General features: G+C 51.1%; 1 protein-coding gene and 3 long non-coding RNA genes across 4 annotated transcripts in view; 3 read left to right on the forward strand and 1 right to left on the reverse strand.

Moving 5' to 3' along the window:
• Positions 1 to 1,529: 1,529 nt before the first annotated feature.
• On the forward strand, positions 1,530 to 4,826 carry LOC135978255 (uncharacterized). The gene is made up of 4 exons (XR_010595684.1): positions 1,530 to 2,028; positions 2,658 to 2,757; positions 3,171 to 3,233; positions 4,244 to 4,826. It is a non-coding gene; the product is annotated as an uncharacterized LOC135978255 (long non-coding RNA).
• A 32,276-nt stretch (positions 4,827 to 37,102) lies between these two features.
• Positions 37,103 to 39,356, forward strand: LOC135978257 (uncharacterized). Its single transcript, XR_010595686.1, has 2 exons — positions 37,103 to 37,354; positions 39,179 to 39,356. It is a non-coding gene; the product is annotated as an uncharacterized LOC135978257 (long non-coding RNA).
• Positions 39,357 to 62,293: 22,937 nt separating this feature from the next.
• LOC135978254 (uncharacterized) lies at positions 62,294 to 69,568 on the reverse strand. Its single transcript, XR_010595683.1, has 3 exons — positions 69,297 to 69,568; positions 67,961 to 68,098; positions 62,294 to 64,648 (listed from the first exon to the last, which is right to left on the reverse strand). It is a non-coding gene; the product is annotated as an uncharacterized LOC135978254 (long non-coding RNA).
• Positions 69,569 to 70,672: 1,104 nt separating this feature from the next.
• LOC135978253 (uncharacterized) overlaps positions 70,673 to 70,998 on the forward strand; it is a 5,955-nt gene continuing 5,629 nt past the window's right edge. The window contains exon 1 of the mRNA XM_065579253.1: positions 70,673 to 70,801. Coding sequence (XP_065435325.1) covers positions 70,682 to 70,801 — 120 coding nt within the window. The 5' untranslated portion in view covers positions 70,673 to 70,681. The remainder of the gene's footprint in view (positions 70,802 to 70,998) is intronic.

Raw genomic sequence — 70,998 nt, forward strand, 5'->3', positions numbered from 1 at the left:
TGCAGAGGGCTCAGCTCTCACCTAGGACTCCCCATGGGCCAGGTTTGATTTTTTCCCCAAGTTTCACCCTTTGGGGGATTGTCCGCATGGGAAAAGAAGGTGGCTAGAAGTTTTCGTTTGTTTGTTTGTAAGTGGAAAAACTGCCCTACAGCTCAGAGACGCAATCACCCCAGGAAAAAAATCACAATTGACTGGGGAGACAGCATGGAACATTTCCATCCAAAAAGGGAATGTTTTTAGGAGCGTATCAAAAGGAGCAACTAGAATGGAAACTGTGTACCAGCCTTAAATATGGAGATTGCTGCCAGCATCTGCTATAATAATAATTAATAGCACGTAGAAAAGAGAGAAAAGCCCCGAAGCAAACCACAGCTTTGCTCACCCTACACCAGAACGACCCGGGACGGGGTTAGGATTCACTGATTGCCTCGTCAGGCATCCCCATCGATTCTAAAGCACCACACCTCCGACTGTGGAGACGGAGCTTCTCTCTGACTTGGTGCCACGGGGTAGAATAAACACAGCCCTGGCACTGTGGCGTGTACTCACTGGAGGGCTGGGAGATCTGATGAGCTCCCCCATGTGTGTGTGTGTGTAGGTGGAACAAGTCAAGGCCCTGCTGCCTGCCATCCTTTGGGGTTCGGATGAGATGGATGATGGGAGTATTCTGGAGGCCATCTCAGCTGTTCAGAACCTTCTGCAGAGCCTGGATGGGAGTGAGCTCACCAGCGTGGCCAGGAAGCTAATCCCCTTATTCGATGCTGTAAGTCAGGGTCTCTTGACCTGCCCATCCCCAGCCAGGCAGTGTTGTGACTCTGGAGTCGTAGTGGTGGCATATCTGACCTGATCAGTTCCGAGCCATTGCCTGGGCCTCAGGCATTGGTGACACCTTGGTCTCTCGTGTTCTCTGTGTGTGGCATGCAACCGTTTGGTCTCCTGAGGACTGATCTGCTTTAATCTAACTCAAGTTAACATGCTCAATGTAGTGGTCATGGGGTGAAATGTAATGTCCTGTGCTTTGGAGTCTAGATGAATGAATGACCCTTAAATGCTATGAAACGATGAAAGTGTTGAACCCATTAAAGAAACCCTCCAAAGAGCCCTTCACTGTGGATGGAGTCAGCACTTACAGGAGGCCTCCAGGGAAATTTAGGAACCACTGTCCTAACCTGTGTTGTCTGCCCCTTCACCCAAACCTTTCTGCAAATGGGTGCCCTCTTGGTGGGCAGACCATGGAGTTATTAGTCAGACTGGCCCCTATCTGTGGTTTGCATTGTGCCGAGCTCACCCTGTAAGGAGAGTGTGAAGCTCCCTCAGTGAGATCCCCTCATGGTTGTGTGTCCATCACAGGTGAGACCCCAGGTGCGCTCTGCTGCCATCATGCTCTTTACAGAGTTGCTTAACACGGTGAAGAGGAGGCAGAAGCCCCTGCTGCAGGAGGAAGTGACCCGCAGCCTGGTCCCACTGCTCCTTCACTTACAGGACGAGGACCCTGACATGGGCAAGGTGAGTCCCGCTGCCATGTGCTCCCTGGTGCAGCAGGCCCTGACTGCTCCAGCTCTCCTGCTAGATCTGTCTCCAGAGCCGCCTCCCAAAAGTGAAAAATCTCAGCCCTACCCGCTTACCCAAGCAAGTTCCCTGGCCTTCAATGGACACACAAGTGGAGATGTTTTATCGCTCCCAGCAGCCACTTCCTAAGTCACTGAACTGCAGCCACCATGAAGATCAAACTCCAGGAGCCTCCACTAATAGGAACAAAGAGACACCAAGGGTCAGCAGGATACCATGTGACCCCCACATTCCTTTCCCTCATTGATCATTTCAGCTGGCTTTTCACTGCAGAGTGACCACAGATTCCAGCTCTTCTCATGATGCAAACTCTCCTTGTCCCATTTTGTATTGCAGAGGTGTCAGAAAGCCTTGGCTGGGTGTTTTCAGCTCCTGGGATGGTCTTGTCCTAAGCAGATTAACAGCAAGAAGGCTTGGCACACCCATCCCCGGGTGGTGGACAAGATCTGCCAGCACTCTGTAAGTGAACAATCGGCTTCTCGTGAGTGCTGCTTCTAGATGTGGGACCGGAAACGTGTTCCCTCACTCACTGCTCTGATTGCATGTCTAGTACTAGCATACTGCACTCTGGCTTCCTCTTAGAAGCACCCAACTCCCCCACTCCTCCCAGTGCCTGTCAGATCTGAACAGCCAGACCTGGCCAGGAGTTCAGTACGGAGGTGAAAGCTCACAACATAAAGAATCAGTTGATGGCAAAAATGCCTTCCGAATCCTGCAGGAAACTGGATGTCCCCATTTTTCACCTTACCCCAGCCCATTGGCCACTTCTGCACCGTATTTCCTATGCTCTGCACCCTCTCTAATGTCCTCCCCAGATGAAGCCCATACAACCAGGCTTCAGTGTTCTCTAGTGCCAGGCTCCAGCCCTGCAGTGCCAGCAGCTCAGACACCAGCAATGTGTCTGGTGACACTTTGAAATGGTCATTTAATGACTCCCTGGCATGTAGATGGTCGCCCCCAGGATACATGGAGATGGGAGCTGCATTCTTCCCACCCCTCCAAGCCAAGCAGCTACCTGGAGATGAAATCTCTCTTCTCCTCACCCTGCGGCCCCAGCAACAAGAAGCTTCTTTGGTTTCTATTCCTAGGTGCTGAAGCTCAAGAGCGTATCTGACATCTTGCTCCAATGTCTGGATCACCTCCAAAGCCCCCAGGCTCCAATACGACGGGCAGCAGCCATCTTTATCGGTAACCACGACTTTTCTTAAGCAACTTCTATCTGAGAGGTTGTCCCGTGTTCTGCTTGGAGGGCACTAGCAGCAAGAATTAACCCCCTGGGATCCTAATGTCTAGATTTCCTGCCCTTGAGGCAGTTGGGCTGGGGATTATATCAAAAGGCCTGGAGCAAATTACAACCCTACCCTCCAGCTCCACTGACTGGAATCCCTGTGGGACTGCAGCAATACCATAGCCATTGGCAATCAGGCTCTCTGTATCTTCCAAGACATGAGCTTCTTTGTCTTGGAGCTTGTGGACTTGTCTGATTATCCCAGGGACCACTTGAAAGCTGTTTTGCTTGTTGGAAAGACTGACATTTTTTAAAAGGTAGCCCCAGGGTAGGTGAAAACTTCTGCAAGATTCATTTCCATTGTACGTTCCAGGTTGCACTGTTCAAAGCTCAGAGCCCGCCATGGTCAGGCAAGAGAAGGAGCTGATACTTCAGTGTAAGTAGTTGCCACATGGCTGTGTTTGCATGAGGAAGGAGAGCTCATGCTCCTTGTAGAATATCAGGGTTGGAAGGGACCTCAGGAGATCACCTAATCCAACCCCCTGCTCAAAGCAGGACTAATCCCCAGATAGTGTTTGTTTGTTTGTTAAACCCCAGTTCCCTAAATGGCCCCCTCAAGGATTGAACTCACAACCCTGGGTTTAGCAGGCCAATGCTCGAACCACTGAGCTATCCCTCCCACTTGTGAACCAGTCTAGGAAAAGTGCAACTCCCCCGCCATGCTGCTGCATTGAATTCAATTTAGACGTGGCCAGAGGTAGCTGTTGAGAGAGCCTGGACATCAGTCCCAGCTTTGTTTTCTCTGATGTCAGGCATCACTTCCATCTCCAGGTGCCAGAAGGTTTTACCAGGAGAAAGTAAATGCCAGGCAGGGTGAGAGGCCCTGGCATGTGTCAGGGAGATGGTGCTAAGGAGGTGGATGCCCCAGAATGCAGTGGAAGATGGTGCTGCCAAGGGCAGATGTCCCTGAGGACTTAAGCGGTTATCAGCTGGCGATGACACTGATAGCCCTGGTGGGTCCAGAGCATCTGGGAGGAGTTAGTTGCTGTGGAAGATCAGGGGCGGCTCCAGGCACCAGCGCAGCAAGTGCGTACCTGGGATGGCAAGCCTCGGGGGGGCGGCATGCCGGTCGCTGTGAGGGTGGCAGTCAGGCAGCCTTTGGCGGCATGCCTGCGGGAGGACCGCCGGTCCCGCAGCTTCGGCGGCAATTCGGCAGCAGGTACGCTGAAGGCGCGGGACCGGCAGATCACCGACAGAAACGCCGCTGAATCCGCGTGACCAGCGGACCGCCCGCAGGCATGCCACCAAAGGCCGCCTGACTGCCGTGCTTGGGGTGGCAAAAAACATAGAGCCGCCCCTGTGGAAGATACAGAGGCCCATGGTGCAGGTGCTAGGGCATGCTAATACGATATGTGTTTTGACCTGAGCTTCCTCTCTCTGTCTCAGCTCTCAGTGGCCTGCAGCAAGATCCGGATTCCTCTGTCCGTGTCAGTGTCTCACGGGCCATTCAGCAAGTTCGGGATGGTGGCAGAAACCAGTCACCTCAGACCCTAGGAGCTAGATTCAGGAACCTGTTCTGCTGCTTGACTGGCCAGGAGGAGAGGGAAAATGCTCCTGACAGAGATCTCTTGGGTGGCCCGGACCTTTCCCAAAGCCACCGATGGGACTCAGGAGGGCCCTGAGTTCCCACAGAGAAGTTGGTGACTGGAGGAGGTCAGCTGAGCCACCACCCCAGCCCCGAAGCCAGTGCCTGCATGATCCTGTGGTAATTACCTGCATTGTTCCCCATGAGATGTAGGCAGCTGGGGATGAGTTTAAGTGACCCCAGTACTCAGCAGAATGATGGCGACTGGCTCCAGCTAAACAAAAGGGTGACAAGACTGTTAGTGTAAAACCAAGGGCATTTGCTCTCACGTCTCTGTCTTCCTTCCATAATGGAACGAATTGCAAGATAGCTGGTTCATTACATCAGCCACGGCATTAATGACCTTTTCCCTTTCTTCTGATTAGCCTCCGATCCGAAGATGGAATGCTGGTCTGATCGAATATGGCTGTTCGTATGATCCAGGCCTCTAGTTCCCCTTGGACAGTTAAATAAAACCCTTCATCTCACCATCCATTGACATTATATAATCTCACTTTTCTTTAGACACTTGGGCCAGCACTTTCAAACATGGATGTCAATAGTTAGATACCTAAATCCATACTTCTTCTTCAACGCTTAGCCGAACGGTCGGCCGTAGCAATTGTTCACCATTGATCCGTTCCTGTGCTTGACGGGCCGAGATCCCAATGTCGGAATAGACTTCAGGCACCCATGTAATAGGGGGCCTGCCTTTGGGCTGCCTGCACCCCTTGATTGGTGGAATTGTCTCTCGGATGTTACGAGCCACTCAGAGAACGGCGTTCGCCGGAACATCTTGTGGATATTTTCATAATGTCTTCCAAATGGTCGTCAGTCAGAGAAGAACGTTGCTTGTTTTTATTCATGTTCATGATGGAAAATGTTTGTTCACATATGTAAGTGCGTCCAAAAATGCTGAACATTTTCAGTGCAACTTCGTTGTCCAGACTTTTGTAGAAGTGCTGCAAGCTGCTTTCTCTGTGCTTATTTCGGTAAACTGCCGAACACTGACGTTCAATAACCTCCAACTGCAAATCTAGTGGCACTTCCTCTGGAGCCACAGAAAAGGGATCTTCAATCAGCTTCAACTGGACGTCTTCTTCTTTAGACAAAGTAAGTCTTCTGTCCAATTCTTCAATCAAAAGAATGATGTGCTTTACGTATTTTTCTCAGAACTCAGCGTGTTTGTGCTGAGGGATACGCTGTGCACAAGTGGGAAAGTGACACATTTCACCTTTTGACAGCTGACTTCTGAAAAGTTTCAATTTCATTTTGAAAGCTTTCACTGCTGCACACATTTGAAAGATAAGTTGATGTTTTCCCTGAAGTTGAATGTTGAGATCATTCAGGTGTGCTGTAATATCACAAAAGAAAAAGAGATCTTGATTCCAGGACTCATTTTCAAGCTCTGGGAATTTTATTGGCCCATTTTCTAGGAATTTTGCTACCTCCTCTTTCAAAGCAACGAAACGCTGGAGCACTCTTCCTCGACTCAATCACCTCAGTTCTGTATGGTAGATTAAGTCATTGCACTCGGTGTCTACCCCTTCAAGAAAGGCTCGAAATGTCCTATGTTTTAGTCCTCTAGAACGGATGTAGTTTACAATGGAAACTACCACTGACATTACATGCTCAAATTTTAAGACTTTGCTACAAAAAACCTGCTGATGTATAATGCAGTGATGTTTGGTTATTTCTCTCCCGATAAATTCTTCAAGAAGCGTAACTGCTCCAACATTTTTTTGGCACATAGCTGGAGCACCATCAGTACAAATGGCCACCAAGTTTGTGAAATCTAATCCCGACTTATCATTCATGCACTTTATCACTTCACTGGAGATTTCCTTTCCGGTTGTGCGACCCGTCATGGAGCACATGCCAGCAAGTTCTTCAGTAATTTCAAAGTTTTTATCAATACCTCTAATAAAAATAAGAAGTTGGGCGGTGTCTTTTAAATCAGTGCTTTCATCCATAGCTAGGGAGTAAAAGCAGAATTCACTGACTCTCTGCTTTAACTGATCACTTAAATTGGTAGAAATGTCAGCTATTCTTCTCCGTACAGTCATGCGTGGTAGACTGACATTCTCAAATATTCCCCTCTTTTCTGGACATAACTCAGATATAGCAATCAACATACACTTTTTTAATAACTCGCCTTCTGTGAAGCATTTCCCAGCAGCAGCAATTTCCTTAGAAATTTTAAAGCTTACTTTAGTAACTGTATCGTTCTCAGTGCTCACTTTCTTGAAAATTTGCTGTTCTCTACTAAGGTTTTTCGCTAAACTGGCTACTTTAATTATTTTTTCATTTGGGCTCAATTTGGCGAGATTGGGATGCTTAGTTTCAAAGTGCCACCGAACATTGTATTCTTTCGGAAGGACTACCGTTTCGCGACACACGAGGCACAGTATTTTGTCTTTGGAAATAGTACATAAGTATTTATTCGTCCATTCAATGTTGAAAACTCTGTGCTCTGATTCTATTTTTCTCTTTTTCTTTTCACTCATGGTATCCATTATGAAGCTCAAGATTTTGTTGAATAAATTCACACACAAGGGAAACACTCACAGTCACACACAAAGAGAAGAGATATCTCACGGCGCATGGCACACTAGCAAGGCACTTTTTGTGGTGTGTGGAAGCCTGTAGGTCCAGGGGTCACTATATTACTGCACACAGCAGTCAATCAATGCAGTTGTAGATAACTCTCTGCATTATGCATTTTTGTATAACTTTTATATGACTTTGTATTGAACCTTGGTACTATGTTATAGCGGGCTCCTAAGATAGTATAATTAAGGTAAAAGAAAAATTTCTTCTGTGCAAATTTTTGAAGCAGAGTTCAAATTTGTGTGCCATGAGGCAAATGCGCCCAAGTGAGTAAAATGCTTATACATTTAAAAAGTTTTAATTTGCAATTTGTGTCAATTTATATGGGTTTTCCCTCCCTCCCAGTGCCCTTCCCCACAGCCCCACCACCACAACTAAACAATGCCCCACACAGACCCCCAGTGCCCTGACACACACAGATCTTTGAGTGGGAGTTCCATTGGAGGAGAAGGTACCTGTATTTGTGTCTGTCTTTGTATTGCTTGTATGTGTAGAGGCCTGTAGGGGCAGCATGAGCCCTCATTGGGGGTGGAGCTTGGCTGAGGAGAGGGCCTATAAAAGCGGTCACCCAGCCAGGCAGTGGCAACAGCTGCGAGCAGCGGCACAGGAGGCAGTGAACAGGGCTGCTAACAGGAGTTTGAGTGGGAGTTCCATTGGAGGAGGTGGAAGGGGAGGCAGGAGGGCATGGTGCCCTGTGTGCTGTGTTTCCCCAGGTGCAGAGGGCACAGCTGAGCAGGCGGGCCCAGGCAACAGCAGCCATGAGCCAAGCCGCAGGTGACAATGCAGATGATTGCATGCGGCAGCTGCGGTATGTACATGGTCCTAGCAGCGGTACCTGAACAGAGGTATGTGTGCATGAAATGCCGCCTAATAGAACTGCTGGAAGAAAAGATCTGAGGCTTGGAGATGCAGGTAGATACCCTGATAGAGTTTAGAAGGGGGTTCGAGCACCTGATGGAGCAAAGGCAAGTGGGGGCTGAAGGGGAATGCTCAGGGGCACAGGTGGTAGCAGGGGCTAAGACCTGTGAGGGGGGAATGTCGGGGGGAGAACAAGGGCAGTGGAAGCATGTGACTGTGAGAAGCAGGCAAAGGAAAAGGAGGGCCAGTGAAGGAGAAATAGAACTCAGGAACAGGTTTGGGTGTTTGGAGAACGAGGAAGGGGTGCAGCAGGTGGTAACTGAAGGGGGCAGGGTGAGGAAAAAGAGACGAGCAGCTAGTCCCATAGAAAGAGGGGAGGAGTTGATGGAGACAGCACCAATTCTGGGTCCCGGGAGGATACAGGATGACGTAAGCGGGACTATAAGTGAAAATAGGAATGGACAAGGGTTGCAACTAGAAGGAACAGGGGATAGATTAGTAGATCGCACTGCCATCAGGCAAAGGCAAGTGTATGTGATTGGGGACTCCTTACTGAGGAGGCTGGACAGGCCTGTAACCAGGGCGGACCCAGAGAACAGAAGGGTGTGCTGTCTCCCGGGCGCTAAGATACGGGATGTGGACTTGTGGCTGAAAAGGATCCTAAAAGGAGCAGGTAAGAAACCCTTGATCATCCTTCACGTAGGAACAAATGATACGGCTAGGTTCTCGCTAGAGTAATCAAGGGAGATTATGCCAGGCTGGGGAAGACGCTTAAGGAATTCGAGGCTCAGATCATCTTCAGTGGGATTCTGCCTGTTCCTAGAGAAGGGCAGTAAAAGGGTGAAAGGATTGTGATGACAAATAGTTGGCTAAGGGAGTGGTGCTATAAAGAGGGCTTTGGGATGTATGGCCACTGGGAGGTTTTCGGGGACAGAAAACTGTTCTCACGGGACAGACTTCACCTGAGTAGGGAAGGAAATAGACTTCTGGGAGGGAGGCTGGCTCATCTCATCAAAAGAGCTTTAAACTAGGAATTTGGGGGAGACGGTTGGGAGATGTCCAGTTAATCTCCACACCAGATTATAACATTGAGAGGGAGAACAATGAGATAAGAACAGATACAGCCAAGGGGAAGAGATTGGACATAAGGAGGGGGGGGGGTGGATACCAGCCTAATGGGTCATACTAGCAGTACGGTGTCCATATCAAATGGGAGAACGAATGTGAGAGAGGCCAAAAGGCATAAATTAAGATGTTTATACACCAATGCGAGAAGCCTAGGTAACAAAATGGAGGAATTGGAGCTCCTGTCCGAGAAATGAAACCAGATATCGTAGGAATAACTGAAACGTGGTGGAACAGTAGTCATGACTGGAGTACAGGTATGGAAGGGTATGTGCTGTTTAGGAAAGACTGGATCAAAGGTAAAGGTGGGGGAGTAGCATTGTATGTCAATAATGAGGTAAACTGTAAAGAAATAATAAGCAATGGAATGGCTAAGACGGAGTCTGTCTGGGCATTACTCACATTGGGTAAAAGAACTACTAGAGCCTCCCCTGGGATAGTGCTTGGGGTGTGCTATAGACCGCCGGGATCTAGCCTGGATATGGACAGAGAACTCATTAACGTTTTTAGGGAAGTAAATACTAATAGGAACTGTGTAATCATGGGAGACTTTAACTTCCCAGATATAGATTGGGGAACAAATGCTAGTAACAATAATAGGGCTCAGATTTTCCTAGACGTAATAGCTGATGGATTCCTTCATCAAGTAGTTGCTGAACCGACGAGGGGGGATGCCATTTTAGATTTGGTGCTGGTGAGTAGTGAGGACCTCGTTGAGGAAATGGTTGTAGGGGACAACCTTGGCTCAAGTGATCATGAGCTAATTCAGTTTGAACTAAATGGAAAGATTAACAGAATTAAATCGGAGACTAAGGTTTACGATTTCAAAAGGGCTAACTTTAATAAATTAAGGAGACTGGTTAGGGAAGTGGATTGGACTAACATATTTAGGATCTAAAGGTGGAAGGCGCCTGGGATTATTTCAAGTTGAAGTTGCAGGAGCTGTCAGAGGCGTGTATCCCAAGAAAGGGAAAACGGTTCATAGGCGGGAGATTTAGACCGAGCTGGATGAGCAAGCATCTCAGAGGGGTCATTAAGAAAAAACAGGAAGTGTACAGGGAATGGAAGAGGGGGGGATCAGCAAAGAAACCTACCTTATTGAGGTCAGAGCATGTAGAGATGGAGTGAGAAAAGCAAAAAGCCGAGTAGAGTTGGACCTTGCGAGGGGAATTAAAACCAATAGTAAGAGCTTTTATAGCCATATAAATAGGAAGAAAACAAAGAAAGAAGAAGTGGAACCGCTTAAGACTGTAGATGGAGTGGAGATTAAGGATAATCTAGGCATGGCACAATATCTAAATGAATATTTTGCATCGGTATTTAATGAGGCTAATGAAAGGCTGAGGAATAGTAGAAGCGAGACGGATGGGAATAAAGGAGTGGGGATTGACATTACTGTATCCGAGGTAGAAGCCAAACTCGAACAGCTTAACGGGACTAAATCGGGCGGACCGGATGATCTTCATCCGAGAATATTAAAAGAACTGGCGTGGGAAATTGCAAGACCGTTAGCGATAATTTTTAATGAATCCATAAACTCGGGGGTGGTACCGTTTGACTGGAGAATAGCTAATGTGGTTCCTATTTTCAAGAAGGGGAAAAAAAGTGACCCGGGTAACTACAGGCCTGTTAGTCTAACATCTGTAATATGCAAGGTCTTGGAAAAAATTTTGAAGGAGAAAGTAGTTAAGGACCTTGAGGTCAATGCCAATTGGGACAAATTACAACACGGTTTTACGAAAGGTAGATCGTGCCAAACCAACCTGATCTCCTTCTTTGAGAAAGTAACAGATTTTTTAGATAAAGGAAATGCAGTGGATCTAATATACCTCGATTTCAGTAAAGCGTTCGATACGGTACCGCATGAGGAATTATTGGTTAAATTGGAAAAGATGGGGATCGATATGAAAATCCAGAGGTGGATAAGGAACTGGTTAAAGGGGAGACTGCAGCGGGTCGTACTAAAAGGTGAACTGTCAGGTTGGAGGGAGGTTACCAGTGGAGTTCCTCAAGGTTCGGTTTTGGGTCCAATTTTATTTACTCTATTCATTACTGACCTCGGAACCAAATGTAGGAGTGGGCTGATAAAGTTTGCGGATGACACAAAGTTGGGAGGTATTGCCAATTCGGAGAAGGATCGGAATATCCTGCAGGGAGATTTGGATGACCTTGTAAACTGGAGTAATAGTAATAAGATGAAATTTAATAGTGAGAAGTGTAAGGTTATGCATTTAGGGATAACTAACAAGAATTTTAGTTATAAGCTGGGGACGCATCAGTTGGATGTAACGGAAGAGGAGAAGGACCTCGGAGTCCTGGTTGATCGCAGGATGATTATGAGTCGGCAATGTGACGTGGCCATGAAAAAAGCTAATGCTGTCTTGGGAGGCATTAGGCGAGGTATTTCTAGTAGGGATAAGGAGGTGCTGGTTTCGTTATACAAGGCACTGGTGAGACCTCATTTGGAGTACTGTGTGCAGTTCTGGTCTCCCATGTTTAAAAAGGATGAAATCAAACTGGAACGGGTACAAAGAAGGGCCACTAGGATGATCCGAGGAATGGAAAATCTGTCGTATGAAAGGAGACTCGAGGAGCTCGGTTTGTTTACCTTAACCAAAAGAAGGCTGAGGGAGGATATGATTGCTCTCTTTAAATATATCAGAGGGATAAATACCAGGGAGGGAGAGGAATTATTTCAGCTCAGTACTAATGTGGACACTAGAACGAATGGATATAAACTGGCCGTCGGGAAGTTTAGGCTTGAAATTAGACGACGGTTTCTAACCATCAGAGGGGTGAAGTTTTGGAACAGCCTTCCAAGGGAAACAGTGGGGGCGAAAGACCTCTCTGGCTTTAAGATTAAGCTTGATAAGTTTATGGAGGGGATGGTTTGATGGGATACAGTGATTTTAGTCAATAGGTCAATAACAATGGTCAATGATGGGATATTAAAAGTTACTACAGAGAACTTTTCCAGGAGGACTGGCTAGAGAATCTTGCCCGCATGCTCGGGGTTCAGCTAATCGCCATATTTGGGGTCAGGAAGGAATTTTCCTCCAGGGTAGATTGGCAGAGGCCCTGGAGGTTTTTCGCCTTCCTCCGCAGCATGGGGCAGGGGTCGCTTGCTGGAGGATTCTCAGCAACTTGAAGTCTTTAAATAATGATTTGGGGAGTTCAACAGCTAAGTCAAGGGAGAGAATTCTTCCAGGAGTGGGTGGGTCAGGTTTTGTGGCCCACATCATGCGGGAGGTCAGACTAGATGATCATAATGGTCCCTTCTGACCTTAGAGTCTATGGCCTGGTCTACACTACGACTTTAATTCGGATTTATCAGCTTTAATTCGAATTAACCCTGCAACCGTCCACACAACGACGCTATTTATTTCGATGTAAAGGGCCCTTTAAATCGATTTCTGTACTCCACCCCGACGAGCGGAGTAGTGCCAAAATCGATTTTAGCTATTCGAATTAGGGTTAGTGTGGCCGCAATTCGATGGTATTGGCCTCCGGGAGCTATCCCACAGTGCATCATTGTGACCGCTCTGGACAGCAATCTAAACTCGGATGCACTGGCCAGGTAGACAGGAAAAGCCCCGCGAACATTTGAATTCCATTTCCTGTTTGCCCAGCGTGGAGAGCACAGGTGACCACAGATAGCTCATCAGCACAGGTAACCATGCAGGCTGATAATCGAAAAAGAGCACCAGCATGGACCGTACGGGAGGTACTGGATCTGATCGCTGTATGGGGAGAGGATTCAGTGCTTGCAGAACTTCGTTCTAAAAGACGAAATGCAAAAACTTTTGAAAAAATCTCCAAGGGCATGATGGAGAGAGGCCACAATAGGGACTCTGAGCAGTGCCGTGTGAAAGTCAAGGAGCTCAGACAAGCCTATCAAAAAACAGGAGGCAAACGGTCGCTCCGGGTCAGAGCCGCGGACATGCCGCTTCTACGCCGAGCTGCATGCAATTCTAGGGGGGGCTGCCACCACTACCCCACCTGTGTTCGTGGATTCTGGGTCGGGGATAGTCTCATCAGCGACGCCTGAGGATTCTGCCGATGGAGGAGAGGAGGAGGATGAGGAGGAGCTTGCAGAGAGCACACAGCACTCCGTTCTCCCCAACAGCCAGGATCTTTTTATCACCCTGACTGAAGTACCCTCCCAAGCCTCCCAAGCCAGTACCCAAGACTCTGACCCCATGGAAGGGACCTCAGGTGAGTTTACCTTTTAAAATATAAAACTTGTTTTAAAAGCAAATGGTTTTTAATGATTAGTTTGCCTGACTTTGCATTCGCGGTCAGTTCAGCTACTGGAAAAGTCTGTAGCTACTGGAAAAGTCTGTTAACGTGTATGGGGATGGAGCAGAAATCCTCCAGGGACATCTCCATGAAGCTCTCCTGGAGGTACTCCGAAAGCCTTGCCAGAAGGTTTCTGGGCAGTGCATCCTTATTCCCTCCTCCATGGTAGGGCACTTGACCACGCCATGCTTGCAGCAAGTAATCTGGTATCATTGCCTGACAAAGCCTGGCAGCGTATGGTCCCGGTGTTTGCTGGCATTCAAGCAACATCCGTTCTTTATCTTGTTGTGTAATCCTCAGGAGAGTGATATCACTCCTGGTAACCTGGTTGAAATACGGGAACTTAATTAAGGGGACAGAGGTGGCCGTTCCTACTTGGCTGTTTGCCTGTGGCGGAAAATAAATCCTTCCCTGCAGTTAGCCAAGCGCAGATGGGAAATTGGCCCTGAGTTTTTCGCGTTTGGCTAGCAGGGATCTTCCCTGTTACCAGCCACGCGGTGGGGGGGAGGGGTACAGCGATCATCCCAGAGAATTCATGGCGAGAGGGGGGGGGGTGGTTAGTTTGTTTTCTGGTGCTGCTGAATGTTAACAGAAAAACCGCAGCACTCTACTTGCCTGAAGGGGCCCAGACAAGCCCCCCCACACTGCCCCCCCCACACTGGCTGAGATTGGCCAGGCTTCTGCAGCACTCTACAAGCTATGCTTGGTATGTGGGAAAGGAGGGCGCAGAAGCTTACCATGGCCGCATGCAAGCCGAATTCTGTTGCCCAGACCTGTGATCTCTAGCAGCAAAGCCACAGGCACTCAGCATTAAGAGGCAAAATGCGACCTTGCACAGAAATCACATGTGCTATGTAATGTGAACAGTGTTGGTCACCGTGAAAGAGTATAAGCATTGTTCTGCAAAATGTAGCTTTTAAAACAATTCTCTCTTTTTTCCCCTCCCTACAGCAGCTGCAAATTCCTCAAGCCTCCCTCCTCCATCCCGAAGGTTATCACAGATAAGGCGTCGTAAGAAGAGAACGCGAGAGGAGATGTTTTCGGAAATTATGGAATCCAGCCGCAGTGACAGAGCTCATGTGAATGAGTGGAAGGAAACAGTTTCAAAGTATAGGAAAGAAGTCAGTGAACGTGAGGAGAGGAGGGACCAACGTGAGGAGAGGAGGGACCAACGTGAGGAGAGGAGAGACGCTCGAGATGAGAGGTGGCGGCAGGAAGACCAGAGGATGAAGGATGCAACGCTGGGGCTGCTCCGGCGTCTGGTGGAGGTTCAGGAACGGCTGCTGGAAAACAGACTGCCGCTTCAGCAACTGTTCCACCCTCCACCCTCCCCATGTTCCGTATCCTCCTCACCCAGACGTGTAAGAACTCGGGGGGGGGGAGGCTCCATACACCTTCCCATTCCACCCCAGTAGACAGCCCAAGCAAAAGGCTGTCATTTTTTAACCTTTTCTTTGTGGCTTTTTCCTTCCCAGCAATCCTCCTCCCAAATACCACCCGGGTTCCCTCCCTCTTTTTCTAATCTATTAATAAAGAATAAATGATTTTTAAATGATAGTGACTTTATTTGGTTTGAAAGAAAGCTGGGGGAAGGGGCAGGGTGGATTCCTTACAGAAAATCAGTCAATAAAGGGGGCGGGTTTTCATGAAGGAGAAACAAACAGATATTTCACACTGTAGCCTGGCCAGCCATGAAACTGGTTTTTAAAGCTTCTCTGATGCACAGCGCTTCATGGTGTGATCTTCTAATCGCCCTGGTGTCTGGCTGCGCGTAATCAGCAGCCAGGCGATTTGCCTCAGCCTCCCACCCCGCCATAAAGGTCTCCCCCTTACTTTCACAGAGATTGTGGAGCACACAGCAAGCAGAAATAACAATGGGGAGATTTCTTTGGCTGAGGTCAGAGCGAGTCAATAATGATCTCCAGCGACCTTTTAAACGGCCAAATGCACATTCTACCACCATTCTGCACTTGCTTAGCCTGTAGTTAAACAGCTCCTGACTCCTGTCCAGGCTGCCTGTGTATGGCTTCATATGCAATGGCATTAAGGGGTAGGCTGGGTCCCCAAGAATAACTATGGGCATTTCAACATCCCCAACGGTTATTTTCTGGTCCGGAAAGTAAGTCCCTTGCTGCAGCCCTTTAAACAGAGTAGTGTTCCTGAAGACGCGAGCGTCATGAACCCTTCCCGCCCAGCCCGCGTTGATGTTGGTGAAACGTCCCTTGTGATCCACAAGTGCTTGCAGCACCATTGAAAAGTACCCCTTGCGGTTTATGTACTCGGTGGCTTGGTGCTCCGGTGCCAAGATAGGGATATGGGTTCCGTCTATTGCCCCACCACAGTTAGGGAATCCCATTACAGCAAAACCATCCACTATAGCCTGCACATTTCCCAGAGTCACAAACTTTCGTAGCAGCACCTGAGTGATTGCTTTGGCTACTTGCATCACAGCAGCCCCCACAGTAGATTTGCCCACTCCCAATTGATTCCCGACTGACCGGTAGCTGTCTGGCGTTGCAAGCTTCCACAGGGCTATCGCCACGCGCTTCTCAACTGTGAGGGCTGCTCTCATCTTGGTATTCTGGCGTTTCAGGGCAGGGGACAGCAAGTCACAAAGTTCCATGAAAGTGCCCTTATGCATGCGAAAGTTCCGCAGCCACTGGGAATCGTCCCAGACCTGCAACACTATGCGGTCCCACCAGTCTGTGCTTGTTTCCCTTGCCCAGAATCGGCGTTCCATGGATAGAATCTGCCCCATTAACAACATGATCTCCAAAGCACCGGGGCCTGTGGTTTCACTGAATTCTGTATCCGTGTCCGTGTCCATGTCCTCATCATGCTTGTCGCTGCGCTGCCGCCGCCGCTGCCTCCTCGCCTCGTTTTTCTGGTCCTGGCTGAGCATAAACTCCACGAGAACCCGCGAGGTGTTTACAATATTCATGACTGCTGTCTTGAGCTCAGCGGGCTCCATGCTTGCCGTGGTATGGAGTCTGCAGTGTTCACCCACCCAGGAAAAAAGGCGCGAAAATGGTTGTCTGCCGTCCGTTGCTTTCATGCAGGGAGGGAGGGAGGAGGTGAGGCTGTACCCAGAACCACCTGCGACGATGTTTTTTGTCCCATCAGGCACTGGGATCTTAACCCACAATCCCAATGGGCGCGGGAGACTGCGGGAACTATGGGATAGCTATGGAATTGCTACCCACAGTGCAACGGTGCAGAAATCGACGCTAGCCCCGGTACTTGGACGCACACCACCGAAGTAATGTGCTTAGTGTGGCCGCATTCATTTCGACTTTATACAACCTGTTTTTTAAATCCGAATTATCTAAATTCGGATTAATCCCGTAGTGTAGACATACCCTATGAGTCTATGAGATCTCCCTCACTGCCCAGCACCCCCCAACAGGCCCCCACTGCCTAGCACCCCAAAACACACAAACCTCCCCCACTGCCCAGCGCCCTCCACACCCTCACAGCCCAGCACCCCCCTGCACACCTCCCAGACACTCACTCCACCACACCCTTCCCCCTTCCCTGGCCGCACTCACCAGCCCTGCTGGGAGGTCTCTGGCTCCTAGGGTGAGAGCGGCAAGGGGAGTCTCCAGTGGTGAGCGGGAGCCAGTTCGCGGGAACCGGTTGTTAAATTTAGAAGCCCTTTTAGAACCAGTTGTCCTGCGCGGGACCGGTTCTAAAAGGGCTTCTAAATTTAACAACCGGTAAGTTGAAGTGACCAGGACCGTAGCTGGGGGGGAGCAGAGGGAGCGGCTGCTCCCCCTGAGCACATTATCCAAAAGTGGCGCCTTAGGAGCCGATCCCATGGGTGCTCCAGCTCTCCGCCCCGCTCCCCGGCCCCAGCTCACCTCCGCTCCCCCTCCGCCTCTGAACACTCCGCCCCGCTTCCCCCCCCCCTGCTTCCCGCGAATCAGCTGTTCGCGCGGGAAGCCTGGGAGAGCAGAGAAGCAAGCGGCGGCTTCGCGCTCAAGCCCAGGGAGGCGGAGACGGAGCAGAGGTGAGCTGGGGTGGGGGGAGCCGTCCGCGCCACAGCAGGTAACCCGGGGGGAGGGGCGCCCAGGGGAACCGCTCCCCGCCCCAGCTCACCTCCGCTCTGCCTCCCTGGGCCTGAGCGCGAAGCCGCCGCTTGCTTCTCAGCCCTCCCAGGCTTCCTGCACGAACAGCTGATTTGCGGGAAGCGGGGGGGCTGCAAGCTCAGACTGACGCGGTGCTCCAGGCACTGCGCGGTGGCAGCGTGGCCCGGCTCCAGCAGAGCGGCGCGGCTGTAGCGCCGCCAGCCACCTCCAGGCAGCGCAGTAAGGGAGCAGGGAGGGGGTGCTGGATAGAGGGCAGGCGAGTTCAGGGGGGTGGTGGAGGGGTGGATAGGCGTCGGGGCAGTCAGATGGCAGGGAACAGGGGGATTGAATGGGGGCAAGGGTCCCGGGGGGCAGTCAGGAAGGAGCAAGGGTTGGATGGGGTGGTGGGAGGCAGTCAGGGGCAGGGGTTCCAAGGGTGGTCAGGGGACAGGGAGAAGGGGTGTTTGGATGGGGAATCAGGAGAGGAGTTGGATGGGGTGGTGGAGGGAAGTCAGGGGACAGGGAAGGGGGTGGATGGGGCAGGGGTCCTGGGGTGGGCATCAAGGAACGCGGGGGGTTGGATGGGGCAGGAGTCCCGGGGGGGGGCCAAAAAGCACTCAGGACGGGGGCGGTGGCTGAGCCCTGTGTCCCGCTGGGGTGGGGGCGAGCGCTCCGTGCCCGTTTCCCGCTTGGGGCAGTGAGGAGGGGCAGCAACGCGTGTGGGCTCCGTGTCCCGCTTGGGGCCAGGGGGGGTGCGGGTGGAGGCGCGGCGGCGCGCGAGGGCTCCATCCCCGTGTCCTGCTTGGGGCGGGGGGGGGGGGGTGGCAGCGCGCGAGGGTGGGGCGGGGGGGGGGCCGGCAGCGCTGAGGGCTCCATGTCCGTGTCCCACATTGCTGGCTCCTGTCGGCGGGCAGGCACGCCACCAGGAGCTGCCCCAGGAAGCGCCGCCACGCCAGCCTCGGGACTTTGTGTGCGTGGGGTTTAGAATCCCCCCGCGGGCCGCACAGTGAGCCCCCACGCGCTGCATGCGGCCCGCGGGCCGTATGTTGTGCAGGCCTGGTCTTGTGGCATACTTGTGACATGTCTGAAAAGCATAAGACGCCATCTGCGGACAATGGCCCCAGTAGTCTGTAGACCGGAGCGACCATAAACATCTGCTTTACAAATGAAGTCCTTCCACTCTATGCCCAATATACAATGTTGGCATTTTATGTGGAAAGCCTCCAGGTTTGCCCACTCTGAGTGGCGCAGTCCCAATGTTTCGCAACCGTACAGCAGTACAGAGAGGATACAGCTCGATTACAACCTGAACTTGGTTGTCGTGCCGAGATGATGTTGATTCCGTATTCATTGTAAACGACCCATGGCAGCGGCTGCAATGCCACACTCAGGCACCTAAATAAATGGCCTGACCTTTCTCAAATGCTGAATACCAAGAACTTCTCACTCGAATCTGCCGAAGCCGTGGCTGTTCAGCTCCTCTGAAAATCAATCCACTCGTCTAGATGCCTGAATATGAATGTTAGTGGCAGACTTTGGACAGTGACATAGGAAGACATTGGCCTGAGCCTATGCATGGACTCTCATCCTACAATCCAGCTCCTCAACAGATACATCCCAGCTTCTGACTGTGAGCCATTCAGCTACAATGGGGAGGCCTAGATGCTGTAAGTGAATTAACATGTAATGATAGATAGACAGATAGATAGATAGTATAAGCTATTCTTTCTACCATCTGCCGTACGGATTTGCTCTGTAGAGCTTGCTGTCCCTGTTACTCATGGGTATTTATGTTGCAGAGCCCCACATGAGAGAGGGAAGGATTTCAGGCCCAAGGCCCAAGTGGGGCAGGAAGAAGCACATGCTCACCTCAGTTGCCTTCTTTGCTGAGGTAAGTTTTGTTGACTTGTTGAACTGAGTTTGCAGAGCCTTGCTCAGTCCCATATTCTCACAACTGGCAGTGCCCCGTATGTATGTCTGGGGCACCTGGCATCCTCATTTCTTGACCTGTAAGTGGGGTGGCCTGGGGTTTATGTAAAAGGCAGGGATTGTGTTGAAACCATAATCATCCAGATACTTCTGAGGAAATCCCTCTGGAACAGTGGAAATAGCGCAGCATTCGGCCATCAGTCCCTCGGTAATTTCCCAGATTGTGACTGCGTTTGATTTCCCGTGAGACGTCTTGAAAACTGCTCTCTTTGTTGAGAGGCTGAAACTCTGAAAGTTCGCCCTGGAGAATGTAAGCATTGACAGGAGAGCCGTTGTGTTGATTCCCTAGGGCGCACTGTCCAGCACGCCGGCAGACAGACCCAGATCAGAAGGCCTGGACTTGGTACGTGAACGTAAGTAATATCCTTAGGTAAGTGCAGTGAGGAAGCAGAGGTCCCAGGGTGTGGGTCAAGGAGATGGCAATGGGGACACAGAGGCTCTGTCATCTTCCAAAAAAGTAAGGCAGAAACTAGTCATGTAAGCCACTCACCACAGGGTGGCGTTGATGCTCTGCCTCCCCTACATTTTTCTCCTCTTAGGTCCCTTTACAGCGAATCAGATTATGTCCAGTCTCTGGGCTGGTCCCCACTTAGTCCGGACTTCGGACTAAGGTACGCAAATTCAGCTACGTTAATAACGTAGCTGAATTCGAAGTACCTTAGTCCGGACTTACCGTGGTCCAGACGCGGCCGGAAGTCTCCCCCCGTCGACGCTGCGTACTCCTCTCGGCGAGCTGGAGAACCGGCGCCGATTGTGAGCACTTCCGGGATCGATCCGGGATCGATTTATCGCGTCTTAACCAGACGCGATAAACCGATCCCAGAACATCGATGGCGTGCCGCCGGACCAGCCGGTAAGTGAAGACTAGGCCTCTGTGCCCATTGATGCAGTCTGAGTAGCAGGAGCCCTTCAGCCCCACGGTGACATGGGCTGTTATGTGTTTGAATGATTAATCCTTAATCCTTCCTCTTCCTATTCCAGGCCAGAAGGGCTGAGGTGCTGTTTCCCGAGGAGCTGTTCCAGGACTAGTGAGGTAAGCACAGACATGGGCCGTGCACTACAGCTCTAGGTACACCCAAGAGCGCCGCCAGCGTTTTTGCCGCCCTAGGTGGCGGAAGGTCCCGCCCCCGAAATGCCGCCCCCGACAGGTGGCAGAAGGTCCCGCCCCCAAAATACGGACGACAACGGGGGCAGCCGAAGATCCGGCCGCCGTGGTCGCCGCCCCCCAAATGTTAGCGCCCAAGGCAACCGCCTAGGTTGCCTAATGGGTTGTGCCGGGCCTGGGTACACCCCTATAACTCTAGAGGGGCAGGAAACGTGGTCCTTTCAGGTGGAAACGATGGTCGTTTTAATATGAGTGTCGAGTGTTTAGATGCAAGCTGGATGGCTAGAAACAGAGTTTGGAAGATCAATATATAGCTGAAGATCATTGCTTTTATTGTGTTTTTTTCCCCCTCTCACAGGAGCCTTTCCAAGCGTCACAGAAGTACGGGCCAGAGTTAACATGGCATCTAGTTGTTTGTTGCATAATAAAGCTGCTGCTGATTTCCAAGTGTGTGCGGCCAACTTTCCTCACTGCGCAGTAGGCTGCGTGTAGCCATGTGACTGAGATGTCGGCCTTCTCTTTTCTGGGCACTGCACCTTTAATAGTAGAGGAATCTTGCTGGCTGCAAGCATCCTGGCTAGGGTTCCCAGGTGTCCGGTTTTCGACCAGAACACCCGCTCGAAAAGGGACCCTGGCGGCTCCGGTCAGCACTGCTGCCTGGGCTGTCAAAAGTCCGGTTGGCGTGGGGCTGGCAGGCTCCCTACCTGGCTCCGCGCATCTCCCCGCAAGCAGCGACATGTCCGTCGGCTCCTAGATGGAGGGACGGCCGCAGCCCCATGCACAGCCCCCACCCCGAGCGCTGGTTCCGCATCTCCCATTGCCTGGGTGGAGACAGCGTGCAGAGCTGCCTGACTGCGCCTCCGCCTAGGAGCCAAGGGACATGTCGCCTTTTCCCTGGAACCGGCTGAGGTAAACACCACCCGGAGCCCGCACTCCAAAACCCCTCCTGCACCCCAACCCCCTGACCCAGCTCTGAGCCCCCTCCTGCACCCAAGCTTGGGGATTGGTCCTGCTTTGAGCAGGGGGTTGCACTAGATGACCTCCTGAGGTCTCTTTCAACCCTGATATTCTATGACTCTATGATTCCCTCCCAGAGTCTGCACCCCCCCAACACCCCAACACCCTACCCCAGCCCTGAGCCTCCCCTGCACCCCAAGCCCCTCATCCCCAGCCCCCCCCAGAGCCCGCACCCCTAGCCGAAGCCTTCACCTCCCCCCACCGCATTCCAACTGCCTGTCCCAGCACTGAACCCCTTCCCCCACCCGTCATCCCCAGCCCCACCCCAGAGCCCACACCCCCAGCTGGAGCCTTAACCTCCTCCCGCACCCCAACCCCCTGCCCCAGCCTGGATCCACCTCCCACACCCGGAACCCCTCATTTCTGGCCCCAGTCCAGAACCTGCACCCCCACCCCAAAGCCCATGTCCCCTCCCACACCCCAACCCTCTGCCTCAGCCCAGACCCCTCCCACACTCTGAACATCTCATCCCTGGCCCCACCCCAGAGCCCACACCCCCAGCCAAAGCCCTCACCCCCTCCCACTCCCCAACCACCTGCCCCAGCCCGGTGAAAATGAAGGAGTGGAGTGAGGGTGGAGGAGAGCGAGCGACAGAGGGCGGGGGGAATGGAGTGAGCGGGGGTGGGGCCTCGGAGACGTGGCGGGGCAGGGCCTCGGTGATGGGGTGGCAATGGAAGGGGCCTTGGAGAAGGGTTAGGGCAAGGGTGTTCGGTTTTGTGTGATTAGAAAGTCAGCAGCCCTAACGCTGACTTTCGGGGGCAGGGGGCAAAGCCGGGGGGGCCTGCTGTAGTCTGATCAATGGCTGGAGTTCCAAGTGGTGCCTGTTGGCTCACAGTGGAGCAAGTTCAGCCTTTCCTTTCGAAAACTCAGCCGGGCGTATTGAAGGAGAATCTCAGCTTTCTTCTTCCTTTCTTTCAAGTGAGTCGCTCTAGATTTTATGGCTGTGGGTAAATACTTGAAAATGTGAACTCCAAAGGCTCAAAAACCAGAGAGCAAATCATTTATTGATTTATTAACCTCATGATTTAGGGGGACATGACATGATTTTTTAACATGGGGTGTTGGCTCTACTGCCTCTGCGTCTAACCCTTGGCAGGGGGAAAGGTACTTCCTCCTCGCGGGTTGCCAATTTAGGTTGGACGTATTCCTGAAGGTTTCATAACATGACATAATCCTTAATTAAAGATTAATCTTGAATTCATGGAGACACCAAGCCAATCCTGGAGGCTTGGCAACCCTACCTGCAGCACAAGCCGCCTTCTCTCAAGAAGAAACACCTACAAGCGACGTCCCCCAGCTCTGCCCACTCTGTTTTCTTGCTCCATTTTATCATTCTGTCTTCATCACAAATCACCCTTTCCTCTGCCCTGTGGGTCATTCTATCTGTTCCTCTTCCTTGCGTGTCTCTCTCCCTCCATCTTTGTTCCTCGTTCTCTGGTCCCACCTGTTTCCTCCCTCCCTTGTTCTCTACCTCATCTTCTGCTTTGCCCACCCTTGATTCATCTCCTACCTAGAAATTTAGCCAGGAGAGTGGGGGTACCCCCCCAATTCTGGCAAAAAGTGGTGTGGGATCTTCAGCAACGACCCCTGATTGGGATCTCAGTTTTACGGCTCCTCCGGCAGGTGGTCCAGCAGCAGAGCGCCCCCTAGCCCCACTGGCTCAGTATTGACACAAAGGACCTCCAGCTCCTGCATTCCAAGCAGTGCAGGCTGGAAGATTCATAGTTGGCCAGGGGGAACTCAGACCAAATCTGAGTGACATTTGATGAGGAGGTAAACAATCATGAGTTAAAAGGTCTTGCAAAAACAAATGCTCAGGTGCCCGCAGATGCTCCTACACATTGGCATTCTCTGACATCACGGCCTGCTCCTGTTCCTCCTCCTGGTCATGTGTAGATAAAAGCCTGAAACACTTGGAGAGCTTTAATTTTCTCTGCCCCATGCAGAGGTAACAGGATAAATGATCCACACCTCTGCTTACTTCTCTGTGCGGAAAACACACCTATTCTGTATTGCTCGAGCCACAGGGTGACTCATGGGAATGCAAACATTCTCACTGACCTCCCAAGAGCCACATCAAACACGGAGCCATGGCAGGAAACAAACCTACCAGACTGTAGTCACGGCAAGTTCGGCTCTGGACTGTATTTCACCTGCAAACTGTTAACAATACAGGCAGCTCCAGAGGGAGTGCCACCAAAACACCCCCGGTTCAGCTTTGTGTTGACAAGAGCAGCTAAGGACACGGACAATAACAGACCCAGAGCTAGGTTCTTGACACCACTGATTCCCTAGGGCATAGGTTTCTGGCCCTATGCCCAGTGCAATTCAAATCTGTTGTTGTTATTATTTATTTGGATTTCAGTAGGACCTAACGGCCCCAGTCCATTGTGCCAGGTGCTGTATATGTGCTTGTTATTTATATTACCAAACGATTTAGGCGCCCCAGTCATGGACTAGGCCCCATTGTCCCAGGTGCTGCACAAACACAACACAAAAGACAATCCCTGCCATGAAGAGCTGACAATCTATCAATGGGATCAATCTTCACACTGTGCACAGTCTCTTCACAAGCGCACAGTCAACCTGTGGAACTCCTTGCCAGAGGATGTTGTGAAGGCCAAAACTATAACAGGGTTCAAAAAAGAACTAGATAAATTCATGGAGGATTAGGGTTGCCACCCGGCCAGTCCACGTTCCGGCTTGTGTGTCCAGGTGCCATTTGACAAGACCTGATATCTGGGTTTTTTGGATCTGGAGTGGAAGAGGTGGATCAGAGGGTGTGGTCTGGGAGAGAGGTTTATCTCACGGTGACACTAACACTTTTGACTGGCTGGCCAGGAAGTACCACCCCCTCATACCTGAGGACTTCCTGAAACAATCAGAAACACAGATGGACTGGGGCTGCAATTGCTCTCCAACAGTCCCACCTCTGGGACCCACTTCTGGGATTCACAGCATGGCAGTCAGCACGTCCCAGAGCGCATGTGGGTGTCCAGCGCCATGGGGCTGGAATTCCACTCTTGCCCATCATAAATGCCAGCTGCCACGCTGCCGCTGGAGGGATTAGGAGCATTAGATCCCAGGCTGTGATTAGGTCGCTGACGTTCCTTTGTACAGACTAACACCTTTCACCTGGGATTCGGGGCAGGACGGCTAAGGGCGCAGCCGCAGAATGCTCCTGGTCCAGTGAAGCTGCGTGTAGAAAAGAGCATCTGAGTGGCAAGGAATGGCTTAACTGGGCAGGGTAAGGACGCGACAGGTCAAGCCTCTGGTATGGCACTCGAGGTGTATATGTTCCGTATGCGGCTCCTCCAATACATTACGTAAAGAAGAACCCCACGGACTAGACAGTGCCATATAGGGACAACCCTGCGCAGGGTAAATCTACTGCCCATAGGAGTATGAGGCCCAAAGCTTGCAGAGCTCCCCAGCCTGGGCCCACGGCTGTGCCCCACAGGAGGGTGCAGGGTGCCCTCCCCTCTGCTGCTCACCAGCTTTGTCTCTCCACTCCAGTCCTTTCACCACGGTGGCCAGTGTCCACAAGGTACTAGCCGGGAGCAGACCCTGCACCCTCCAGCAGGCCTGTTTCAGGACGGCCTCAATGTGCATTAGGTACCTTTAGTTCCCACCAGCGGGGTCTACACGGGCTGGCTAGAGTGCGACGTGCGAGTGCTGCACAACTCACACCCCCATAGAGCGGACTGCGGCGCCGTGTAGAGTCTCACGGGGTGGGGGTGGGGATAGGAGTCAGGGGACGGGAAACAGGGGGGGTTGGATAGGTGTGGGGTCCCAGGGGGCCTGTCAGGGGGGCGGGAGTGTGGATAGGGGGCGGGGCAGTCAGGGGACTGGAAGCAGGTGGGTTGGATGGGTGGAGAGTTCTGAGGGGGGCAGTCAGGGGGTGTGAAGTGGGAGGGGGTGGATAGGGGGTGGGGGCCAGGCTGTTTGGGGAGGCAAAGCCTTCCCTACCCAGCCCTCCATATCATTTTGTAACCCCGATGTGGCCCTCGGGCCAGAAAGTTTGCCCACCCCTGGTGTAGCAGAACATCGTGGTGTGGTTATTAGTCAGCACATGGCAACGCCCTCTCTCCTTCCCTTGCATCACTGGTACCCCATGTCCCAGCACTCAGGGGTCACAAGAGCCGAGGAACGACCGACAGAGGGGGCTCAGCGCCTGCATTCGATCAGTGACCGGACAAAGGAAGGAACTGCCGAGCCCAGGCAGAGGTGGGACGCAGACAGTAGAGAAAGGGGAGGATGTCATGCAGCCAGGGCTCCTGAGGACTTGTTCCCTCTGCTTCCCCTGCCCCAGAGCTCAGCACCATCTGCACCATGCGTCCAACGTGCATCCACCAGCATCAATGGGAATCTGTCCTTCTCCCAGGCTGGCTAACATTTCAGCTCATCCCTTACACGCAGAGCAGAGACAATAAACACAGCTTGGGCTAACCATGCCCTGGCCTTGCAACAGCTGGTCAGCTCCAACTTAAAGGCTGGCTAAAGACATACTCTTGCCAAATAATCCATTTCACTGGATCCCATAAGTATTTAATGATGGTATTTTATTACAGATCACCTGAGGGGCTGGCCCAAGGAGGCACTACAGGAATTCACAGGGCCTCATAATGCATTAACCAATGAGATGAATTACAGCATATTAAAGTCCATTTACAAATACAGCAGCAATGTCTATTATTAATGTAACAAGCCCCTAATAAGCAGCGACAGGTCAGTCCTGTTAGAAACAGGGGCAGGCAAACCCTGGATCTGGATTTTGCATTTGGCCGGGAGGTTCCAGCTGCAAACAGCAGCCCCATTGCTGGAGCAGGAGATTTGGCCTCAGTTTGCCCCTGACTCTGGTCCCATTGCCAAGGAAGGGAACCGAGCTGGCCCATAAGTTGTAAGCATGTGCAGGGTCCCCAAGCCGCCCTTATGCTTAAGGTCCTCTCTGATCAATGCACTCACAGGGAGACAGACCCATCCACAGCAAGTGTCACTAATTATACTAGCGAATGCCCCTGCCCCGCCTGTTTGCTGAGGTGACACATCACATCTCTTTTACAAAGCGAGACCCAGGCACAAAGAGACACTTGCCGCAGGTCAGAGACAGGGCATGGCCATGGCACCCAGGAGCACTATGGTAGCAACAATAGCAGATGTTAAGGTAGCCATCTTACAGCAAAAAAACTTCAGGACCAGACTCCAAAGAGAAACTGCTGAGCTTCAGTTCATCTGCAAATTTGACACCATCAGATCAGGATTAAACAAAGACTGTGAATGGCTATCCAACTACAGAAACAGTTTCTCCTCCCTTGGTGTTCACACCTCAACTGCTAGCAGAGCACCTCACCCTCCCTGATTGAACTAACCTCGTTATCTCCACACTGATATATACCTGCCTCTGGAGATTTCCATTACTTGCATCTGAAGAAGTGAGGTTCTGACCCACGAAAGCTTATGCTCCCAGTACTTCTGTTAGTCTCAAAGCTGCCACAGGACCCTCTGTTGCTTTTTATGGTAGCAACAGACCTTCTCCACATCGCCGTCACCAGGGTCAATGTCCTTTGTTTGTCTCGACTCAGCTGCCTTTAGAAGCACGTGTCCCACCCTGCCAAGGAACTGCCCTGCAGCAGCGCCGGTCAGATGGGCTCAGCTGAGCCCCCTTGGCGGTCTATGGCACTCAAGAGATGAAGGAGCGAAGCAGCAGGGGAGCAGTAGGGGGTTGCCAGGGGAGATGATCCACTCCAGGAAGTTTCACACCATCTGCATAATGAAGAGGCTGGAGAAGCCCTGGCCCAGGGGCTCCTATTCTAGTTTGGTAGCAATATTATTGCTTCCTGCGGGCTGCTGGTTTGCACCGACCCTGCAGGGAGGGAGCATTTGCCACAGTACCAGCTAACCCCTAATCTCTTTTGAAAAGCTCCATGTAAAAGGTCACTTCTCCCTGGCCAGCCTTCAGAGATGGGCAGAAGAGACCTTGGTTTAACATCTCATTGGAAGCATGCCATCTCTAAGGGCTTGTCTCCATGGGGAAACTTATTGGTATAATCATACTCTACAGTTATACCCGTGAGCCATTTTTAAACGACTCGCGCTGGTGAAAGGGTCATGCGGCCCCTTCTGTAGATGGACACTTGCTGCCTACAATAGAGGTAGCAGTAGAGCAACAATCCTTACACCATCCACCTGTAACCCCAGAACCAACTCGGCCCTGGACCTGCCGTGGCTGGGAGAGGGGCAGGCCAAACCCAGTCCCGGCTCAGACCTGCCGCGGCCAGGGGGGGCACCTATCCCACGGCCCCAGCCCCAGAGCTGCGGCGGGGAGAGGAACCTCTCCCCACAGCCCAGGTGCTGCAGTAGGGAGAGAGACCTGGGGGGAGTTCTCTCTCCGCGCCGTAGCCCCGGAGCACCCTTCTGCACCCAAAACCCCTCATCCCCGGTCCCACCCCAGAGTCCATACCCCCAGATGGAGTCTCCATCTCCTGCACCCAACCCTCTGCCCCAGCCCTGAGCCCCTCATCCCTGGCCCCACCTCAGAGCCCGCACCCCCAACCCACAGCCCTCACGCCCCAGCATCCCAACCCTCTGCCCCAGCCCGTAGCCCCCTCCTACACGCCAAACCCCTCGGCCCCACCCCCACCAGATGAATTTTGTTATGTGCACCTATATGAAGATGATGTGTCACACATCACCTCCATATTGATGCATGTAACAAAATTCATTCCGCACATGGGTGGGAAAAATGAGAGGGAACGCTGGCCCTGTGTATAGAACCAATGTGGAGTTTGTGCCTGGCTCATAACAGACTGAGGTTGGTACTCAAGCTCTTAAGACACCGCAGGACAGCTTGACACAGAGGCCACAGGCTCAAGCCCTGCTGCTCTTCACACGCTCGGGGTATCACGTGATAAGTGGTGGCCCTTCCAGGAAGCTCAGCTGGGCAGAGCTCTCAGGTCAGGATGAGCGTCCTCAGAGGGGGAGGTCTCTTAGCTCAAAGCCAGAGGCAATGTCAGAATTCTCTGGGGTCCAGCCGCTAGAGGGAGAGAGCCCCACTCAGTGGTTTGAGCATTACCCCCCTAAACCCAGGGTTGTGAGTTCAATCCTTGAGGGGGGCCACTTAGGGATCGGGGGCAAAAATCAGTATTTGGTCCTGCTAGTGAAGGTAGGGGGCTGGACTCAATGACCTTTCGAGGTCCCTTCCAGCTCTGTGAGATAGGTATATCTCCATATATTATTATATTACTAAGCAAGCATGGACTGATGACATACTCATGTGCCCCAGCCACACCCTAGAGGAACCACCAATCTCCCCACTGGCAGAAAGAGGACCAAGTTAGTCCCTGACTTCTTGGTGTGGTTGTTGTGGCCTAGACCAAGGCCAAGTTTATTTCATAGCTGGTCTGAGTAAGGCATCAGATGGTAACAACCATCAGCCAACTCCCAACACAGGCTGGGTTTGAACTGCTGCCCTAGAGCTGGGAGGAGCTGCAATTCATGACCAATCCCACAAGCTAACGAGTTCCCAGCTACACCTCTCTGAAAGGACAACAAGGCTGTGTAGTGACAACAGGGCTGGTGCACCTGAGCTTCCTGCCCGGGCCAGACACTGGCTTCTGCAGCTCTCCCAACAAAGGAAAGGATAATTGTCCCTATTATTCAGGGTCCTGCCTGGGGGCGGAGTTGAATACCTGCCCATGTCTCTCATGAATGCAGCAATTGTTCTGTCAGAAGGTAAACTGATATCTTGGGATGTCAACGGCTTAGTCACCTGCTAAGGAGCTGTATCTATACACTTGTCAGGCCTATTGTTGCAATCCCCTTTCTAATGCCTCAGTCAAAGTGAGGCCTGGTCTACGCTACAGGGGTAGGTCACCGTAAGCTGCCTTGCGTCCACCGAGCTGTGGAAGTGTCTTCACTTAAATTCGGCTCCCGTTGATGTAAAGTGCCTCCCTACACCGATTTAGTAATGTCACCTCCCCGAGTGGTGTAGAGTCATGGTCAATGTCATTAGGTCGACACAGTGTCAGCGTAGAGCTGCCTAGGAAGGAGTACTGCGGAAAGGGATCTGGGCGTCATAGTGGATCACAAGCTGAGTCAACAGTGTAACACTGTTGCAAAAAAAGCAAACATCATTCTGGGATGTATTAGCAGAAGTGTTGTAAGCAAGACACGAGAAGTAATTATTCCGCTCTGATTAGGCCTCAACTGGAGTATTGTGTCCAGTTCTGAGCACCACATTTCAGGAAGGATGTGGACAAATTGGAAAGAGTCCAGAGAAGAGGAACAAAAATGATTAAAGGTCTAGAAAACATGACCTATGACAGAAAAAAAAAATCTTCTTTTTCCAGAAGATTGGAAAAATTGGGTTTGTTTAATCTGGAAAAGAGAAGACTAAAGCAATGGGCTTAAATTGCAGAAACGGCAGTTTAGGTTGGATATTAGGAAAAACTTCCTAACTGTCAGGGTGGTTAAGCAAATTGCCTAGTGAGGCTGTGGAATCTCCATCATTGGAGATTTTTAAGAGCAGGTTAGACAAACACCTGTCAGGAATGGTCTAGATAATTAGTCCTGCCACGAGTGCAGGGGATGGACTAGATGACCTCTCGAGGTCCCTTCCAGTTCTGTGATTCTTCAGGTCTTGGAAAAGTTTACAGGGAGAAATCATTAGCTGGCTGCGGGGTACAGGATAAAAACCCGATCGGATGTCCTGCTCTTCTTTGCATGGAACCATTTCAACTAAATGTTTGCTCGCTTCATCTTGAAAGCCCTTATTTCAGTGGATCTTGAATCTCCTACTTCATATGAACCGCCATAGTGGGCCAGACCAATGGTCTATCTAGCCCAGTGTCTTGCCTCTGACAGTGGCCAGTGCCAGGAATGAACAGAACAGGGCAATTATTGAGTGATCCATTCCCTGTTGTCCAGTCTCAGCTTCTGGCACTTGGACGTTTAGGGACATCCAGAACATGGGGTTGCATCCCTGATCATCTTGGCTAATAGCCATTGATGGGCCTATCCTCCAGGAACTTCTTTAATTCTTTTTTTAACCCAATTATACTTTTGGCCTTTACAATGTCCCCTGGAGGGAAGGAAAGGGGCTTTCAGAGGATGGATCTACGAGAGAGTTGTGGGTCCCACTTGACATAAGTAATAAAACATGTGGGAAGCCTTATTTCTTGGGAGGCAGGATTAGGGAGGTAAATGAATCAGCAGGCTGGAAACAGAACATCTGGACTAGCTAAGATAAGGGGGACACCCAGGAAACCATTTATAATGGGCAAGATAATGGATAGGCTAAGTCTGGAACATAAGGTGGGGTACAGAGTAAGTTGCGCATGGACAGTGCACACTGTACAGAGATTGGTTTCTGGAAAGTGACCGTGCCAATCCCAAAATGTGTGATTCAACATACGGTAAATGCCATATAACGTGTAATTATATATAAAGGAAGAGATTTGCTATGTAACTTTGGATGTGTGGTACGCCCTATGCACAGTCTCGGGAGCCCATCCGCAGGCCCCTGGGGCTGCACGCACGTTCCCAACCCCACATCATATTTACCCTTATGCCCAGCTTAGGGGGCCAGAGCAGAAAGGAGAGCCTGCCCCTAAGGTCCAGGCCTATGCCCATGGCAGTCACGGGGGTTGGCACTGATGACAGTGGGGACGCGGGAAAGGCCCATGCCCAAGAGCAACCGGAATAAGTAGGACTCATGTCACTCAGCTGATCACTTATCACTGCTGAGCCGTGAGAGGAAGTGACCACCCCTCCCCTCCAGCCTCGGCACCTACTTAGAGCCCTGCGCGGGACTAGAATAGAGCACTGCAGCAGGATTAAACAAAGTCCCACGCAGGGCTCTGCGCCAGCCCTTCTCAGCCCAGTGCGACCTTCGCGCTTCACCTGGGAGTGGAGTATTGACTTCATGTTCGTACACAGCACCAGGGCCTGGCAACAAGGGAGGCAAGAGGTGAGAAGCCAGTTACGCAGCTTTATTGTACTCAGCCCTGCCCACAGCATCTCTGGTGCTCTGCGCGCCCCACCTGCTCACTGGCTCAGCCGACGATGGGCGGGGGGGGGAGCGTATTTAAGGGACTCGTGGTCTGTTCTGTCAGCACATTTGAGCCGGACCGGCGAGAGCAGCCACAGGGAGCGGCGTCTGTATAACCGTCTCGTGCTGGTATCGTAGGCAGTTTTGTTTCGTAGCTGTAGTCTGCTTGCTAGGCTTGAAATAGTATTGCTCCTTGCAACACTTTCCCCAGCCATGGTGTGAATGTGTGTGTCTCAGTGTGGGAGTCTGTGAGTGTGGGTGTGTGTGGGGGTATGTGTGAGGGTGCATGCACCTGATACAATTATATAATTTAAAGATTCAAACGAAGGCAGTACAAGTGCTAATTGTATTGGAAGTTTGGAAGTTGCTGTTTTTAGCAAAGGGCGGGGGTGGGGGGAATTTTTTTTTAATTTTGAGGCAAATAAAATAGTTTTGTTTGATTTTGGGGTGTTTTTTAATATGTAACCCTTCTGCCCACCTAAGTTGGCAGCAACAAGGGCCGGGTTCTGTATCTAGGGGTTCCGCTTCAATAACGCAATGCAAAACCGGCTCGAGCCCCCACCCAGTGACCTGGGACAATTACATACCACCCCCTGGGTGCCTCTAAGAGGCAATACTTCCCCTCTCGCAAGCACAGAGTCTGAGTGTAACAAAAAATGTTTAATAACATGAGGTAAACGACATCAGCATTAAATTGGAAAAAAAACCACAAACAGGATTCATAACACAAACCATGAGCAAAAAAAACCCACCCCAGCAAGTTGGGCTGTGTCCTTTCCCTTGGGTTCTTGAAACCAGCAACCCAAGGATCACCAAAGTCCCAAAAGTCCAACAACCCCCCAAAGTCTCTGTCCCTGGTCAGTGCAGCCCCAGAGTTCGGGGGGGGGGAGGGCACACAGGGCGTTAAGGGGCACCTTACGTGATCAGAGGCCGACGGGGTTCCGCCGCAGTCTTCACCACGAGCTGCTCCACTCCACCAGCTGTCCCGTGAGCTGCTCCCGCCGTCCCACGAACTGCTCTGGCAGCTGCTTCACTCTGCTCACCGACCTGTGAGCCGCTCAGCTCTGCTCCACTTCAGCCGTCCCTTGGGCCGCTTCCACAAGACTCCACTCCGCTCCACTCCACTCACCCACCTGTGAGTTGCTCAGCTCCACTCCAACCATCCCACAAGGCTCCACTCTGCTAGCTGCTCTACCAGCCGCTTAGCATTATAGCTTCAGGCTCCCCCACTAGTTAACACAGCCTCAGTGATCTCACCTCTTTTGTGATTTCAGCTCTTAGCAATTTCAGCTCATAATAGGGGAGCCCCACTGCTAGTGCAGCATTGGTCTAAAGTGAATTCCATTCAGCAGTCTGTAACTAGACTTCTAATGGAATCAAAGTTAGCTCTGATATTTAAGAGTGGAGAGAGGAAGTAGTGCAATTGGTGTTTCAACCCCTTGGAGAGAGACCCATACCATCAGGTACAAATATCTGTCCCCATCATCTCTCTATTCACTGGGTTTTGTAACCCATGCCCCTTGTCAAGCAAGTGCTACTTAGGTAATGGTGAAGGACTCACTCAGTCCTTCTGTCATACAACAGGTTCACTGCCCTTGATTCACAGAATCAGGGTAACAAAACTTTATTCTTCCTGCCCCAATAACAGAGAAACTGGGGATCCCACACCAGCCAAAGTAACCACTTTGAGTTGCTGTTGTTTCATGCCAGGCGAGTGGGTGTGCCTATGCAAACCAGATCAGCCCCTGGAGTTCTTTTCCACACTCACCATAATTCACCACCAGATGTCAGGGTAGAGCTCATCCTGATTCTGCTTACAAAGAAAAGCAAAGGAAATTGGGAAATGGGGGGCACCTAGATGCCATTCATGCACCCGAGGAGTTGGCGTTGCCCCCTTTGTGTCCCTAGCCCAGTGGTTAGGGTACCCACCTGGGAGACTTGCATTTGTTGTGGGTTTGCACCGGGTCTCTCCTGTCCCAGGTAGGGGCCGTAACCCAAAGACTACTGGGCATAAGGGGACACCAGCCTGCCTCACTTTTGTGAAAGGCACCTCAGTTGCCTTGTCAACGGAGATCAAAAAATCAAATGCTTTTGTTTTGCACATGTCCAAATGAACCGTATTGACATTTCCAAGATGTTTTTTTCATCCGGAACAATTAGTCAGAATCAACAAATTTACTAAGGTTCCCGTCAACTGGAATCTGCCTTTTTCAATGGAAAAACAGTTTGGGCTAAAACATTTTGCCCAGCTCTAGGCCTGAGATCCGTACGTGCCACAGCTACTGAAATCAAAGGCAGCTGCATGCACAGAGGGGCTTAAACAAAACAAAAAATGGTGGAACTTTGCCACTTTCCCTTTATTCCCACAGCTCGTATGTTCGATCCCTTTCTCCCAGCCTTTGTCTGTCTAGTCTGTTTAGACCCTAAACTCTTTCGGGCATGGTCTCTTAGACTGGGACTGTGCAGTGCCTGGCACGGGCGGGGCACTCTTGGCTGGTGCCTGGGCACTGCTGAAATGCCAAATGACAATCATATCTCACCTATTCCATGTCTACAGCAGCAGAACCATTTCTGCCAGAGCCAGCCATGCAGTCAGATTTCTGAGATTAGATCAGAGGGGTGTTGGCATGACAGTGGCCCCGGGGCAGTGCCATGTATGTACCAACCAGTGCCCACGGCTGTGCACAAACCACAATCTAGCCCAGAGCTGCTGGCTGTGGCGAGGCCGGTCTGGAGACGGCAGGGCTGCTGGCTGCTGCACTGCAAGGAGCCTGGGGCACATGCTGCAAACGGGCAATAGGAATGCCAGGCTGGCAGAGTGCGGTGGGCATTGCGTGGCAGCAGTGCCAGGCTGCACGGGATTGGCAGCAGGGGCATTAACTGCCTGACGCCAAGAGGGCTGGACACACGGTGCTGCTCAGGTGGCTCCAGGCTGGTAGCTCAGAGCCAATGCCCCGTTCCAAAAGGCAGAGAAGTACACGGCCCTGCTCCTGGGCGTTCCCACAGCCGCTGTGTGAGTGGGCACGGGACAGGGCAGCATGGGGCCCCACCCCATTACAGACAGGCACGTGCTGCCCGAGCTGCCTCAGGCCCTTTGAAGCCAATGGCAGTTTTGCTGCGGGGCCGTGGGCGCAGCTGGCTTTGCGGGTTTGCTGCTCCTGTTCCTTGCGCTGTGTATTCCAGCAGCCCCACGAGGCCCCAGCTGAGCTGAGTCCCTGGTGCTGGGTGCTGCACATGCACTGGGACAGGTCCTGCTCTGAAGAGCTGCTGCCCAAGGCAGACCAAGGTGGCAGGGGAAGTGCCCAAGGTCACCCAGCAGCTTGTGGCAGAGACAGGACGGGCGCCCAGGCTGCTGGCGCAGGGCACGTGGGTGCGGTGCCATCTCACGCTGGCCGCACCTCCCCTCGTCGTGCAGGTGGGGGTAGGGTGACTACCCATCCTGAACTGGGCGGGACAGTCCCGAAATGCAGAGGTCTAGTCCCGGTCCCGGGTTGAATGACTCCAGGACTGCATTTGTCCCGGATTCCCTGCAGCGCCGCTCTGTAGCTGCCTGAGGCTCAGGGGTGGTGCCAGCCTCTTCCTGCGGGGAGAGAAGAAGGGGCTGAGGTGGGCGTTTGCCCCCCTCGCCATGAGGCCCTGCCCCTGCTCCTCCCCTTCCCCGGAAGCCCTGCCCCCTGCCCAGGAGCCGAGGAGCTCCCACCTGTCCTGGGCAGCATGCCCCCAGGGGCGGGCACACGGGCCGGGGGCTGCTCTTGTGCCCCTCGTCCAGGGCAGGTGGAGGGTCCAGGGCTCCTCACAGTGGCCCAGGCTTCCAAGGTGGCTCTTCCCACTGCCCACCTCTGGCTTCTGGCCTGAGCAGGGGGCAGGGCTTTGGGGACGAGGAGGAGCAGGGGCGGGGCCACAGAGGGGGCGGGGTTTCTGTATGTGTCCCGCTTTTGCCTTTTGAAAAGGTGATCACCCTAGGTGCAGGCTGCGGGCGGGGACCGTTCTGCCCCCCTGCTGCGGGTGCTTTTCCGTGGTTTGCTGCGCTGGTGCAGAGAGCGGCTCCAGGGGCGGGAGGCAGGTGACTGGAGGGCGGGCGGGCGGGAGAAACCTTCTGACCAGGACTCTCCTTCCCTTGGAGGTGCTGACGGACACTCCAGGCATGTGGAATGCGAACACAGGTGAGATCCTGGCTCAGCACAGGCTGGCCTGCCGGGGGGAGCCGGGATGGGCTGTTTCCGGCTGCTTTGCTTAAAGCTGGGGAACTCAAGGGCTGTTTCCTGGGCCGAAGGCTAAGGCCAGTTCCTCTGTTCTACGGGGACACAGACGGGTTTCAGGACTCTCTGTGTGGGGCCATGGCTAAAGCGGGGATCGGCTGGGAGCCAGACAGCGTGGCTGTCTCTGGGAGATTTGCCTGTGTAAGGACTGCAGCACCCAGCCCTCCAGTAGCGTGACGTGTGTACATATACGTGTGTAGTATTCATGGCCCGGTTTGAAAGTTACTCCACATGCTGGCCCCATTCTGCCTCCTCGCCTCCCCCAGCCTAGGGTTACCATACGTCGGGATTTTCCCGGACATGTCCGGCTTTTTGGTCCTCAAATCCCCGTCCGGGGGGAATTGCCAAAAAGCCGAACATGTCCAGGAAAATACCAGTGCCCTGCTTACCTTAGAGCGGCTCCGGCAGGCTGCGAGCTGCAGGCGGATTCCCCCGCGGCGGCGGCTGCTGCTGCTCCCCCCAGACACCTCAGCTCTGTGCAGCGGAAGAGCCGAGCTGCCCGAGCGCTACCGGCTTCACGGTTTGCTGGGGAGCCCCCAGACCTCCAGACCCTGCACCCCCGGTTGGGCGCTACCCCAGCGCAGCCGGAGCCAGGGAGGGGAAGTGCCCGGCCAGGGGCGCAGGGTCTGGAGGTCTGGGGGCTGCCCGGCAAACCGTGAAGCCGGTAGCGCTCGGGCAGCTGTTTCGCGTGGCTGGGAGGGAGGAGGGGGAATGCGGGGCACTCAGGGGACTGGGCGGAGTTGGGGTGGGGAAGAGGCGGAGTTGGGGCGGGCCGGGGGCGGGGAAGGGGTGGGGCCAGGGCCCCATGGAGTGTCCTCTTTTTTTAATTTTTAAATATGGTAACCCTACCCCAGCCCCCTTACTCCGGAGCTGGCAGGCCACTGAAATCAGGCAATGCCCTACTCAGCGGGAGTCGTCTGTCCGAAGCGACTGCACCATGGACTAGGTCATTGTTCCCTGCCTTCCTGGGGGCATTTCCCTTCGAATACACAGTGCCAGGGGGTATCACCTGGGGTTCCCCGCTGCTAACAATGCGGATCCCTCCGGGTGGCAATACAGTGAGCCAAGGGAAGCCAGGGGAGACCAGTTCCTGCAGGCAGCATCCAAGCGGCACTGCAGACTGGGAGGATGGAGGCCGTGCGAGAGGAGCCTGGGAGCCTCCAGCACAGGGAAACCATGCTTGGGGCCAGTGGTGTGTCAGCATTGCCCGCACTGCAGGGAAACCCGGGGAGGAGGAAGGGTGAAGGGGCCTTGCCATGGGCTCTAACACGTCACCTCTGCTTTCCCTTTGTCTGGTAGGACCCCCTGGTGGGAGACCACCACCAAACACGCCACATTGCCACCCTCACCCGAGTCCTTGCTCCCCTGTTGTCTGTCCTCCTCCCCCTCCTGTATGCCCTGGGCCTGGTGGGTCTCATCCCCCTGGACACCACCCGCATGGACACCACCCGCATGGACCTGGATGCCCTCACCATCCTGGGTGTCATCCCCCAGGTGGACCTCATGGGCATCATCACAAACATTAGAAACATGGCCATGGTCGCCATGGACACAAGGTACAGAGCCCTGGTCACTGGGGTGTGGGGGCCACGTTGCAGAAGAAGATGCACCATTAGCGTCAGCCCTGTGCTGGGATGCTGTGCAGGGCCCACAGCCCAAGGCTTAGCTGGGTTAGGGACTGCTCTGTTCCCAACCCGTACATGGGGCTCTGGGGACATCAGAACCCACCCTCTCTGCTCCCTGCAGCCAGGGGACATTACACCAGTCCCTGGAAACATTTTCTTTTCCCCTTAAGAGTCGGCTGTTTTCACCAGGTCCCTGGATTCCGGATTAGGGTTTGTACTGGCCAGGGCATCACTGGTTAATGTATTCAAACCTCAAACCAAACCCGCCTGCGCCTACAGGCTGCTGCATCGCACCTTGTGCAGCCAAACCGGTGCAGGACCGGCCCAGCTCTGCTGGGAACCCAGGTGTTCCTAGAGTCAGTGTCAGGAAATGAAACAGAGGGAGCAGGACTAGCACGCAGCCACAGCTCAGGGCACTCGGGTGGGACGGAGAACTCAGCTCAGCACAGAATGTCAGGGCCATGACGTGGCACCTTGACACACCTCACAAAGGCAGGCTGGATTCCCAGGGACCTCTCCAGCACGTTGGCCAGTGCTGCGCCCACCTGCATTCTGTGGCCAGCCTCACTCATGTACAGGGACACGTGGCTGCAACAAACCAACCCAGCTTACTGGGTGTGACGCCTTTGTACAAACCCATCATCCAGCCAGAATGTCCCTCTGCCACAGAGCCCGGCGCTGGAAGCCCTTGCAGGGACTGACTCCCTGCCTGAGGCCCCGAGTCTGCACAGCGTGTGCACATGCTCAGCGTTAGCTCGTAAGCAGCACCTGGAAATCAGTGATGCTCAGTCTGAGGTACCGTCAGGCACGTGTACACGTCTTCGCCGGGCGGGGCCTTAGCGTCCTGCTGGGGACGTAGTACCGCACGTGCTGCCGCAGCCCCTGGGGTTGCTGTGGTGCAGTTAGTGGCAATTCTACTTGGCTGGGCTCAGGAGCGGGGACCTGCCCCTGGAATCACCTGGCGGGTGTCGAGAAGCCCAGCAGCATTGGCTGGTGCAGAGGTTCGGGGCTGAGAACTGGACTCAAAGCCCGGCCTCCCCGCGCAGTGCCAGGGGTTGCAGGTCGGGCCGTTTCAGTGTCTTCCTGCGCAGCCCATCTCTGCCGGGCGATTCCTTTCCAAGGTGAAGCAGCGTCCTGGTTGGCAACCAATATTGTGCAGTGAGCTCGTTGTTTAGCGTTGTGTGGTGCCCGTCCTGCTGGGCCTGGCCACTGATTTCTCTGTGCCCAGGGCCTTCTCATCACACTGGGCATGCTCGGGGGCCAGGGCTGCAGCCCTCCCGCCTCCTTCCTGCTGGCTCAGCCTGGCCGGGAGTCCCCAAGCCTGCCAGGGCTGTTCCTGAAGGGTAGCTCGTGGGCTTGTGCTTCCCTCGAAGGTCGAATTTTCCATCTCCACTCCCCTGCCCATTCCTCAATGCCTGAGCAGTCCTGGCTCCCCCCATGCCTGCTGCAGGCCTGGCTAGGAGAGCTGCCATCATCACCCCTAGCTCTGTACTATGGGCGAGCAGAGAAACCAGTTACTAGCCCCGGCCGTCCCTCCCAGGAGCCACCGGAAAATGATGCCAATGTCGGGTCAGGAAGTGAAGGGCACCACGTACAGCTGACACGGGAGCAGCCGGAGTGTAGCTGGCCAGGCACCAGGGCCAGCTCCCGTCTTGTGACACAGGCTGCGGGACGGTAACTGCTGTGAATGCAGACAGCCGTGGGAGAGGGCTATTCTCACGGTATCTAATACACGTCAATCCTTGTCCCTTTCAGCATGGAAGTGGGTCGAGCAGCAGTTCTGACTCGGATTAAGAAAGCGCCTCCCACCGGCCTGGCACATCGGTGGCACAGCAGCAGCAGCAGCCAAATACAATTTAAGAACGTCTGTTAGTTCCCTCCAGTTCGCTCTTCCGCTGCCCTTTGCTCCCTCTTCTAAACGAATGTCGTGTAACCTTGTGGCTAGTGATTCTCTTCTGTTTGGTTGGTTCAATTTCTGTCTGGAAGCATTTTAAGCTCATAACGTGGCTCGTTTCCCCTCTGTCACTGAAGAGATTTCCCCCTCTTATGTAGCCCCTCTACCGGGTGGTATTGGCTGCAACCAGGGCCATGGTCAATACCTGGGGGTTCCTCTTCACAATGCACACCAGAACCGGCGCAAGCCCCAAGCCAGAAATCTAGGTAAACTAGACATCACCAGTTCTCTGGCTCTCAATCAGCACCTAGGTCTGGTATAGTGTGAAGTTATTTAAAAATTCTGCTCACTATACAAAATGTTCTCCTGACCCCAAAGGGTCAGCCATTTTACCAAGTCAAAATACCACGCTGCCAGATAGTCCGTTAGCATCTAAAAATAAAGGTTTATTATAAAGACAAAAGCCAGAACAAGAAGAGAATTGTTAAATGGTAAAACAGTCACATACATACAAAGACTTCAAAGTCCATATATCAGGTTCTTAGCAGTATTGGTGAGTTTGCTGGCTTGAAAGTCCCTCTGGAACACATCCACAGCTTGGATGGGTCATGCAATCCTTTGTTCGGAGCTTCAGTTTGTAGAAGAGTCACTCCAGAGGTAAGAAGCAGAAATGAAGACAAAATGAAGAAGATGCAGCTGCCTTTTATATCCTTTGCCATGTGGCTTGTACTTCCTTTATCCCAAACACAAGCTGCCCTGCACATGGCATGGAAAAGCCTTAGAATTCTCTGTCCGCAGGCATACCACATGCCTTGCTGACTCATAAGGTATCTTCCCTGGTTCCTTTCAATGGATTCTTTGTACAGCTGATGACCCCTGATGGGCCATCGAACAGGCTAGGCAATGCTGATGCCAATCTGTCTGGGGGTCACCCAGAAACACAGCACTAGCTTGGAAATACAGATATACCCCACATATCTATGGCCTGGTCCACACTAACCCCCCACTTTAAACTAAGATACGCAACTTCAGCTACGTGAATAATGTAGCTGAAGTTGAAGTACCTTAGTTCGAACATACCGCGGGTCCAAACGTGGCAGGCAGGGAGGCTCCCCCGTCGATGCCGCGTACTCCTCTCGCCGAGCTGGAGTACCGGCGTCGACGGCGAGCACTTCCAGGATCGATCCCAGAAGATCGATTGCTTACCGCCGGACCAGGAAGTAAGTATAGACCTACCCTTAAACTCATAATACAAAGGTGATACGAACATATAAACAAGAATAGAAAAAGAACAAGTTAAAAATCACTTAGAAAAGTTGGATGCCTGCAAGTCACCAGGGCCTGATGAAATGCATCCTAGAATACTCAAGGAGCTAATAGAGGAGGTATCTGAGCCTCTAGCTATTATCTTTGGAAAATCATGGGAGACGGGAGAGATTCTAGAAGACTGGAAAAGGGCAAATATAGTGCCCATCTATAAAAAGGGAAATAAAAACAACCCATGAAACTACAGACCAGTTAGTTTAACTTCTGTGCCAGGGAAGATAATGGAGCAAGTGGTTAAGGAAATCATCTCCAAACACTTGGAAGGTGGAAAGGTGATAGGGAATAGCCAGTATGTTATAAGGAGGAGGGAGAAAACTTGTTCACCTTAGTCTCTAAGGATAGAACAAGAAGCAATGGGCTTAAACTGCAGCAAGGGAGGTTTAGGTTGGACATTAGGAAAAAGTTCCTGACTGTCAGGGTGGTTAAACACTGGAATAAATTGCCTAGGGAGGTTGTGGAATCTCCATCTCTGGAGATATTTAAGAGTAGGTTAGATGTCTATCAGGGATGGTCTAGACAGTATTTGGTCTTGCCATGAGGGCAGGGGACTGGACTCGATGACCTCTCGAGGTCCCTTCCAGTCCTAGAATCTATGAATCTATATCATACTTGGCAAATTATAACATTTCCGCAGATACCTCACATGGCATATCTGGTTAGACTCATTGCAGTTTTATAACATTGGTGTCAACAGTATTATTAATGTTCTCCCCTATTCCATACAGCGTCAAACTTTGTATGAAATATACCAAATGACAGGGTGGCTATGGGGGTTCCAGGGTGCTGCTTTGAGGCACAGAGTGCCACAGTTGCCAAGGGCTGCTTTGTGGCCAAGACGTCACTGCAGTCTGCCCTGGACATTACAGACACTTTGGCCAGGATGATGGCCTCTGCGGTTACTATGATGCAGGCCTCCTGGGGGGCGAGGTAGCTCAGTGGTTTGAGCATTGGCCTACTAAACCCAGAGTTGTTAGTTCAATCCTTGAGGGGGCCATTTAAGGATCTGGGGCAAAAGTCTGTCTGGGGATTGGCCCTGCTTTGAGCAGGGGGTTGGACTAGATGACCTCCTGAGGTCCCTTCTAACCCTGTGATATTCTATGAAAACTCAGGGATCACTTTGTATGTCCTTGCTAACTAGACCTTGTTTTCAGATAAGAGAGATGACACCCTGCATTCCTTTAAGGATTTCTGGATTACCTTAAGATCCTTCTGGGTGTACACGCTGCTCAGGCAGAGATTCCATTATGGGGCATGGCAACAACAACAGTATAGGCCACAGCATCCCTTCGTGCAGCCCTTTCGTCCGAGACAGCAAGACTATCCCAGGAAAAGGAAACACTCAAGTTTGGGGCTCGGCCGATCCCCTCGCCCTCCTCTGGTGCCTGCTAAGATCCCATTTTGACTCCTTGGTCCAGAGCACCATTCCAGTTGCTGTTCTTCTGCCCTTGTTGTACTTCCATTCCTTTGGGGACAGGCAGGTTCATTTTTACAATGCCTGGGTCTCGATCATCTGCAACAGGTGGGTCCTAGACACTCTTAGATCAGGCTACTCCATCCAGTTTCTCTCCACGTCTCCTCCGCATCCAATCTCCCCATCCCTCTTCAGGGACCCTCTCACGAGACACTGCTCATTGAGCAGGTCAGCTCTCTCTTGACGTTGGCAGTGGTGGAGGAAGTCTTCCCAGAATACTGGGGCACAGCTTTTACTCCCGGTACTTCCTGATACCAAAATCCTAGGGCAGGATGAGACCCATCCTCAACCTTCACGGCCTCAAGAAATTCATCAAGTACATGAGGTTCCATATGGTCACTCTATCGGCTGTCCTCCCTGCACTGTCTCAGAACGACTGGTTTGCTGCTCTGGACCTTCAGGACGCTTATTTCCATGTGGCGATTCTACTGAGTCATGGGAAGTTTCTTCGTTTCCTGGTAGGAGAATGCCATTTTCAATGCACAGTTCTCCCTTTTGACCTTTCTTCTGCCCCCAGAGTTTTCACCAAATGCATGGCAGTGGTCATATCTCAGGAGGAAAGGAATCCACATCTTCCCGTACCTCAATATCTGGTTGCTGAAGGGTGGCTCCAGAGAGGAGGTTCTTGCACAAGTCAACACTATATTGCATTTGCTCAACCATCTTGGAATCATTTTAAACACCAAAAAGTCAACCTTGGTTCCCGCTCAAAAAATCGAGTTCATTGCAGCACTGTAAGATTCCATGAGGTTGAGAGCATCCCTACCGACTGACTGCTTCAAGGCAATTCGACAGCTTTTCCTCAGTCTGCAATTTCAGCCCTCCAAAACTGTCTGAGTGTGCCTGAGCCTGTCCGCTTGTACACGGGGGGTCCAGGTCACCAGTCTGCACCTTTGCCCCCTTCACATGTAGCTTGGGATGGTTATGGCCCTGCCCTGTACTCCCTGGACAGATTGGTGCACCTCCCACCATTAGTCCTGGACTCCTGGTGCTGGTGGACATCTCTGCGCAATGCATGTCAAGGAGACTTGTTCATTCAGCTCTCTCCAACCAAGACAATGTTCATCGACACCTGCCTTCTGGTTTGGGGGGCGCATCTAGACTCACTGAAGTGCAGGGCCTGTGGACAGAACAGGAAGCCTCACTCCATATCAATGTGCTGGAACTTCGGGCCATGCACAATGGATGTCGTGCCTTCTGGGACTGTATCAGGCATTCAGCAGTTCACATACTCACCAACAATACCACCGCGATGTACTATGTGAACAAACAAGGGGGAGGCCACTCCAGATTACTCTGCCTAGAGGTGATCCACCTGTGGCAGTTCTGTATTAAGAGGACATCACCCTGGTAGCTGCCCACTTACCAGGCATGCAGAATCGTCTTGCCGACCATCTCAGCAGGACCGTCTCCCTGAGTCACGAGTTGTCACTGAAGGCAAGTGCCCTTTGGATCATCTTCGCAACGTTTGGCATCCCCACAATTGACCCATTTTCGATGAGGGAAAGCAGGAAGTATCGTCTATTCTGCTGTCGGGGGACTCAGCCCGAGCTCCCTCTCTGCTGTCTTCCTCTGCAGCTGGCATTCGACCCTGCTGTGTGCCTTTCCTCCTATCCCAATCATTCCTCAGGTCATGACCAAACACGAGGCAGATCGAGCCAGGCTCATCCTGATCACTCCTGTGTTGCCAAGATAGTGCTTGTCCTCGGAACTCCTTGCTCTGTCAGTTCAGCCTCCTGTATCACTTCCTCTCCATCCCGACCTCCTCGCACAGGACCATGGCCTCATGCTGCATCGGTCATCAGCTCCCTGCACCTTATGGCATGGCTGCTGCATGGATGAATGAAGAAGAAGAGTGTTGCTTGGAGACTGTCCAACACGTCCTACTTAACAATAGGAAGTTGTCCACTAGGACGACGAACTTAGCAAAGTGGAAGAAGTTTTTGGTGTGGTCCTTGGCCTGTGGGACCCATCCGGCGGAAGCTTCCATCCAGGACATCTTAGAGTACCTAATACACCTTCAGAAATTGATCTTGGCCCCCAGTTCTCCGAGAATGCACTTGGCAGCAATATCAGCATTGCATCCTCCTATCCAAAGGAAATCAGTTTTTTTCCAGCACCATGGTGACGAGATTTCTGAAAGGACTTCTCCACCTGCATCCTCTGGTCTGAGAGCCGGTCCCACTGTCTTAGTGCCTCTAATGAGGACTCCATTTGAGCCTCTTGCATCCTGTTCACTGCGCCTTCTGTCTCAGGAAACAGTGAGTGGATGCAAGGCGGGTGGGTGAGTTGCAGGCCCAGGTGGCTGGGCCTCATTACATGCAGTTCTCGAAGGACAAGATAATGCTTCGGCCAGACCCAAAGTTCTTATCCAAAGTGGTCTCTCAGTTTCATTTGAACCAGGTGTTGTACTTGCCTGTGTTCTTCTTTAAGCCATATTCCCCCCTGGAGGAGCTTCATCTCCATATGTTAGACATTACATGGGGTCTAGCCTGTTACCTGAACGGGATGGAACCGTTCTGTGCTTCGCTTCGCCTGTTTGTGTCATATGTGGACCGCATGAAGGGACAAGGGGTCTCTGCACAGGCCATCACTAGATGGAAAACATCTTGTATCAGGTCTGCATATGAGATAACTTTGGCTACACCTCCTCAGCAGCTATGGGTTCATTTGGCGAGAGCACAGGCAACGTTGGTAGCAGTCCTCAATGACATTTCTATATTAGACATTTGCAGGGCGGCCACTTGGTCATCCAGCCATACATTTGCAGACCATTATGTTATCACTGCATTTTCCAGAGCAGATATTAATCTCGGAAGAGCAGTCCTGCAGTGCCTACTCCGATAGACTCTGAGCCCCACCTCCTACAAGGGTTTCTGCTTGCAAGTCACCTACCTGGAACACGCGCCTGCATCCATGTGAAGAAGAAGAAATGGTTACTTACGGTATCGGTGGTTCTTTGAGATGTGAGGCAGACGTGTATTCCACGAAGCAGCCTCCATTCCTGCTGCATCGGAGTCTTTCCCTGGATGTTGAGTGCAAGGGAACTGAGTGGGGCTGGGGTGGTGCTCCCCATATAGCCCCGGGAGGGGCTACGGACATGAGGTGTGAGTGCTGCCCCTCTATGGGTACTGTACTGCTAGGCAAAAGTCTCTGACTCTATTAATGACTGGTCTAGAGAGGTTAGCATGGACACTTCCGTTCTCTGTACCTCATAACACAAGAACAAGGGGATATTCAATGACAATGAAAGGCAGAAAATTCAAAAGTAATGAATAAAGCTAAGATTTTGTCCTGGATATTTTTAGTAAAAGTCACAGGACAGGTCACAGGCAATAAAGAAAAATTCATGGAAGCCGGTGACCTGTCTCTGAGGTGGGGGCTCATAGCTCCAGGGCCCTCCTCCGCCTGCCGCTGGGAGCTGCGGGGTCCCCCCGGCCACCTATGGTGGCTCAGAGCTCAGGATACCCCACAGCTCCCGGCTGCCGCAGGCAACAGTGGGACCCTGCAGCTCCCAGCCTCGGCAGGCTGAAGTCACGGAGGTCTTTGGAAGTCACTGATTCTGTGATTTCCGCGATCTCCATGACAAAGTCGTAGCCTTAGTAATGAAAGGAAATACTTTTTCACACAACATGTAATTAGACTGTGGAACTTACTGCCACTGGATGCTGTTGTGGCCCAGAACATAACATGAATCAAAGACAGATTGGATTTTTGTATGGCGATCCCGAATATCCAGGATTATAACTGTTAATGAGTAAACCGTAAAAGAGTATTAAAAGGGAGATAAAACATCTGGCTCCAGGGCTTAATCTCTAGCTATTGGAGACCAGGATGAGACGTCTATAGGGGTAGGTTATCCCATATCTGCCTGTGCAGGGTCCTTTTGAAGGCCCTGGTGCTGGTCCCTGCTGGAGACAGGACACTGGGCTGGATGGACAGTGTGTCTGATCCGGTCTGGCTGTTCCTTGTTCCTCTCACTATTTTCCAGTTCGTTTTCTTTCTGACTACTTTTCTCCCTTGTGTCACTGTCCCCCTTTCCCTCTCTCTGCCAGCCCACTCCTCTGCTTCTTTCTGTTTTATTCTCCCCCAGGCGCCTTCATGAGAGGTCTCTCTCCTCCTCTTCCCCCAGGATCTCCTCCCCCACTTATGGTCACTACCCTGAGGTCTCTCTTCTCATATGCACTTAGCCAAGCCCCTCTCCTCTCCGCTCCTCCTTAGGTGTGTCTCCCCTTTTGATCGCTGCCACCTCTCTGGGGGGCTTCCCTTCCACCTGGATCACTAGCCTTGGGATAAATCTCCCCCATACCTCTCCCCCTCAGCAAGAGTCGCTCCCTGTCCCCTTTCCCTGCTTTAGGGGTCTCTGGTCCAGAAAAGATGGGAAAAGGAAAAATGATCAAAGAAAAACATTTTTAAGCAATTAAAAAAATCCACGCAACATTTTGAAAAATGTAAAGTGGGTCCATTTAACCAGATACCGTTCAACAGCCATCTGGGTTATAGCATATCTTGCCTCCGCTGTTTCCTCATGCTATGGCTGGCTACCCCTCTTGACTGGGCAGAATGGTGCCATTGTCTCTCCTCTTCATGTTTTGCAGCTGACATTATGGTAGACTACAGCTATGTGGAGCGCACTTCGTCAGTCATGCAGGCGCTGAAACACTTCCAGGAGAAATTCCGGAGCATGGGGCCTAGGAGATCAGTTACTGGGGAAGAGAAGAGAGAGGGAGGGGAAGTGTTAAACTGAGATGACTGAAACCTTCAATTCAGAGTTTATTGTCCCTGGGAGAGAATTTGCACCCTGGGGAGCTCAGTACAGTGAAGCCTGCTGATATTAATGCAAATAAGCTTGTGAAAATAATAGAGCTGGTTGAATTTATTGGGTGAAGAGTAAATTTGCAAACAAATGGATTTTGGGGGGCGTCAAAACTAGTCATGAATTTGGGGCAAAGTCAGCAAATAGTTTCACCAAAACAAAACAATGCCGCAAACAAAAAATTAGGAAATATCAAAACTGTTTGTTTTGAAAAAAAAAATTGAAATATTTGGACTCATCATTTCATTTTCAAAAGGTCATTGTGTTTTGACATTTCATTTAGGAAATGTTGGTTTCGGTTTGACATTCACAATGGTTCATTTTGAGCTGAATGAATTTTTTTAAAAATTTGTTTAGTCACCAAAAAAATTCAGTTTTGGTTCGAAATGAACCAATTTTTTTTTTATTTTTCCAGTTCAGCCTCGGAACCCAAAAATCCATTATTCCCTCAGCTCTAGAAGCACAGGTAGAGTTTGCTCTACCTGGTTGGACCAGTGAACCAGGTGGTCTGAGATCTTGCACCTGTGTCAGACCAGGAAGATGAAGCCTCCCCCAGTGCACCTGATCAGTTGTGTAGTGCGACACATAGAGGAAACTATTCTTCCTAAATCCCAGTAGAGCAAATGATAAACCAACTTGTATAAGAACTGGAGCTGGTAAACGAACACACTTCAGGTGCAAGCTAAACACAACAGCATGCATCTCCGAAACAGAGTCATTTAAAGAAATATACCAGATTAAAGTATAATCATGGACCCATGCAATATTATCTCTCTGATATACTTCTGCTGCAAGTCAGATGCAAATCTGCCCACAGAAATGCTGGGTCACTACTCTCAGTGTATTTACTTATAGATTCTAGGACTGGAAGGGACCTCGAGAGGTCATCGAGTCCAGTCTTCTGCTCTCATGGCAGGTCCAAATACTGTCACCATCCCTGATAGGCATTTATCTAATCTACTCTTAAATATCTCCAGAGATGGAGATTCCACAACCTCCCTAGGCAGTTTATTCCAGTGTTTAACCTGACAGTTAGGAACTTTTTCCTAATGTCCAACCTAAACCTCCCTTGCTGCAGTTTAAGCCCATTGCTTCTTGTTCTATCCTTAGAGGCTAAGGTGAACAAGTTTTCTCCCTCCTCCTTCTGACACCCTTTTAGATACCTGAAAACTGCTATCATGTCCCCTCTCAGTCTTCTCTTTTCCAAACTAAACAAACCCAATTCTTTCAGCCTTCCTTCATAGGTCATGTTCTCAAGACCTTTAATCATTCTTGTTGCTCTTCTCTCGACCCTCTCCAATTTCTTCATATCTTTCTTGAAATGCGGTGCCCAGAACTGGACACAATACTCCAGTTGAGGCCTAGCCAGTGCAGAGTATAGTGGAAGAATGACTTCTTGTGTCTTGCTCACAACACACCTGTTAATGCATCCCAGAATCATGTTTGTTTTTTCTGCAACAGCATCACACTGTTGACTCATATTTAGCTTGTGGTCCACTATAACCCCTAGATCCCTTTCTGCCGTACTCCTTCCTAGACAGTCTCTTCCCATTCTGTATGGCCTAGTCTTCACTTACCGGCTAGTCCGGCGGCACGCCATCGATGTTCTGTGATCGATTTATCGCGTCTGGTTAAGACGCGATAAATCGATCCCGGATCGATCCCGGAAGTGCTCACAGTCGGCGCCGGTACTCCAGCTCGCCGAGAGGAGTACGCGGCGTCGACGGGCGGAGACTTCCGGCCGCGTCTGGACCGCGGTAAGTCCGGACTAAGGTACTTCGAATTCAGCTACGTTATTAACGTAGCTGAATTTGCGTACCTTAGTCCGAAGTCCGGACTAAGTGGGGACCTGCCCTATGTGTGAAACTGATTGTTCCTTCCTAAGTGGAGCATTTTGCATTTGTCTTTATTAAACTTCATCCTGTTTACCTCAGACCATTTCTCCAATTTGTCCACATCATGTTGAATTATGACCCTATCCTCCAAAGCAGTTGCAATCCTTCCCAGTTTGGTATCGTCTGCAAACTTAATAAGCGTACTTTCTATGCCAATATCTAAGTTGTTGATGAAGATATTGAACAGAGCCGGTCTCAAAACAGACCCCTGCGGAACCCCACTTGTTATACCTTTCCAGCAGGATTGGGAACCATTAATAACTACTCTCTGAGTACGGTTATCCAGCCAGTTATGCACCCATCTTATAGTAGCCCCATCTAAGTTCTATTTGCCTAGTTTGTCGATAAGAATATCATGCGAGACCGTATCAAATGCCTTACTAAAGTCTAGGTATACCACATCCACCATTTCTCCCTTATCCACAAGACTCATTATCCTATCAAAGAAAGTTATCAGATTGGTTTGACATGATTTGTTCTTTACAAATCCATGCTTGCTGTTCCCTATCACCTTTCCACCTTCCAAGTGTTTGCAGATGATTTCCTTAACCACTTGCTCCATTTTTTCCCTGGCACAGAAGTTAAACTAACTGGTCTGTAGTTTCATGGGTTGTTTTTATTTCCCTTTTTATAGATGGGCACTATATTTGCCCTTTTCCAGTCTTCTGGAATCTCTCCTGTCTCCCATGATTTTCCAAAGATAATAGCTAGAGGCTCAGACACCTCCTCTATTAGCTCCTTGAGTATTCTAGGATGCATTTCATCAGGCCCTGGTGACTTGCAAGCATCTAACTTTTCTAAGTGATTTTTAACTTGTTCTTTTTTTATTTTATCTTCTAATCCTACCCCCTTCCCATTAGCATTCACTATGTTAAGCCTTCCTTCAGACTTCTCTGTGAAGACCGAAACAAAGAAGTCATTAAGCATCTCTGCCATTTCCAAGTTTCCTGTTACTGTTTCTCCCCCCTCACTGAGCAGTGGGCCTACCCTGTCTTTGGTCTTCCTCTTGCTTCTAATGTATTGATAAAAAGTCTTCTTGTTTCCTTTTATTCCTGTAGCTAGTTTGAGCTCATTTTGTGCCTTTGCCTTTCTAATCTTGCCCCTGCATTCCTGTGTTGTTTGCCTATATTCATCCTTTGTAATTTGTCCTAGTTTCCATTTTTTATGACGCTTTTTATTTTTTAGATCATGCAAGATCTCGTGGTTAAGCCGAGGTGGTCTTTTGCCACATTTTCTATCTTTCCTCCCCAGCGGAATAGCTTGCTTTTGGGCCCTTAATAGTGTCCCTTTGAAAAACTGCCAACTCTCCTCAGTTGTTTTTCCCCTCAGTCTTGATTCCCATGGGACCTTACCTATCAGCTCTCTGAGCTTACCAAAATCCGCCTTCCTGAAATCCATTGTCTCTATTTTGCTGTACTCCCTTCTACCCTTCCTTAGAATTGTGAACTCTATGATTTCATGATCACTTTCACCCAAGCTGCCTTCCACTTTCAAATTCTCAACAAGTTCCTCCCTATTTGTTAAAATCAAATCTAGAACAGCTTCCCCACAGTAGCTTTTTCAACCTTCTGAAATTAAAAGTTGTCTGCAATGCAGTCCAAGAACTTATTGGACAGTCTGTGCCCTGCTGTGTATTTAGTTGTCTAAAAAAAGCCTCATCCACCTCTTCCACCTGGTTAGGTGGCCTGTAGTAGACTCCTAGCATGACATCCCCCTTGTTTTTACCCCTTTTACTCTAAACCAGAGACTCTCAACACTTCCGTCTCCTATGTCCATCTCCACCTCAGTCCAAGTGTGTACATTTTTAATATATAAGGCAACACCTCCTCCCTTTTCCCCCTGTCTATCCTTCCTGAGCAAGCTGTACCCATCCACACCAACATTCCAATCATGTGTATTATCCCACCAAGTTTTGGTGATGCCAACAATGTCATAGTTGTATTTATTTATTAGCACTTCCAGTTCTTCCTGCTTATTACCCATACTTCTCGCATTTGTATATAGGCATCTAAGATACTGGTTTGATCTTGCCTTCCAGTTTTGCCCTGACCCCCTTTTCTCTCTGCCATTATAGCTCACACTCCCTCCTATTTCCGACCCATCTCCCAGGTCTCCATGTTCTCCACTTACCTGTGGGCTTTGCTCACCTGTCCCCGTTGAACCTAGTTTAAAGCCCTCCTCACTAGGTTAGCCAGTCTGTGTCCAACTTCATATGTTGCCCTTGTTCTTGCACTTGACATCAGGTCCTGTGTCTTGCACTGGATGCCAGCTGATTTCCAAGTGAAATTCAAGGTGCTAGTTTTGCCCTAATAAGCCTGACCTGCTTTGGATTCTGTCTACCTGAGAGTCTGCCTCTCTCCCATGTGATTCTGCAGCAGATACAGTCTCCAAGAGTTTGGAGCTGGCAAATCCTCAGGCTAAAAATGGGAGAACACCCTAACATGGGCCCACCCCAATTTTATCTGGAGGATATGTCTGCTCAATACTCCCAAGGCCTGTACAGGCTGCAGCACCAGGTGGGAGAGAGGCGGCCTCTCAAGTGTCAAGTTTTGTGCTGAGAAGATGGGTGGAGTGTGGCATAAAGGACATTGGCCACAGGGCCTGGTGAGCCAAGGCAGGACCTGCTGATGTTCTTACACACACTCTGTCTACTTGTTCAGGCCAAAATATTCAAATCCAAGTGCCTAAAGTCAAATACCCAGATCTGGATTTAGATACCAAAATAAACCTGGCCTGATTGGATATTTGCAACTGTAAAGAAAATACTTACATTCCTTTCTCTAGCGAGATGCTCCAGAAGGGCCTGGAATACTGTCGGAAGGTGCAAAGAGCCGATGGATCATGGGAAGGGTATGTAATGTTATGCAGTTATGGGGTATTGTAGTGAACTCGAAGTATAACGGGTGTTGGGGGCCATCAGACTGACTGTCAGGACCAAACAGATTTCCCAAGGAAGGACTGACACGCATACAGTCAGGAAAGTGTAAATCCGTTCTGACAGCAGGCATCCAGATGTGCAGTTTATGGGAGCGCAGAGCAGAGCCCACAGGGGAGGGAGCTGGGATCCATCCTTTCCCTCCCAATGGAGGGGCTCCTTCCTAGTGGCTGCTCTAAGTGCCGCGCAGGGGGCAGAGAGGAAGCAGCAGGGGCTCTCGGAGCAACTGGCAAATTACAGGGAGGAGGAAGTGGGTTAGATCTTGGGGGAAGGTTAGCAACACGATTCTTTGGGGCCACCCGAAATGGAGTGGACTTGTTTTATATAAAGGAAGCCTGGGATGCTCGGGGGAATCTTTGTGCCACGATGAGCCTCAGGCTGCAGGAGAGGAGTGTGGCAGGAGCCACACCTAGTCACCTATATTTAGAAAAGTTTTCCAAGGGACAGTTCTGTAAATTGTCCTGAGAGGAGGTGGCTGCTTTGTGTGCGTTGCGGTGAAGCGTAACATTTATACAGCAGCAGCTCATTCCATGGCACAGAGCCCCTGTGAGCTAAGCGCTGCTAGCTCCACGTGCCACTGTTAGAATCCAAGGTCAGGGCTGACCGGAGTCCCTTGCTGTCAGACCCTGTGTAGTGCACTAGAACAGACTCCGGATCTCCTCCATCCTGCAGGGCTCGCCAATCTGTCACTGACAGCCCTTCCGCCTGCCTGGCAGCTGGGAGGCAGAGCCAGCTCTGTCCATGGGGCCAGGATCTCACGTGTTACTGAGAGGTACAGTACGTCTGGAGAATGTAAAGTGACCACCTGGTGCAGGTGAGAACACACCTCACTCACACTCACAACTTAAATTATTCCTGTAAGCTTCGACGTAAGGGAAGGTCAAAGGAATTCGTCCCAAGTAAAATTAATGTGCTTGGGACTCGCATGGGACGACCTGTAAAGATGCCCTGCCCTCTACGGACGATTTGCAATACAGCACTGCCATTTACGGGACACTCTGGGGAACAGGGGGTGGGGGTGGGGGCAGAGGGGGGGCGCGTTCAGACTATTCCCTCTCTCATCTGGCAACCTGATCAGTGGAACCAACGTGGCTGGACGCCCCCACAACCTGCCTCAGGAAGGGTCCTGGAACAAGGCATTGAAGGCAAGCCGCAGAACCACTGCATTCCAAGGCACAAATAGCAGAGCCAAGCCATTGCTCTGAACCGCCCCAGAACAGCTGGGAACACAAGGTCCTGGCACTATCTGAGCGCACAGCCTGAATTGGAAGCAACGGAAGAGGTCAGAGAGCAGTGGTGCCATGAGCACAGGAAGTTACCTTCTTGTACAGTTTTAACACACAGCACCATCCCGTATCAATGTTTAAATTGCTAAGGTCCACAAAGGTATTTAGGCACCTAACTCCCTTTGAAATCAGTGGAAGTTAGGCACCTAAATAGCTCTGAGGATCTGGGCCCAAGTGAATGAGTTTGGCGGGTCACTTAGAAGGCCTAGTCATAGAGGGACTTATCTGCTTTGTGTGAGTCTAGAGAAACAAGGTGTGGGGCTAGTCGACCTGGCAGAGAGCAGAAAAATGGAGCATTCCTCTTAAGCAATTCCCTGGGCTTGTGAATGTAAATTTAAACCCCAACGCCTCCTTTGTAGTCAATAATTATGGTGTGGGTGTGGGATCTGGAACCTGAGCACATGACAAACTGTCCTGAGTTTGACTGGCCCCTTAGTCCTCATCATACTGCCTCATCAGATGAATTGTATTGCGTGATCGCAGATTACGGGAGAAATTTCCATGCATGTTTTGGTGTGTGATCAAAGAACACATATTTGTTGCCTTTCCTTTTTCTCCCATGCTGCACGTCCTGGTTCCTGTGCTCATGGGGCTATGAGCTATTCTTTTAACTATTATTGAGTTATTTAATTATGTGTAGCAAAGGACTAACTCTTAACTGGTTAAGAAAAGAATAACTGTCCAGACCTAAAGTTACTGACTGATTCCAGTGGCAGATCACAAGATTTCAAGGGTCCTGGTCTGACCAGGTCTGTTCCAGGCCACAGGCTGTGGGGGATCCTGGTCTGACCTGGTCTGTCTTCTGCAGGTCACTGAGTGTGAGGGGCCCTCGGTCTGACCCGGTCTGTCTGTTCCAGGTTGCAGGGTGTGAGGGGCCCTGGGTCTGACCCGGTCTGTCTGTTCCAGGTTGCAGGGTGTGAGGGGCCCTGGGTCTGACCTGGTCTGTCTGTTCCAGGTTGCAGGGTGTGAGGGGCTCTGGGTCTGACCTGGTCTGTCTGTTCCAGGTTGCTGGGTGTGAGGGCCCTGGGTCTGACCCGCTCTTGCAACTCCAGGTTTCCTACTTTAAATATTTTGCCGGTCATTTAAGAGTATTATTGATTCCTGTGTTTATTAACGAGGGAGCTGAACAAGCCCTCGCTGGCTCTGGGATGAAATGAATGCTGGCTAGGGCTGTACCTGTGGCTGGGAGAAGCCATTTTCACACCTTCAAGGCGTTAAGGGGACACTGTCAGTTTACAATTCATGGTGAGGTATTTACAAAATGGCTGCTACAGTTCAGCTCCTCTGTCCATATTTAGGCTCTTTAATAAGTGGCCTGAGGCGGGGAGCTGCATTGCCACTGATTCCCGACTGAGGGGTTTGCCTCGGGGTCAGTGTGCCGAGGGAGCTCTGCCTGCCACGACCACCCCAAATCTACAGTGCGTTCCGCTTGTTAGCAACCCCTCGGCTGGCAGCAAGACGTTGCTGTGATGCAACAGTTGCTAATAAGCAGAAGGCAGGTTTGCGAGGCAGCAGCCAGGGATGGTAGGTCTCAGCACGGCCTTTCCTGGCTGCTGCCTCACAAACCTGCCTGCCGCTGGAGCCTTTCATCCAAACATGTAGCTACCGAGCAGCATGCCATTTATCCGCTAATGTGGCTAATAGGCAGCACTAGCCAACTGCCATGAACATTCAAGTCAATGGGACAGGATTGGTTCATGGCAAAATGTTGCTATTAACCGGAAGTTGTGACTAGCCAGACAGCTATTAAATGGAATCAATCGTATTGGCAACTGGAGCCAGTCAGAGCAGACTGAAGGGCCTGGCCCAGGACCAGGCTCAAAGCCACCTTCGCTCACATACACCCTCCTGAGGGCACTGAGCATTCCTGGACCAAAGCCCAGGCTCCAACTCGGTGCTAAGGGTCTTGGGAGTTTGTGTTGCCCAGTGCTGCCTGATGCAGTCGAGGAATGGGATTCAGCACATCTTCAGAACACCCTTTAACGTATCCTCTACCAAAGCCATTGAGCCCAGGGGCTTTCCTGGCGTTCGGTACGGATTGACTGCAGTGGTCATGGCGATGAGAATTGCTGTTCAGTCAGGGCGGTAGGGAAGGAGGCTGAGTTTGAGACAATGGCAGAAAAGATTAGGGAGACTAACAAGCAGGTTCTTATAAAGAAGACGTGATCCTCTCTGTGCTGTATTGAGCAATGCTAGCAAGTTCTTTAGCAAGGATGTAGAAGTTGGATTTCTCAAAGAGTAGGGTGTGATTCCAGGCTGTAAATCAAGAAATTCTTGTAGTAGGGCTGTTATATTGACGGAGGATTGTGCAATAATAGACCTGAGCTTTAAGAATTTCCCAGGAGCTGGTTAGCTTGTCCAAATGAGGGCACTTGTCTCGGAGCAAGGAGAATGCTTATAGGGTGCCTGTAACCTGTAGCTACCATGTCTTTCTTTTCCATGTGACATTTTGCTGTCATGGTGACTGCAGCTCATTGCAGAGACAATCGCAGAAAAAATTAGGGAGGCTAACAAGCGTGTTCTTATAAAGTAGTTATAAGAAAACACAGTCCGGGTATTATCTTCCTATGTAAGAAGGCAGTTCCAATAGGGTTTGTCATTCTTGGAATAGAATAGTTCCTGGATCTGACCCAGTCTGGCAGCTCCAGGAGTCTGCACCTGAGGGGCCCTACAGTGATAAGCTGCCAAAATCCGAACAATCGGTTCCCTCCTCACCCCACAAGGGGGTCGTGGCCCGCCCCTGCTCCCCGGGACTCCTGCCCCATCCAACCCCCCGCGTTCCTTGACTCCCCCCCCCGGACCCCTGCCACATCCACCCCCCTTCCCTGTCCCCTGACTGCCCCCGCCGCCCCATCCAACACCTCTTCTCATTCCTGATGGCCCCCCGGGACCCCTGTCCCATCCAACCACCCCTTCTCCCTGTCCCCTCACTGCCCCTGGAACCCCTGCCTCTGACTGCCTCCTGCTGTCCCATCCAACCCCCCTCCTTCCTGACTGCTCCCCCGGGATCCCTTGCCCCCATTCAACCCCCCTGTTCCCCACCCTCTGACCGCCCCGACCCCTGCAAATGCCTTGAGTTGTGGCCACAGGTCTTCTGGCTAATGAGGACTAGATTAGGGTCCTTTCGGAACCTGTCAGCTCTTCTTCTTTCTCTTTGTTGGCTAATGCAAGGCACTTCTGAGGACAGGAGACCTTTCCTTCCACGTCTAGGCTGACAAACAGTTCTGCCTCCACACTCCTATCACCCCAGCTGAGTGGTGGAGTCAGCGGGACACCGGAGACCAAAGTGCAGGTAATGATCAAAGACTGAAAGAACCTGTGTTATTCATGTGTTTGATAGAGACGCACGCTGGATGTGTGACAACTCACTGGCAAAAAAACCTTTGGCCCAAGATACTCTGGCCATAGAATATCACCCAGTGTTTCCTGTATCAACCCCAGTAACCCGTGACTGAGCTAGAAAGAGACATCCAATCTTGTTTTAAAGACTCCATGTGATGTCAAATTTACTACATCCCTAGGTGAGCTGTTCCAGTGGTTAATTTCCTTCACTAATACAAATTTATATCTTATTTCTAGTGTTAATTTAGCTGATTTCTACATTCATCCTTGGTAATCTGGACGCAATCAAACATATGCATTTAACACAGCCAAATGCAAGGTCGTACATCTAGGAACAAAGAAAGACTGTAGGATACAATTACAGGATGTGGCACTGTGTCCTGGACTTACTGAAGAGTAACTAGGGGTCATGGAGGAAACCAAGTGAATGAGCTACCAGTGCGATAATGCTGGGCCAAAAATGGTTAACACAGGCCTTGGAAATATAAATAGAAGTATGAACAGGAGTAGAGAGGTGCTATTACCTCTGCATAAGGCATCACTGAGACCATTTAAGAGTCCACCCTTTAAAAGGGATGTTGAAAAATTGGAGAAGGTTCCAAGTTGAGCCACAAGACTGCTCTGAGGTCTGGAAAACATGTCTTGCAATGCGAGACTAAAGGAGCTCAGTCTAGAGGTGACTTGATCACATTCTACAAGTACAGATGCAGGGAGAAGATTTCTGATAGTGGAGAGCTCCTTGATGTAACACACAAGAGCAGAACAAGGGAGAGAGCCTGGCTGGGCTGAAGTTGGCTTCCCTCCAACCATCTCCAGACCCAGCAATCCAAACACCCCTTTGGGAAAACAGCTTTCTCCTGCTGCCAGCGTGTCCTGTAGCTTACATAGTAGCAGTGTGCTGCAGTGCTGAAGGTTCAAACCCCAATGATAATGCCCTGTGTGTGTTAACAATTGTATTTAATAGACTTTTAGTTTAGTTTTTACATTCTTAAAAAAACCACCTAGGAAATTACACTCAAACAGTGTAAACTGTTCAAAGAATGTTATTTAGGTTGCAAAGTCAAACACTCAGAAGTTGGGAAATGCCAGATCTACAGTTTTCTATTCAATTTTAATTTGTCACCCCTGTGCGTGCATTATGGTATGGTCTTTAATTACATGATCACATCTTATCTTACGCACAGGACCCCTGCCTCATTCGGTGCACAGACTGGATGTTACGTGGGCTAGTGTAAAGCTGGCTGTAAACACGTGTCCTGAGGGCAGCCCCACAAGTGGCCACCACCTCAGTTTCCATCTTAATTCCTCAGATAAACTGAGTTCAGCCCAAACAGTACATTCGTCCCAACAGTCCAGCACCAAGTCCAGCTCCAGTATCTCTACCACGCCCCAGCGCCCAGGTGCAGCGCTGGCTGCTCTCCCCCATCCTAGCTTCCAGGTCTGGCTCCAGTGTCTCTCCCCACACCTCACCCCAGACCCTCTAGCTTGGGTGTATCTCCACCCTGTTTCCTTGCCAGGCAAGGCTCCATCTCTTGCCTGGAGACATCAGTGGACACACCCCTGCATCACTCCCCAGCCTTCAGCCTTCTGTGGCCCTCTGAGTTCAGGTCTCTGGTTCAGAGAGCCAGCAGGCACCTTCCTCTGCTGTTCTCAGCCTTCAGCCATCTCTAAGCTCTCTGGCCTGTGGAAGTTTGTAGGTGACCCCCTGCCTGCCTGTCTGCAGCTTTCACCAGCCTGCTCTGGCTCTGCTGGGGAACTGACTGCTCCCCCTTCAGGGACAGCCCCCCTGAAAGCTCGGCGCCCAGCTCTGCTCTGCCTCTGAGCTGCCGTTACTCTCTGGGTTCTCTTCCTTTCTGCTCTGGGCCCTCAACTCTCCCTCTCAGGGCAGGTCTACACTACCACTTAAGTCAATATCACTTACATCACTTAGTGGCGTAAAATAGCCAGCCCCCGAGTGACGTAAGTTACAGCGACCTCAGCAGAGAGGGCTCTCTCGTCGGCATAGAGCATCTTCCCCAGACGCGCTGCAGTGGCATTGGAGCTAGTGTCGACTAGCTCTAAGTTCTCATTGGGGTTTGCTCCGGGGCAGCCCCACCTTTCTCATTACACCAAAGTAGGGTGCACCTGGACTGGAACAGGAGAGCTGAGCCCAATTGCATTTACGTGGGGGCCACATACTCAGATATGCATGTATATTGATCTTTGAACCATAGCAAATCTCTTCTTTCTTTTTTCTTTTTATTAATAAATCTAAGATTTAGTTAATAAGGATTGGCTGTAAACGATTCAGTTAATAAGGATTGGCTGTAAACATGTATTTGGATGAGATCTGAAATATTCATTGACCTGATAGGCAATGTGTCTCATCCCTTGGATTGGTAGAACTTTAAGTACAGTGAATAAGATTGTTAGTAATCTCTCACTATTCAAGATTTGGCAGTCTGGATGGGAGCCAAAGGCTGCATTGCTTAAAGGAAATAGTTTGTCTTTTTGGTAACCAGCGTGGTATTACAGACGCTGTTTTACTGGCTTGGTGAATCTAAGTATAGAATAGTATTAGGGGGTAGCCATGTTAGTCTGTATCTACAAAAACAACAAGGAGTCTGGTGGCACCTTAAAGACTAACAGATTTATTTGGGCATAAGCTTTCATGGGTAAAAACCTCACTTCTTTGGATGCATAGAGTGAAAGTTACAGATGCAGGCATTATATACTGACACATGGAGAGCAGGGAGTTACTTCGCAAGTGGAGAACCAGTGTTGACAGGGCCAAGTCAATCAGGTGAATGTAGTCCACTCCCAATAATAGATGACGAGGTGTCAATTCCAGGAGAGGAAAAGCTGCTTCTGTAATGAGCCAGCCACTCCCAGTCCCTATTCAAGCCCAGATTAATGGTGTTAAATTTGCAAATGAATTTTAGTTCTGCTGTTTCTCTTTGAAGTCTGTTTCGTAAGTTTTTTTGTTCAATGATAGTGACTTTTAAATCTGTAATAGAATGATCAGGGAGACTGAAGTGTTCACTTACTGGCTTATGTATGTTACCATTCCTGATGTCCGATTTGTGTCTATTTATTCTTTTGCGGAGGGACTGTCCAGTTTGGCCAATGTACATGGCAGAGGGGCATTGCTGGCACATGATGGCATATATAATATTAGTGGCTGTGCAGGTGAATGAGCCCTTGATGGTGTGGCTGATGTGGTTGGGTCCTCTGATGATGTCGCCAGAGTAGATGTGGGGACAAAGTAGGCAATGAGGTTTGCTATAGGGATTGGTTCCTGGGTTGGTGTTTCTGTGGTGTGGTGTGTAGTTGCTGGTGAGTATTTGCTTCAGGTTGGGGGGTTGTCTGTATACAAGGACTGGCCTGCCTCCCAAGGTTTGTGAGAGTGAGGGATCATTTTCCGGATAGGTTGTAGATCATGGATAATGTGCTGGAGAGGTTTTAGCTGGGGGCTGTATGTGATGGCCAGTGGTGTTCTGTTATTGTCCTTGTTGGGCCTGTCCTGTAGTAGGTGATTTCTGGGTACCTGTCTTGCTCTGTCAATCAGTTTCCTCACTTCCCCAGGTGGGTATTGTGGTTTTACAAATGCTTGATAAAGATCTTGTAGGTGTTTGTCTCTGTCTGAGGGGTTGGAGCAAATTCGGTTGTATCTTAGGGCTTGGCTGTAGACAATGGATCGTGTGATGTGTCTTGGATGGAAGCTGGAGGCATGTAGGTATGTATAGCGGTCAGTAGGTTTCCGGTATAGGGTGGTGTTTATGTGACCATCACTTATTTGCACTCAGTGTCCAGAAAGTGGATCATTACAGAAGCAGCTTTTCCTCTCCTGGAATTGACACCTCGTCATCTATTATTGGGAGTGGACTACATCCACCCTGATCGAATTGGCCCTGTCAACACTGGTTCTCCACTTGCGAAGTAACTCCCTGCTCTCCATGTGTCAGTATATAATGCCTGCATCTGTAACTTTCACTCTATGCATGCGAAGAAGTGAGGTTTTTACCCATGAAAGCTTATGCCCAAATAAATCTGTTAGTCTTTAAGGTGCCACCAGACTCCTTGTTGTTTAAGTATAGAATAAACTGCCAGTTGTGGGGATTGTCTGCCCTATTCCTTGCAGTTTGCCCTGAATAAGTATTCTCAGTGTGGCCCCTCTCGGCACCACGGTCACAGATGGATTTCCTCACGAAAACTCAGTAACTGGCTTGGTGGCTTTTATCCAGATTCCTGGCAGGGCTCCTCTTGACCATATGGCTGGGAGTACTGAGAGCAAGAAGAGCCTTTTGCACCAGACAGCTGGTACATTCTGATGGTAACAGCAGGTGCTGTTTTATGTAACAGGACTTGACAAATCCCATTACAACCCCTCGTTGGTCATCTGACAATGAACCTTTTGACTCAGATGTCCATCCTGACAGGGATCCTGCTGATTAACCGCAATTTCTGTCTCTTCCTCCTCAGGAAATGTGTGGGGTGTTCAGTAGGACCTGTGCAATAAGCTACAGTTCATATCGGAATGTCTTCCCCATCTGGATACTGGGCCACTTTTCATGCCTTCCCCCAGGGAGTTCACTTGCCGGTGAGCTAATGCCGGGATCATCAGAACGCGAATAAGAGCATGGACCGTACCAAGGCACTGCATAAGAGCTGCTGCCTGGATACAAATGCATGCGACATGCTCTTGGCTATAGAACAATGTAATTGAAGACTGACCTAGGCCTTAGAACACATATTGCAGTGTTTTCCTGTACTTTATTTTATTACCAAAAGTTTGTTGTTTGGCGTGTGTGATGTTGCATTGCATAATGCTTTATAGAAATATGCTTATGAGTGTAAATATGACATAACTGGAATATGTTTTATGCTAGATATGCCATGTAACATATCTTTGTAAAGGTTATGATCTACTGAATATATTCATCCTATTTGTATGCATGTATCATTTTTATATCTGAAGTTATGAGCAGTGGCTCTATGCTTGTTTAAAGTGTTTGCTGTTGGAAGCACATGAGGCAGATTTGGTCAACATAGTGTGAGGGGTTATTCAAGTAACTGGGAGTACTTAACTAACAATGGACTTTGGGAGACACCAGTCCACATCTGAGCTTTCCTGGGAACATTCAAACTAACGTGTAAACAATGACGTCGGCCTGCAAAAAGCAGAATCATCCACAGACATGTGACTTGCCCAGGTGGCTACAGACTCCATCTTGTTGCTGTGATCTTGCACAGGAGAACAAAGGGGTTTCCGCCACGAGAGAACCCCAGCTGCAGCCACTTCCCCAATCAGCCGGGGTTTTACCCCCTTACACAGCCCCTGCCCCTTCTTAACCTTCTTTTTGTTAAGCTAAATAGATTGAGGTCCTTGAGTCGATGATTATACGGCATGTTTTATAATCCTTTAATCAGTCTTGTGACTCTTCTCTGGACACTCTCCAATTTATCAACATCCTTCTTAAATTGTGCACCCCAGAACGGGACACAGTATTCCAGCAGTGATTGCACCAGTGCCAAATACAGAGATAAAATAACCTCTCTGCTCCTACTTGAGATTCCCCTATTTAGGCATCTGGTCACCCTATTTCTGTATGCATTTCCCCAGGTTTTTTTGTAAAAATCAAAATTGAACTGCCCCAGAAATTCTGTCATGTGGAATCAGCGTGAAACTCGCATGGCTGCAACCCTGCCGATGAATCTTTAGATCCACTGCACAGACTTCTGCCACTTGAGCTAATGGAGTAAGTGATGGCAGAGGAAGTAGGTTGTCATCCTATATGTGATAGATCAGCTCTATAGGGGTGTTGCCGGCCCAGAGGGCCCCGAGGGGGCAACAGGGTTCGTTGCCCGGTGTGCGTTGCACCAATAGACACACCAGGGTGGAGAGGCAAACCAAGTTTATTCGAGATCTCGAAAAGGCACTCAGGAGACCAGCATGTCTCAAATCATAAGCGCAGTGAATACAAGCAAGTTTTCCCTTTTATATTCCAAGCTGTTTTCAGTAAGCCTTTTGTTCTGGTTTCTTCCTACCCCTCCCTCCGCGACAACAGTTACAGCAGGCAGTACATTAGAAAAGTTCCCGTTCGCATGCTTATCTTCGACCTTGCAAGCTCTACGCACTAGGCCTTTTGCTCCCCCTTTCCCCGCATTATCACGGAAAGTTCTGCTAGTGTGAGCGAAACTGCAGCTGTCTGCTAGAAAAAGCTGACCATTACATATTCTGCTTCAGCATTAAGCTGTGAGCATGTAGGTAGGTGAAAGTTCACAAGATGGAGTTACTGTGGCTCACTTAGACCCAGAGCAGGGGAGTTTCATCGGCACTTATGGCCTTCCACTCCCCCGAGTTACCTGGTAGCTATGTCTAGTGACGCCAACAATTCCCTCCTTTGAGAACACTCAACAAACCTTTGGCAGAGTTTTCTCATACTCTAAAGACAACATGCGATTAAGTTCCATGCAATTGGGATCATCAATGAGAGAGTATAAAGGAACTTCTGGGGAATGGGAGGTACAAATCTTATGTATGAGCACTTTACAGCAAGCTAGCAAAAGGAAAAGAACAAAACATATCACAACACCTGTGAGCAAGATGTGAACAATGCCTCCCCCTAGTCCTCCTAGACCAGGTAACCAGCCCCAAAGGGAATCAAAAATAGTGGGTTCTCCTTCCTGGGCCTTCCACTGGTTCAAGGCCTGTTCGGCTGACAAGATGTGCTTGTTAATATCCTGTGAAAACTCTGGGACATAGGTACAACATTCTTCTCCAATAAGGGCACAGACCCCGCCCCGTGAGGCTAACACATAATCTAGGGCCTGGCGGTTTTGTAGAGACAGCAATCGAAGCTGGTACAGCTCAGAGCTTATGCCTTTTTCTATGGCTAGGGTATCATTGGCAAACTGAGTGAGAAATTTAGAAAGTCTTCTGTAGAGTTGGGCTAGCCGTCCCACCCCATAAGTAGGGAGGAATATCATTCCAAACCTGTCTTCTTCTCCGATGGGTTCAATGGTAGCTTTCAAGGATCGATAGTACCGAGGGTGACCTGAGGGAGCCTGGGGTAGAACACAGAGGGGAGGAGCGAGATAGCCTTTGTAACAGCTACCATGCCAAGCATGAGGAAGCCATTTGTAGGCACTATTACCACAAATCCAGAATGCTTCACCATAACTAGCCTTTCCATTGTTACCTTGTAGGTCCCGTAGGGTGGCTTGTGGGGAAAGGGCAAAGAATGCAGTGCCAGTTTGCCAACCGGTGGCATTTAGTACAGGAATAGTGAGACTTATACCAGGACTAATATAAAATTTACACCTACTAATGCCTGCAAACCAGGTATGATTACTTGTACTGGCTTGCTGATAACATATGAGACCAGTGGGTGGAGGGCGTAGACGAATAGGCTGGGGCTTAAGAGTGCTACTATAGTGGGAATTCCAGGAGCCATTGTGTAGGCCATAAGGAGCTTCTGCTGTACAGTTGGATCCCAACTTAAATTGTCAGAGGTGCTGCTGCTGGTAACCATCCACCTTTGACAAAAGTCTGACCAATTTTGGGGAACTACTCTCCAGGGCAATCCCGCCGAATGGTGGGGAGTCTGGGCACATATCCAACAGTGGGAGAGATTGAACTCATGGGCAAAGGCAATTTTCAGGGCCTCATAGGTATTGGTAGCCATGTCTGTAGGGATAGCTCCCCATCCTGCATGCGAGGTGGGTGAAACAGTAGGTAACAGAAGGATTGCTTCTGTGACAAAAAGGAATGTTGTGAGAGACCCTAAACCTGAATCTATATTGTGATTACAACAACCCAAATGCCCAGAAGATAAGAATCAGTGACACCAAACAAATCAAGAAATAAAAGGACCAGGACCATAGGCTAGGTCGGCCTACTGTGAATAGACAGAACCAATGCTCAGGGTTCTCGCGGGGAGTGCGCTGTGGCTGTTCAGAGAGATCACCAGGCATTCCCAGTGACCCTTACTGTCTTTTGAATAACAGCTTAAGCCCCAAATCGTCACTGGCAGTCTTCTCTGCAGGCTGGACTGTCCACTGTTCAGGAGTGGGTACTGCTTTCAGTCGAGAGTGATGAATCCAGTTCTTGTGTCCTTCGACCTTTGCTGCCGTGTGGGAGACCAGCAGGACAGTGTGGGGTCCCTTCCACTTCTCTTGGAGAGGTTCGTCCTTCCAGGTCCGAACGAGAACGGAGTCACCAGGCTGTAAGGAGTGGACAGGGGCATCCAGCAGAAGAGGCTGTGAATCTTTGGTGTATCTGTGAAGAGAAGAAAGAACAGCAGACAGAGAGCACATGTACTGAGACAAAAAACCACAACGCATTTCCCACTCTCCTGCCAGAACCGGTGTACCGTTCAGAGGCCATGCCCTTCCAAATATAATCTCGAAGGGACTAAGCCCTAACCTGCCCTTGGGGAGAGCGCGAATATGGAGTAACACAAGGGGCAAAGCATCAGGCCACCTAAGAAAGGCCTCCTGACAGACCTTTGAGAGGTGTCGCTTAAGTGTCTGATTTGTGCGTTCCACTACTCCACTGGCTTGTGGTCGCCAGGGTGTGTGGAGCTTCCAGAGGATTTGCAAGGCACTTGATATCTTTTGAACAACTTGAGATGTGAAGTGTGTTCTGTTATCAGATTCCATCCACTGGGGGAATCCAAAGCGAGGAATGATCTCCTTGACAAACGTAAGAGCCACCGTTTTGGCAGTGTTGTTACGACATGGGAAGGCTTCGGGACATCCGCTGAATCGATCCACCAAGACAAGGAGGTACCTGTACCCTTGGGTCCTGGGAAACTCAGTAAAGTCTATTTGCCACACCAATCCTGGGCCTGGGGTAGGTTCCAGGGTGGCTGGTGGCACTGCTACTCCTGGTCGAGGTTATTCTTTTGGCAGATTAAACATTCAGCCTGTATCTGTGGTGCTAGGGGTTTAAGTCCAGAGGTTAGAAAATATTTATTCATAAGCTGGATAAGAGCCTCTCTGCCTGCGTGGGTGGTTTGATGCAGTTTCTGCAACACTGGTCGGATCAGGCCCTTGGGCAGGAGGATTTTTCCCTCTGTGGAATAAAGCCATCCCTCCTTTTCCAGAGACCGAGCCTGTCAGCCAGGTTTCTGTCCTCTTGGGAGTACTGAGGGGCTGCAAGCTCACCTACTGATGGGATGAGGGCATGCATTTGGGCATTCTCCTCTGGTGGTGACTTCAGGGTAGCAGCACGCTTGGCTTCCCTGTCTGCTCTGGCATTGCCCTTGGTTACATCTTGATCTTCCTTTTGATGGGCTCTGCAATGCACCACTGCTACTGCTGAGGGGAGTTGTACTGCCTCTAACAGCCGGAGAATTTGAGACCCAAGCTTAACCAGGGAACCTTGGGCTGTTAGCATTCCTCTTTGCTTCCACAGACCAGCATGAGCATGCAATACCCCAAAAGCATACGTTGAGTCAGTAAAGATATTAACCCGTTTGTCTTTTGCCAGCTCGAGTGCACGAGTCAGGGCCACTAGTTCAGCAAGCTGGGCAGATGTCCCGGCAGGGAAACTTTCAGCTTCCACAGTATCATGAAGTGTCACAATAGCATAACCCGCCCTCCTTTGCCCATCTACAACGGCACTACTGCCATCCGTATACCATTCCAAGTCAGCATTTGGGAGTGGCTGATCTTTTAAATCTGGGCAGCCGGAGTAGTGGGCATCTATGATTTCCAGACAGTCATGTTCCTGCTTTTCTGTCTCTGGTAGCAGGGTAGCTGGATTAAGGAAGGGACAGGTTTGCAGGGTGACTTCAGGGTTCTCTAACAGTTTTGCCTGGTACCGAGCAACCCGAGCCTGTGTGAGCCAGAGACCACCCTTAGTGTCCAGCAGGGCTTGGACCATATGGGGAATATACACTTGCACAGTTCCTCCCCATGTCAGTTTTTCAGCTTCCCCAAGCACTAGGGCAGTGGCTGCGACCGCCCTCAAGCATGCTGGCCACCCCTTTGAAACTTGATCCAGTTGTTTAGAGAACTATGCCACGGGACGTTTCCAGGTGCCTAATAACTGAGTAAGCACTCCCAGGGCTATCCCTTTCCTTTCATGCACATACAGTTGGAACGAATTAGAGAGATCCGGCAGACCCAGGGCTGGGGCTTCCATCAGCTTCCTTTTCAAGATTTTAAATGTCCTGTCCGCTTCTGGGACCAGTGAAAGGGGTCATGATCCGCTCCCTTAACACATTCATACAGAGGTTTAGCCCACAGTCCAAACTCTGGGATCCATATTCTGCAAAAGCCTGCCATGCCCCAAAATGCCCTGAGCCGTTTGCGGTTGCTAGGGATAGGAACTTGGCAGATAGCCTCCTTTCTGTCATTTGATTGCTGCCTCTCCCCCTGTCTTATGTGAAATCCCAGATACTGTACTTCTGAGAGAGCAATTTGAGCCTTGCTTCGAGCTAGGCTCTATCCTTGGAGTCCAACAAAGTTCAGGAGACTCACAGTGGCTTTGAGACAAGGGATTAGACCCATGGCAGCAATTAGCAAGTCATCTACATATTGCAGGAGCAGGGCTCTGTCTGAATTATTGAACTCCTCCAAGTCTCTGGCCAGAGCCTGGCCGAACAGAGTGGGGGAATTTTTAAATTCCTGGGCCAATACTGTCCAGCAAAGCTGCTTTTTAACCCTTCTGTTGTCCTCCTTATGCCTTGCAGTATTTTGCAGATCTCATAGTTGCTTGGGCACATTCAGGCCCCCCTTTTCTTGGTTGTCAGCCAAGTCTTAGCTGTGAACAATGTCCTTGGATGGGGCCAGCATCTTATCTTTGGACTGAGCTTGCTAGCTATATTTTCCAGTTAACTCGTTCTGTTCTTTTTCCTTCTCCCTTTCTTGACTTTTAACCTCCAAAGGAACCTTCCACTCTTCACTCATACACCTTTTCCCAACAATGAACACATACACATTGCCTTTATACACCCTTCTAGTAACATAACTTCTATACAGAGCTTTGGAGCAACAAACCAGGACAAGCACACCCACTTCTGAAGATTCTACTCGGTACAACCTCTGGTGTCCAATAGCTTTCCGTTTTAAAACCTTATATGCCTTCTCTGTGCCTCCTCCTTAGCCTTGGCTATAACCTAATTTCGCTCCACCTCAGACAACAAGGTTCTCATCAGTATATTGCAATCATCCCAGTCAGGCTTATGGCTTGCTAGACACCCTTCAAAGATTGAAATAAACCGATTTGGATTCGTTGAGAATTCCCCTGCTTCTGCCTTAAAGGCAGCTAGGTGCACTGGGTTAAAAGGCACATGAGAATACACTGGCACAATCTGGGCTGCACGATCCTGTGTTCCTGGACGGGCTACCACATTCTCAGTAATCAACGGATACAATCCCACCGAGGGGGCACTCTCTAGAGCCTGTGGGGGTGCTGGAGCCGAAGGGGACACCGATTCTGCCATTACAACTGTAGGAGGGTGCTGGGGATTAGCAGCATGTACTACCGAGTCTGTCGGAGTCAGATGGCACTTGTGCAAAATATCAGGCCTATTTCTTAACAGCATAACCGTATACGCATAGAGATGTTCATTCCATTTACCTGTTCGCCGGGAACATTGCTGGGGTGGTGTCAGGGCTGGTCTGCAGAGGCATTCTGGCTGTTAGGTGCATTCTGTCTTGGCTTCACTGGAGAAGAGTGTCTTTCCCGTCTCTAGGATGAGGGTCTGTGATCAGAGGCCTTGGTGAAAGGGAAAGCAATCATGGGAGAAACGTACGCCTGCACTGCCAGCTCTCCGCCATTGTCTAGGCAGGTTTCCCTATTCCAGCGGAGGTGAGGGGGACCCAGAGGAGCACAAGGAAACGAGGGAGAATGTTCAAAACTGGCTCATTTTCTGTGTCTCACCTTCAACCTATTAAACAAAATCCCTGAAATCCCACCAGCCCCCAAGCTGGCCCCTGGGAGGGAAACACTCTGATTTCATTAGCAAATCAAGCCCCGCTTCATCGGCATTTCCGGGGTGACTTTAGCTCCGGCAGTGCCGCCGTACTGAATCACACAGCAACGCAACGGTGGGTGTTCGAAGTACTCGGTGTTGGCGTCATTCCGCCTCCCCTTGCCTTGACGAGAGCACTTGCCTATGGCTTCAGCGGGGACAGGCTAGGCCATGGCTGAGTCCTTCTGAAGCTCCCCCGCAGCATCCAGAGCTTGGCCTGGTGCTCCCTTCCATGTGGGAAGCAGCTCAGAGCTATGCTGAGAGTTGGAGCTGCAGTGCCGTGGAGGCCAGCACGTGGCGTGACCAGAGCCCTCCTTCACCATGGGGAGACCACTAGAGTGAGGGGCTGGGAGCATTTCGTTCCCTTTTCCCAGCAGCATGGCCCAGGGCGGTTGCTTTTCAGTTAGTTTGCTCAGTTAGCTCTAACCCCCTGGGTAGGTTTGCCCCAATAAAACCAGTCTCGGTTGATTGCACGAGCGCTCGGCCATGTCTGACTTCCCTGCTCTCTGTATGTGGCAGGCACGTGGAAGACAAATCGACGGTGTTTGGCACAGCGCTCAACTACACGTCCCTGAGGATCCTGGGGGTTGGGCCGGATGACCCGGACCTCGTGAGGGCTCGGATCAACCTCCACAGCAAAGGTCAGCATGTGGCTGGAGCTCTCCGGCATCCTGTCCTCCCCCCAGCACCATGGGGCTGGGACTGTTGAGAAGGGCTTGCCCAGCTCCAAAGGGGTGAGTGGTAGGCGAGGGGACATGCGGCCAGAGTGGCATGAGCCTTTGCAATGGCTTGTCCTTGGCTGTATGGCAGCATGTGCAGTTCGCACGTTAGTTTCTGCCCTGCCGCCCTTAGCTTCTCCCAGCGTGGCCTGGCTGTCGCAGCACGTGTGGCATGTCACAGCCCATGCTGCATCCTGCTGTGCCAGCACCCTGCCGCGCTTACCTTCTGGGGTGACGGTGAAACCTCAGCTCCTTCACTGGTTGCAAACGCTTCCCAGGTGTCGTTTCTGAATGGCTGTGTCTGTCGGTGTGTAGTGCCCGTTGTGTGCCCGCCGCACCGGCTTGCCGCTCTCCAGGGTCCCTGGCCTGCCACACACCCAGACCAGACCAGGATTCAGGAGCCTCTGTTCATGCCCTGTCACATGGCAGGGTCCGTGTCCCTGGCCCCCGTGGCTGCCATCAGAGCCCAGATCTGTGTCTGTCTCTCCAGGGGGTGCTGTGGGAATCCCGTCCTGGGGGAAGTTTTGGCTGGCCGTCTTGAACGTTTACAGCTGGGAGGGAATGAACACGCTGTTCCCTGAGCTGTGGTAGGTGCTATTCTGTATCTGCAGAGTGTATTGATTTTCAGTCCCAAGCCACAGCCCTGTCCCCTCGCAGCAGCACCCAGCAGAGAGCCTGACGCCGAACACCAGGAACCTGAGAGTAATCCCCAGCCTGCACCAGTCCCCCATTCTCCCGCTCAACCTGGGCCAGGAGGCTTCGGGCACGGAAACCAGGCACCATTCCTGGCACTGGGCGTGGGCTGATGCGGGAGGGATGTTCTGTTGATGACCTTCCCTCCCTCTCCAAGCTCGGCCCACCTGCTCGACCTCCAGCCTTCCTGCCCTCTCTGCCAGCCTCCAGACCCACACGTTGCGCTCTCCCCAAGTCCCTCCCTCCTGGGGCTGAACCTGTGCTGGGTCCTGACACAGTTCCTCCCCATTTGGCATGCCACAGCTGTCCTTGTCCTGGAGCTGGGCGTGCCGCAGACTCCCCCAGCCCTCAGGGACAGCTGGTGCCTGAGCTGGCCGTGGGGCCAGGAGCAGGGGGCAGTGTGAAGCGAGGGAGTTCAGGCAGCTGGCTGATTACAGGGAAACTAGTGGCAGCATTGCTCACTGGCATGTTCCCCACTGGAGAGGCTGTTTATTCCCTGCGCCTCCCTCCGCACCCCGTTAACACGAACCACAGGGAATCAGATGCAGTCTGTTCGCAGAGGCCCTGTCCAGGATAACAGCCTCGCTGGGTTGCTGGGAGAGCCCAGAACGCTGTCCTCGGGCTGGAGGAGACAGTCTCCTGGCTCCAAACGAGGGCTCCAGCTTCTCTTCCAGGTCCCCCACACCCCAGGAGCATGGAGCAGCGATCGCCTGGGGTCGGTGCGTTGTCCTGTAGGGCTGCTCTAACGCTGAGGCAGCGGCTATCCTGGGCCCCGGGTGTCTCCTGGGCACATTACCCCTCTGACTGCCCACACCCCTGTCCTTAACTGTGCCGTGTCCCTGCGGCTCCCCACTCCCCATCCCGCACGCTGCCGACAGCGTCCCTCTGTTGTGTGACAGACTGCTCCCGGCGTGGATGCCAGCCCACCCCTCCACGCTGTGGTGTCACTGCCGCCAGGTGTACCTGCCGATGAGCTACTGCTATGCCACGCGCCTGACTGCCGAGGAGGATGAGCTTGTCCAGAGCCTCAGACAGGTAAATGAACTCCCTGAGCACCCTCCCCACTCCTCACCCTGTGTAACGGTGGCCTGGAGACCTTTCCCACCATGGCCCAGCTGTGGCTAGTCGCATGGACCCAAATCTCCTCATTGGGTGCAAATCCCAGGGGCTGCAGCCTCTGGCAGTGCTTTGGTGGAGATCCCTGTGGGCTCCTTGTGATGTGATCCCCACAT

Source organism: Chrysemys picta, unplaced genomic scaffold (genome assembly GCF_011386835.1).
Source record: "Chrysemys picta bellii isolate R12L10 unplaced genomic scaffold, ASM1138683v2 scaf184, whole genome shotgun sequence".
In the NCBI taxonomy this organism is placed as follows: Eukaryota; Metazoa; Chordata; order Testudines; family Emydidae; genus Chrysemys; species Chrysemys picta.